Here is a 72,089-nt window from a genome sequence, read left to right on the forward strand (position 1 = left end):
TCATATGACTGAAAAATTGTTGAGTACGACGTTAAACCCCAAGCACTCACTCACGCACTCTATTCGTTGCACGCAATGACCTCAATCGCACACCTGTTAAAACCTGCCGCCTTCCGAGCTTCCCGATAGGTGGCGCTACGCTAAAGCCTTTTTACTCTCCACGCAGGAGTGGTTATCCTCAGTCACATGTTATCTTTATTGATGTTACTCTGTGAGGAGAAGTTTCAGGAAGTCCCAGTTGAGTCATAGCTGTGAAAAATAGGTCGAATTTCAGGTAACAACGCCAACTACTTACAGTAATTTTCAGTTGGATCGCCACAGGTGAGTTTTTTTATGCTCGATCTCCGTTGGTTTAGAGACTTTCAGTTTGTGAAAAGTTACATTTTTAACTGAAATTATATAACATCAGAGTCTGTTTCAGTGTTTACCTCGGTTTACAAAATTACAGCCCAAAAAATTTCCGAACGCTTCTTGTATCATTTTTGTTACGCTTCTGCCCAGTTAAAGGTAGGCTGAATCTGTTTTCGTGTATCAGAATCAGATTATCTCGTGCAAATTACTACGGCTGTTACATGTGATTTAATGCTAGTTTACTTTATATTTCTTCATTAACTACATCATCTCGATCATGTTGTGTAGATTTGCAGTACCATACCCACACAAGTTAGTCGAGTTGCAGAATGTAACTCTCACGTCAAGCAACCCGAAGTGTTGTGAGAGTTACGGCGGGAAACCGCTCCGAATGTGTCGGATCGATGGTAAGCTATACTTGGTGCATTTTCGCATGAGCGTTTCTTCTTGACTGACGTCTGATGTATGCTTGGGAGGTTTTAATGGGCATGTCAAAATGCGGTAAATGTGGCTTACTGTTGATCCGACACATTAGAAGCAGGTTCTCTTCGTAACTTTGGGTTGCTCGATGTAAGAACTACATTCCGTCACTTCATTTAGTTCTGGCTGTCTCTATGAATAGGTATCTGGCTGTCTCTATGTATAGGTATAGTCCAATTACACTGACTGTTGGTTGAGGAATATACGCCATATTCATGGCTGCTCGACCTTCAGTCAGAGACCAACAACCTAGATGACATGGTGGGGCACAGTTGAAAGCCTGAATAAGCACACGACTTGTCTCAAGCTTGTGAAATCCACGCCATAGCATTTTCCTTTCCAATCGGCTCACAAAATTTTGTAGTGATAATCCAATAAATACCATTTCACGTGTAATATACCTCAAAGCTACATGTACACTGTGACCAGTGATTTCAACACAACTGCCATTGGTCTTTTCTCTTGACTGAGTAATGTGAACGCTTGAATCATCACCAACAGTAGAACTCCGGGACTCAAATTCGTAGTTGACTTTATTTAAGTTAGCACAAAATAATGAGACTGTTAAATAATCAAGTTCCAAAAAATTTAAAATTGCATTACAACAGTAATACACAAGACTAAGATTATCACTGTTAGAAAAGAAAAACTGTAAAAGTTTGCTTGTTGGCATGTTCCTAAAATTGTATTCACCCATTTTAAATACATTGTTGCCCTCTTCGCCTGGATGTTTCGCCTGGATGTTTCGTTGTTAAAAACGTTACTTTTTCTTTAGAAATGTTACTTTAGTGGATCACTGTTACAAAATGGTGTGTTGCAATTGGAAAGGGAGATACTATGTGGATTTGACCAGCTAGAGGTAAGTGGAGTGCTTTAATGTTCGGGCCTCCACCTGTGCTCCACCCTATCCTTGAGGTTGTTGGTCTCTGACAGTAGGTTGAGCAGCCATGAATTTCGCGTACCCATATATTTCTCAACCAACAATCAGTGTACTCGGACTAATGTATTTGGGCCTAATAATGGACTTGCATTGAGCTGTGGATAGCCAATCACCTGTGACAAGTTTCTTGTCTTGAAAAGTTGCATTGGAGTATACATGGGTGCTTAGCCCGATCTGTCCTTCAGATATTTTTTGTCTTTCTGCTGGAATGATGACATAGAAGCTAGGTATTTGCATGTGTATGTTAGGTGAAGGGATTATCTTAGCATCTTTTTTTTTTTGCAGTAGCGAGTACACTGGATCTTGGTGCTAATATTCATGCAAGGGTATATGACTTAATCTAGAGGTAGCATGCTTTCAACATTAAATTTCCAATTCATTGAAATTTCGCATCATAAACTGATCGCCATTCACAGCAATTGAGAAACTAGTAATATGAAGAAGAAAGTGTTACTTTGCTCTATTGTTATTTTTTTAGCTATTGAAAGCAGCATTATCCTCAGACTCTCAGGGTAAGCATGAAATCCAAATAAAATTATGATCACTGCATTACTTAACCTTTCTTGGTAGACCCATAATTTTGAAAACGGAAGCATTTGGTGGAAAGAACTTACAGAATAGAGCTGGATCAGAATATAACAGGCCATCAAACATTATCATATGAAAGACAGAAAATGCTGACAGCCATTGTCAAAGTCACTGTGAAAGTCACTGTCAGAGTTTGATCATCCTTGTATCTTACTTAATAATTTTGGTATGGTTAAGTTTCCCAACTGCTGTCTACATGTGTAATCTGCGTAAATGAATTGGTACACTTTTGTGCGGTAAAGGTGTACACTATTGGGGCACGATTTGTTCACATGTGTATAACATTCTATCATGATCTGCATGTACAGTGCTTTGATGTCTTGTATCTTTGTTGCTTAATCTGGGTACACTAGCTTGTGTTTGTCGAAGTTTTGGCATGTGATAATTGAAACTTTGATCTGTTTTGGACTTGATCATAAAAACTTTGTTTCCTTGAGCTCTTTGAAATATCTGGATATTTTGTTTTGTTATTATAACCGATCATATGTGTCAAAGTCAAGAATTGCAGGTTTGTCCAGGCTTTGTTTCGCTTAATTTCATATTTTTTTAATCAAAATTTAGTGAAGAAATTAGGGACAAGTTTCTGAGCAATTCAGGAAACTTTTTTACTCTGATGGGGCAATTTATAAAAGTTTGATTAAATTTTTGTTTTATGAGCAGAATGAATCTCTCTTCCATATGTTGGAAGAGGGTGTAAAAATAAAAGTGAAGGATCATTGGAATTGTGAACTGTCCCAGCAAGTGTTCCTATTTAATAGATATTTACTTGAGCGGAATGCCTTGAAAAACAGGAATTTATAAAAAAAAGTTTAAGATCAGGCAAAATAAAGAGATTGATTTTCAATTTTATTTTCGTTTCAATTTCGGATTTTTAGTGTTGGCTAGCCCGTAAAACACAAAAAATTGGTGTTGCGTGAGCTTTCAGACAATTTATGTGAATGTGCTGAGGTTGGTTCTAATTTAATCATTATAGTGTCAAGTGTTATACTTGTATCCTCATATTTATTGTACCTCGGTCTTGTTTTGGAGGCCTCGGTTGAGAAGGTGGTTATTTTGCCAGTGTGGCATGGCGCAATGACCCAGGAGCCTCTCATCAATGCAGTTGCTGTGAGTTCAAGTCCAGCTCATGCTGGGTTTTAATCCCTGGCTTTATTTGGGAGGATCTGACAGCAACGTAGCAGATGGTTGTGGGTTTGAGCACGGTTTGAGCACATTGTTGGCCGCCGTCATATGTGAAATATTTTTGAGTACAGATTAAAACTCAAATAAATAAATCAATCAATAAATCAATCTTGTTTTACCTTTTCAGATCCTTGAGTCTACAGTAGACAGTGAAGTTAGACATCAGGACAATGTATGAAAAACGTTATAGCAACAATGCTGATTCAGAGCGAGTGAAGCTCGAGTCAGATGTGGAAGACTCGTACGATATATATCCACATCCTACAGTCAGGGTTGTGCGACCTAAGGTCATAAGTCACAGCTCCTGGAAAGAAGCCTTGACGCAGGTCACGCACAAGAGAACACTCTTGGGAGTTTTGGCAGTTCTTATGATTTCACTGTTGTTGCTCATTTTGATTGTCTTCATGGTTCAAGGAAACCCTCAAAGTGAAGATCCAGACGGAGGAAAAAACTATGGTGAGCTCCTTTTATTAGGTATCATACATGTTGTAATTTTTTGGGCTTGTGAGTATCATGGCACTAACCGAGAATGGGTTGTTACATCTACAGAGCCGATGTACAAGTTTGACCCAGCATGGTTAGCCAGGGTTTATCCCTGTCGCCCACAAAGGTGAGAAGGATGAACAGACGCCAATATTTCCATCAATTGTTCTTTTATTGATGGCTGGTTGTCAGTCCGCACCGGGAACTCTTAAAGTACATGCAAGCCTCTGCAGAGGGTAGACAGTCGACAAGGCCGAAAAGACGCTTTCAGCTACATATTAAAGCATACTTCTTTCTCCTATGTGAACACATTCTCTCTTGTGCCCTGCATCGTTGTCCACTACTTCCTTCGAGTAATCCTCCAGTTTATACCTATCCGGTCTGCTAACAGAAATTTTGGAATGTTCCAGGTGCGCCCAATCTTACCTTCTAGCCACTAACGAATCACACAATGTTTTGGATACACACATAATAACAATCCACCGCCCCTGAGCCACATTCTGCGAAAACAATACAGCTTACTGTAAACTGATTCCAGATGTATACATCATTGTTTGACTTTAGGACACGCAGCTCAAGAGCAAGTGGTATTTACAGAACTGACAACAAACAGTGCAGCGTATGCTTGTATACTTTACATAGCGAGGCATGCACCAAAGGTCATGCAGCTATAACCTTCACAATACCTTCACAGATAGAACATACAACATTAAAGTGATACGTAATCCATATATTTTACATATCCCCCCAACTTGAAGTTAGAAGATTCTCTCTGATCTTTTAACTCAAAAAAAAAAAAAAAAGAAAAGAAAAGAATTTAGCCGGGCTGTGAGCGAGTTGCCAGGGATGCGAAGATGGCCAGCCAACCCAGAACATAAGCAACGCAGACACAACCTTAGCAGAGGTCAGCATGCACCAACCGACACTCCACTGTCCAAAAGTACGGGAAAAGGGTTACGCATTAAACACCAGTCACGCGCTGCAACAAATATCAGCAGGCGTAGGAGGATCTGCAGACACTAGCGCGTCCCTAAAGACAGTGTCATTAGTAACAGGACTGTTAAAGCACACATAGGTAATACAACACAGCCTACAACAGGCATAGCAACAAGTATAAAAACAGTATGCACGAACAACAACCATGGCAAGCAGTGACATGGCAAGAGACACGCAATCCAATATATCATGGGCCGGCGGTGTGGCAAAGCCTGTGATCGGTTGGAGGGGGACATAAGTCACTTTGGTCAGGGCAGACTCTCATTTTGCAGCTTGGCAATCGCCAACGGGGGTATCTTAAATTTGGCCGAGCTGAAATTATACTGATGAGCAAAATCGAGGACTCTCTGTAATCTCCCAACCATGGCTGGAAAACGCACAATTCCAGGGATTAATTAAAAACATCCCGGCCTTCACAGACCGTGAATAGTAGGTAAACCAGCGCAATGCTCGGCGACAACTTCCGCAAAAGTCTGCAGAGTGAATTTTCCAGTCATGAGTTCCACGAACTGTGAGGAAGTATCGTTAGTCTGAGAGAATTTAACCATACATGCCGGATTGGACAAGTTTTGTAGAACACTTGTGATGTACAGGATATGATCGGGAATTAACCTGACATTCCCGTAGCATACCCATGGAGAATGTCCAGAGTAGCGGCTGGGGAGGAAATTTCACTCAGATCGAGTATCCGAACCTATAGATTGCACTGCGAATGTAACAGTTACAAAATGACCTCGGATCAGTATGGGTGTAGGTCACAACCACAACTCATGGTCCATATACGTGCCATTGTCAACCAGTAACAGGGTGATCATGTATGTTAGCGGCTTGCCGTTCCAGACCGGACACACCTGCACGTTTCCATAGTACCACTGATGCTGAGAAATGGGCAACGTGCCCTCCGGCACCAAGTCACTGAGCGAAAGTAATTGAGCTGCGGGAAACAAGTCCTCGGACAGATAACCGAGCTCAAGCATTAATGTAACATGATCATGATACTGCTGAACTGCGTCAAGGAGAAGGTGTTCCACACTGCGGATGATGTTCCCAAAGCGAAATAACAGGAATAGCTGCTAACTGGGTCCTTTCGAACAGACTCGACCAGTTTCTCTATTCTCTGCGCGAAGGCTTGCAAATAGCGACCCTTGACCACATCAGCCATAGCCTCCTAAATAATGACATCTGATTCCAGTGGTAAGCTCGCTGCTCTGTCTCCAATGATTATGTCTTACAAGTCCAACCTTCATGAGCTGCCAGGGCTTCACCATTTATTTTAGTGTTACAAAATGCTATAAGAGTGACAGCAGGCATATCAAATTTCTTCATGAAATGGGTTGCTGTTCTGCTTATGGTTGTAAAAACATGTCGTTAGTTTTTTCAAGTCTCCAGACGTCCACATCATAAATGTATGTTGCACATGACTATAGGCCCCAATAGGCATAAGTTATTCAGAATGCTGACAATAATATATACCGGTAGTTGTCATCGCATATAGGTATCAATTTAGAATTGAATTGATATCCACTGTGAAGCTTACAGAGGAAAAGAAAAGTGAATAGTAAATGTTAAGATAAACACACACTAACACAGCATAAAGCTGTAGCTCACCAGTCTTTATTGCCAGTGCTATTGGAAATGCCAGGACAAAAATCAATTTTAAAGTCTGAAAACTTGGAATGTGAAGTGTGGCCAGAGATGTCGGTGTCATAAATTAGTTATTCATCGTCGTCCACTGTGGGTTCAAATTGATACAGCACTATATTTCCTTCTTGAAAACGACATTTTTTTTAGATGTGAATTCCCAGGGTATTTAATCTTTCTAGATTTAAGTTGGTCATATATGATTCATATTTCGCAAGTCTTAAGGGGGCCTGGCTGGAGATCGGCTAGGGCAGTAAATCTATTGTTTTTGGTGGATTTAAAGTCATTATTACATTTCTCAGAAGCCCTCATGGTAACATACTGTTTAAACGGGTTATAATCTTTATAATTAGGACCAGTAACTAAATCTGGACACTAATCCCTAAACATTGTATGAATGTAGGAAACAAGCAAAGCTGAGTTGTAACATCTTAACAATCTGAACAGTTCTTTTTGCTTCGTCACAGGCAATACTGTGTATGTTTCCTGTATTATGTGCTGGGAGATTTCTTCGGGTTACCTGTTAGAGGCTAACCTATAACTGAGTCAAACTGAGTCTATATCATGTATAACATCAAATACAGCCTTCAGTTATCAATTATGAAATGAATGATTTGCAGTGGGAAGTTTTTTGGCTATATGGTTCTGTTTTGTCCACAGGTCTTGTTGCTTACCCATCAGTTGGTCAAGAACAAGTGATCAATTTTAAACCGGATGAGTATGACTCCTTCAGGACTTGGATGGATCAAATCGAGGAAGCTCTCTATCGTAAGTTAATGAGTTAGATGTACATTTAATGTACATTAAATGTACAGTTAATGTGACATAGTATGACATAGTTGAAAACAGGGATATTAAGTGTCGTACCTCTCAATGAACTCACTCTAACTTCACCTCCTAATCCATTAAACAGACATCATGGCTTTAATGTCTACTTGACCTATAAGTTCATCCGTGTCAGTTTGTTCTGATTTTGCCAGGTTCTTGGCATTCATTTGATCTAATTAAAGGTGTTACAAAGGTTTGTCTGGAAGGAGGGTGACATCTTATTGGAAAAAGTCTTAGCACCAAAAGTAATACATTATGAGCTACATTTGGATCTAAAAAAAGTACTTTAAGCAAACTTTTATGTTGAATACAATATTTATTGTCGTGTATTTATATACGGTCGCCCTTGTCTCTCTATGAGTAGTAAAGCAATTAAGTGTAATTTTGCCATAATTCAAGGAGACAAGTGCCCTCACCATGTTTTGCTTTAGAACTGAATTACAGCATAGTTTAGCTGTGTGACAGAGGTGTGGGTGGGTGCTTGTTTCAGCGTACACGCCTCAGAGACTCTCCAGTGAGAGGTACATCAATTGTGACCTGAGGGACAGACAGGGAGAGGAGCAGTGCACTTTCCACATATTTGACCTGGGGTTGGAATGTAGCCATGGCAAGGACTTTGGATTCTCTTCTGGGAAACCATGCGTCTTACTGCAGCTGAATCTGGTGAGTTCATTAAACACCTCTCCCTCCTTACGAGACTGTTGTTGGCAAATTAATCTAATTCCTCAAACTGCATGAGAAAGAGCACCTTTTTTATTTGATTTTGAAAACAAAACTGTGTACATTGGATAGTTTGGCTGATTTCAGCAGTTGACAAAGTGTATAGTTTTATGTCAACACGTAGTAATGCTCTTGGAATATGCTTAAATAAACACCTTGCAAACATGCAAAAAGTTTGAAGAATTACAGGACATGTAATCTGTGTAAATTGTAAAAAGTGTCGTAATAGGATCGTGGACAACTTTAGTATTTACAGTGGACATAATACAGGGAAGAAGTTTGTTCAGAATGTACAGATACATGTAGTTCGTATCCTGCTGCAGAAATGCACGTCTCTGCACTAAAACTTCTGTTAATTTGCTTTTAAAAATGCACTATTTTCGGCCGAATTTTTAGGGCAAGTACTATATTTGCTTTTGACAATTTTCTTTTCTTTACTGAGGGTTGATTCAGTTACAATGTTGCAGTTATCATGTTAGAAATGGTTGATCATGGCCTCGTAGACAAATGTCATTTGCTTTGCGATGTATTGACATAAAAAACTGTTATGGAGACAGTGAGATCCATATTTATGTGCAGAAACTCATACTGTGATCTGTTCTTACACAGATCTGATGAATCAGATAATTCATAGCAAACATGGATTACACCTCTGTGAACTCATCACCAAATCCTTGCTGGCCCATTTGCTGACCTTGCGGGAGTCTGTAGACAGTAAGGTTTTAATTCAGGTGCTGTTTTGTGAGGTTTGACTGGTGGATGTGCGGTACAGGGTTACTGTGGGAACTCCTGTATTCTCCACATTTGAAAAACGCCTGGCGTTAAACATCAATAAAATGAATACATGAATTCATCTTTATTTCCAAAGCCCTTCCGTCCAGGAACTGTGGACAAAACGTCTGAGACTTGGAAGAAACTCTATCAGACTGTGGGAACAAGATGGAACCCAAACTTTGTCAGTGTCACATGTGATGGAAAGGTAAGCATCATTTTTAATTTTTTTTTACCATTTTCGGCACTGATCTATAAAAGATAAGTGGCATCAGAGGACATGCAGTATAATTTTGTGAAGTGAAATTCAGCTTTTTTATTTTAACGCCCTTACACGTTCCATAAGTTGGGCTGAAATTGAGAAATTGTGAGACTGTATTTAATATGAGGCTTAATGTTGATTGAGTAAGAAGAAATATTAAATCAAGCATTTTCCACTTTAAATTTATCAAAATAAACTAATAATTTTTATACAAGTAATAGTTAAGAGATTGTTAGACCTAACACAGAATGTAGTTGAAAGATATTAAAGCCATATTTTTATTTTTAATTTCTCTCTATTATTCTCGGTTCAATTTAATATGCGTAATATTTTCCAGACTGCCACAGACAAAGACAACCTACGTCATAACCTACCTAAACCTATGAACGAAACGGCCATGACATTCACACCTGTCACGGGTTTTCCATTAGCTTATTTTCCATCTGACCTTGAAGACGACATCTATCTGGCTCCTCTCATGATGGTTCAGTTTCGCTCACTCAAACCGTTCAGAGAAACTACAGTGGAGTGCATTGTCTGGGCTCAGGACAAAGATGGAAATCTGCCAGAAGTATCACAGCTTTATCGCACGGAGTTCAAGCTACAGCTTCAGTGAATCACCTTTGTCATTTGATGTGCCTGACTTTTTGTTTTTATGAAACATTTGTTTGGGCAGTTCACAGCAAGGATATTTTTATTATTTTTTTTTAATTTACATATTTTTTTAATTTGTTGTTTATGCAATTAGAGAATTAACAGCTAGGAAGAGTTTTTGGTGATGCAAGTGCACCAGATTGCAATTTTTATAGTTTCATATTAACTTAATGCTTCCAGAAAATAGCTTTGTTTTATTCTTTGTTTTCAACTTTTCACTTTGTTATTAAATTGCTTCCTCGGTCTTTGATACTTGCAATATTTTGTAGTTTTGCAACACTGTAAGCTGTGGTACCATTTTTGTCACTTCAATTTAAGTCTGAGAAAAATTGTCCAAAGACTAACATTGTTATCCAGGCGTCAGTACTAGTAGAACTGATAGCGTTTTAACAACCCTGTCATACCGATTCTCTAAACAAATAGTATCTTCAGAAACTTTGCATTGGTAATTACATGTATACTTTGTCAGTTTGAAACAGCCACAAGTATTATGGTTTGGAAAACATTTAGTGTTGAACACAGTGCTGTGTGCATCAAAGCATGTGGCTTTAAGTCTTACACACAGATAAGTTGTAGTCAACAGGTCGATCAGTGAGACCTTACACTCTGAGAAAATTAGAACCGTCAAATATTTTGCTAGAATCTCCTTTATTATGCGTGCTAAGATGTTTCCTTTCCTTACCCGTAAAACTTCGTCTTGACTTACATGTGTACCTTTTTGCTGTTGAGCTCTTTACCTCTATCCGTCCTGGTCAACCACTGCAACCCCAATGAGTACATATAATCTGGATTCCTATTTTAATTTGCTTCTTTTATCTTCTATTTTTCTTGTTATTTTTGGGATGAAGGGTCCTTTTACAGTAGTTGCAAGTTTGCAGAATGGCTGTAAAACTTGAAGTATATTTTTCTTTTCCTTCATTTTAACAAATAACCTTGGACATTTGTTAAAACGGCTGCAAACCAAATCGAGGTCTCTCACACAGCATCCTGATTGCAAGTACAGGATCACTTGTGTAAAAGTCTTTTGTAAAAAATGTAACTTAATATCTGTAGTTTATCTCTACTAGATCTCGTGTAATTTGCCTGTAAGGCTGCCAAGGAACCAATTTTTGCTCTCGAGTAAGCAACATGTCACCACCTCCTTGCTCCTTGTTTTTGCTTTTTTTTCCCTTATCATCATTCACATTCCCTTTGTTGACATTCCCTTTGTTGACATTCCATTTTCCTGTGATATAAATCGAAACATTCACATGTATATAACTTTGTCTATGTACTTGTCCTACCAATGCACCTAGCAGTAACTGCCTTGTAAACATCCTCAATGTCTATATCATATCTATCATGGATAGAGTCTTGTGTAAAGTTTAAATGAAGTTCACAGCCAACAGCACATACCAAAAGATGAATGCATAAAACAACATTTGATTAGAACAACAGGGGAAAGGCTTGGAATAAATGTAATTTTTACTTCAGGTCTAGAAAGCCAGAGGGACATGTACACCGGAGTACACAGGGCTGCTTTTTATGGTCAGATGGGTCACATTCTGGAGAAAACAAAAGGTTCAAAACACATCTGTCAGCAGTCCTGGCAGTATGCCCTAAAAGGAGCCACAATTGGCATGATTGGCTCTAATATGTGCAGAAGCAATCGTGCATGTGTATGACCAAACCAAGTCTACTGCACAGTGAAGAAGTATGGCTTCATTTATGACCCAAATGCAGCACCCTGAACTCCTGCACAGTTATTGATGAGTGAGGCTTTTCAAAAATTTTCACGCTAGTTTCCTTGGGACGAATTAAAATGTTCCGGCATATTCAGGCACACAGAGATACACGTAGGAAACAAGTTACCAGTTGATTCTGTCATCATGTATTGCCTTGTCTACCTGACTTGATTCCTTAATTATTTGTGTTCGTATCGCTTAAGGTTATATAGTTATATACACACTGCCCCCTTTTTTAAACCCATATATACAATCCCATATCCCTAGTAGTTTGTTTTGGACAATTGTAGATGACGAGCCAGCCAACCATTTTTGTGCCAGTCCTTGTTGGTTATTAATGGTAGAATCAGGGCGTAACTTCTTCTGTTGTCTTGTGCGTGTTTTATACTTTTATGCAGTGCCTACATTTCTAACAAACATCAGGATATAAATTGCGGTCGGTGGTTTTTGGCTGAAGTTGATGACATGCACTTTATGTATGATTCCAGATACCCTTCAATAATAGTGTTCTATGAATAGTCTTACAGATTATATGTAAACCTGTCCTATAATAATGTAATACTTTTCAAATATAACACAATAATAACATGCTGTGATTTTGTCAATAAATATGACAGAATGTACTACATAACTTGTTTATTTCATGTTGTGATTTTCCTTAATTGCATCACACCAAAAATGAGATGTGATGTACATGTATGACACAATATGAAACAATTATAAAAGCCCTTAAGGTGTACGAGAGGCAGGTTTCAGTTTCTTAAAGGTCAGCTTTAAACAGTCATGCCTTTTATCTTTTTGGCTCAACAACAGGATACGAGTATTCACTGAAGTGACGTTGGCATTTACTTACATAAGGTTTTGTATTTGTGTTTCAGTGGTAAAGGTTGATTGCCCTTTGTAAACAGAAGAATAACCCGTTGCAATATGAATTAAATTGTACACTTTGCTCAAAGGATAGAGATCAGTTTTGCATGTAAATATGTAAGCAAAGTTTCCACACGTTTTGCTTTTAATGCAAAGTTGCTTTGTTGTGAAATCTTTTCTCGGAGAGGAATAAGTCTTTTTTTTTTTTTTAATTTGAGGAAGAATTATGTGTGTGGACTACAACTACAGTTACTTGAAAAAGCATTGTTAATGCGGCATACCTTGTCAGGCAAGGTACCAATGTACTGTCTGCTGTTTTGTTAAAACTGAAAAAAGGCTGGAAGATGTTTTAAGCCATTGATTAGCTGACTTACCTGTAGTTCCAAGCATATTTTACCTTAGAGAGTCGTTGCATATAATACAAATTAGAAGATATGTTTGTGTACTCAGTGTTATGTGTTGTGATCACAGTTTGTTTTATGTGGCTTTATTTGCATAAATATTTTACAGAAAAGCCACCAAAGGTTTGATCCAGGAATTAAGGAATGGCGCCATTTTGAATATTCTTTCTTGTTGCACTTGGATATGGATTATACGTACTATGTGACTCATCTTCTCTTGAGCATTTTTTTTATGGTCATCTTGAACTTTTTGTCACACAAATGCACTTTGTAAGTAACATAACAGGCTACAACAGTGAATGAAAGAAACAGCAAATTGTTGCATGTGGGGATGTGGAGGCGCTTATTTGTTTCTTGTTGGTGTATTCCAGGGAAAATGTTTGTTGCATGTAGTGTTACATGAACTTCTGATTCAGTATGTTATTACCATTTTTCTTGTAAGTTGACCTAATGTTTAAGCTGAACACCCACTTCCCAAAGTTTTACAGTACCGGTATTTCAGAATTTATATTAAAAAATGTTTCATATGTGATTCACAATATACTGCTGTTTTTGGAATTTATTTAGTTTAGTGACACATATATTACTGACACAAATGCTTATTTTACTATATACTGGCATTTGGCACTATTCAGAAATGGATGTATAATGATTTCTGTTTCTATGTGAGTTTCCTTTTGAATTCGTATTAGACTTCTTTAATAATTTAACAGGGTTCTCGTTTGTGAATTACAGGTAAATTGTGAATTTCTAGAACAAGCGTACACTGTTTCGTTACAATTAAAATTTAAGCTAAATTCATTGAACATTAACTTGAAGAAATTCGCTGATTAAGTACCGATGGGGCATTGTTAAGTGTATTTTAGTGTGATGTAAGACGGAAATTTTGTTTTTGACTTACACTTTATTATGATGTTGTCATTTAGGACCGCTATATACGTGTTTTGTTTTATAACCAGACATTGGATGTTGCAGCATTGTCATCATTGTTTAAGTGACTATAAACGTAGAATTCTACAGTGGAGTGCATTGCCTGGGCTCAGGACGAAGACCTAAAATTTTTGCTGTCTTTTCTGGAGTAGATGAGTCTAATGGCAATCACTTAACTTGAATATACTGGGCAAAACACTCAGGGATTGTCAGATATGGTTTGAGCAAACTAATTCACTGAGATGAAAGTTTTCGAATTGTTTTATTAAATGTCAATAATTCCCAGGGAAATTAGACATATAAAACATTCCTATATAATCTTGCTATATAATTTCAGATTTTTAACAGTGTCGTCTCTTTACACCTGATCTTGTTCAATTCCCACTGCAAAGACATTTTGTAGTGGTCATCATTTTATACGCAAGACACATGGATGTGTGGTTATTTAGTAACTGTTCACAAGAATGTCCAGATTCAATGCCCTCTAGTCCCTAAAGCTTACGATTAGTGACAACTTGCAGTGGTGTTTCATATGCTACATTCTTCATGCTACATATTCAAGGTTAACAGTCACGTAAACAGTGAACAGGGCTCAGGATTCAGTGTTCATGGGTAGACTTTGTGTTAACTTGTTATATACCAATGCAATTTAGCAAATTCCATTTTTCTGTTCTTTTTTTTTTTGTTCTAAGTGGGCTAATTGAATGGTTATCACGGTTTAGTGTTGTGACAGAAAATACCTGATTATAATCTATTTTTCTTGAAAACTCGTTGGGATAAGAGTGTATATAAATTTCATAATGGAATTATTGTTTTATTGAAGTTCACCTTTATATATTGCATACAAATGTACTAGGTATATACATCTATCCAGGTAACTGTCATCTTATAGGCAATAAAAAGCTTCAGTAATAACTATATATTATGACCTTACTTCTTTTTGCATTGGGGTTTGCCAAGTTCCTGGCAGATGTCCACTACCCCATAAACTCGTACAGGTTAAGAATTCTCGATATTCTCATTTATTTTTTTGTTTGGTGTTTTACGCAGTATTCAAAAATATTTGACGTACATGATGGCGGCCAGCATTATGATGGGTGGAAACTAGGCAGAGCCTGGGAGAAACCCACGACTTTCCACAGGCTGCCAGCAGAACTTGCCACTTTCGATCGGAGAGGAAGCCAGCATGAGCATGAACTCACAGCGACTGCATTGGTGACAGGCTCTTGGGTCAGTGCACCATGCTGGCGTGCTAACCCCTCGGTCCCTCTTGATATACATTACACTGAAATTTTTCACCTTTATGACACCTTTCATGGGTTGAGGAAACTGAAGTGCACAGAGTAAACCACTAAAGTGCATAGAATAAACCACTGGCCTTTGTCAATTACACATAGTAACCTTCAAGGCTTCAAAAAAAGACGTGAAAGGAATATGGGAAGTGATCTCCAGCCTAGAGTTTATCATTATCCAACAAATTTTCTATATCCCTGTCCAAAACTGAGATTGAAGCAACAGGTAAACAATTAAAATCTAGCATGTTTATCTTATTACTGTCAAAGATCATGCATGCTCATGCCAATGATAAATTGCAAGAATACTGACATTATGTAACTCTAACAAGAATTTCCATGGCAAACCAGTTTGGGTAGTTAAATGGTGTAAGGCTATTGTGAATATAGTGAGGAGTTAATATCTTCCTTATAAGAAGTGATTAATCCTGTGAATCAGACTGAATAATCTTATTACAGCATTAGGAACCCTTGAGAGGGCAACAAGTGGATTTGAACTCCTGACTCTTACTATAATTCAGGTTGGCTTTGTTGGAGAACTGAATTTCATCAGTTTCTTTCTTCCAGTCGGACATTGATGGCATTATATCTTCTGTTGACGATAATTTTGTTTATCTTGACCCACTCCCCTCTCCTCACTCATCAACTCATAGTTTTGAGCACCCGTTTTCCTTACAAGAAAGCGTCCGCTTCGGAACAGTAGATCCAGGATCAGTCCTGGGTCGAGTCACACTTAAAACTTTAAAAGAGGAAGTTGTAACTTCCTCGCTTGGTGTTCAGCATGAAGGGGATAGTGCAATGACTGGTTGACCCGTATCAGTATAATGGCTTGGGCAGGGTGGCTTACTTCTAGCAGCACTAGATAAAAGAGTGGTGGAAATCAGTCCTTCAACAAGGAGGCACATTACATACACCCTATGGATTCCTTCACCATCATATGACTGAAAAATTCTTGAGTACGACGTTAAACCCCAAACACTCACTCAATCCTTGCAAGGAGCAGGAGGTGATAAATAACATGGAGCTAAAATGGGTGAAATGCTGATTTTTGCAGATTCCTAAAGCCTGAAGTCCTTCAGGACATTGAAACTATCATGTTTGAAGCCTATAAACATTCTGATTACCTTTCCAGATGAATTTCTTACGGTACCAAAGAGCTATACTTTTCATTTTTGATGCAAAACTGGTCTCCCGTGCTTATCTCATCTGGGTTAAATTCGACTCGCTTTCACTTGCAGTACACTAATCACGTGACCTAAAAATATGCTGATGATTGGCTCATAGAAGCTATGAAATCACTGTAAAACTGTGAAAAAATCACAAGGAACAGCGGTGGTGTCCCTTATTAGCGCTCTTCTCTGGAAGAAGGCAGATTTAGTATATTCACACGCTGCCCGGATGTTCCCGCCATGTGTGAAATGTGAAAATGGCTGATATCAGTCTAAAGTTTGTATCTCAGAAGATCAGTAAAATCAGATGGCGGCCTACGGCAAAAGAATCTTTGCAGCATTCACAAATATTTGCCACTGGCAGTTGGGACGATGACGTAAGTATTCCTTACAACAAATATTCACCAGCCAGTCATAGAAGACCTGTAGGTTTAAGAAGATGTTATGAATGCAACAACAACAATGTAGGTGTTCAAAATGCACATTCACAGCCTGTAGATCTCTGGCCTCGGTCTCAATAGAGGTGACGAGCATCAGTTAACGTATTTGAGTGTGTTAACGGACCGTAGAGAACTAGCGTAGGGCAGCACCTTACGGCTTGGCGCAGCACTCAGAGTTAACTCCCTTTCCAGTAGTAGTGCATGTGGACATGGCCACAGTGGCAATAAACGGTAACATACATCGGTTGATGATGAGGCTGATACATGTTATTTAAACAATGTCTGCTGTGGGAAATGAGGGCTGACTCTTGCGCTTACATCGCTCTCGCCCATAAATGCAACATCACACACATATTATTTCAATCGTTAAGGCCAAATGTTGTTTGTTGCGGCAAGCCGTTGATAGGTCGGTCGGTCGGGAATTTTTTTCTTTCATTTTTGGGTCCTGGAAAATAAATAATTGTAAATGGCTTAATGTTTCTTCTGTCAGCCACTTCCACGCAGTCTGAAGTTGGAGGCGAAGTAGCAGAAAAGGGTAATTTAGGTCGGTTTGTAAAAAATTTTTTTACTCAATATGGACTCTAAATTGGTTGGTAAATTTTTTATCTCAGTTGAATGAAAAGAAACATTCGATTTTTGAGTTTCGATTTGTAAAATTTGGACTTCTATGAGTCCTTGCATAATCTCAACATGCACTGGTTGAACATTATCTTCGCATGTGTAGAATTGGATGCCCGTTACCAGCCTTATATTGCAACAGTTTTAAACATTGTTTTAGTACAAGGCAGCTTGCATTCCTACTCACAATTTTGGGGATCTCACCGTCACGTCACAAAATTTTGCATACTGTCACGTGCCTAGTGAAGAGTCTGTGCATTTCATTTATGACTGAGTTTGACCTTTCAGTAAAAGGTCATGTACTGGTAGCTGTGTTTTAAGGATGTTCACAACAGTAAATCTTTCCCACAGGAAGATTTCAAAACAATCACCTTAACATCAAGTGGGCGGATCGGGCCTCTGCAGTGATTGACGGGTACTAGGAAACAATGCTGGAACATCAATGGCTTTAATCAGAGCGATTTCCATATCAATGCAACTCAGCTGTATATATTGGAATACGCTCGGTCAGTTATAAATTGACACTTCCTCCCCCAAATTTTAAAAGTTGACAATTTCAGAATCAGTTAAAATGAGTAAGTTATGGATGAAATGTTAGATAAAATGCTGTTGTACTTTGTTACATTTAATTGGCTCTCATATTTAATTCTCTTTTCTTCTCACAGGACAATAAGATATGTTTGTGGAAGCTTGATGATAGCTCTGCAGGAGATATCTCCCTTCAGGACTCGGCATGGGCAGCAGAAAACGAACCCAAACTTCTGTGCGATGTCCAGCATGTGGGCGATGTCATGGCTTTAGAGGTACTGACTACGGCTTGTGATATTTCAAGTGACATAAGAAATATGTTGCTCCTGATTCTCCAACCCACTGTTTGTGAGGCTTGTGTGACTAAGCGATTGACAGTGCTCAAATGGTCTTTTGTACAATCTAACATTTGTGTGGGCAATGTAACATTTGTTTGAAAACTTACCTTGATATGGCTGGAAAATTGCCGATGTGGCGTAAAGCCATAATCAGTCATTCATTTGAAGACCACTTCTGGTCTTCAACCAGTATAATGCACATATCTGTTTGTGACATCTGGGAAGTTTGTTGGTAACTCACCAATAGTTGGTGGTCTTCCCCTGAAACTCCAGTTTCCTCAGCCAATAAAATTGGTTGCTTTAGCTGTGGCTTCAAGTCAGGAAGTTAGTCAGGTACATGCACATGTATGTTTACTGAAGTGTACTGTACTCTAGTTTACTTCCTCCCATAAACCTCCTGGGTGCTGCAATATGAGCAAAAAATTCTTGTTCTTGAGCCTGCCATTGAACAACAGTCAGACACATAAAGAAATCAGTCAGTAGGCAGAAACTGTACTCTACTATACACAGCAGAAATTAGTAAAACAGGAAATCTGCAGTGTTTCTTCTCATCAGGGGGTGCCTAAAGGTCTGCCATCAACATGCGGATGATTGTAGGTTCCCCCTGAGATCTGTTCGGTTTCCAGCGTACTGCTGACTGTAGTTGTATTTCTGAAATATTCTTGAGTACAACTATTGTGTAAATTATCAATCAAATAAAAAAAAAAATTGTAGTGCTGGCCAGTGGACTGTCATGTAAAGCCCCATCCAGACTATCCAACATCACTCAACTTTTGTTGACTCAACAAAAGTCAACTTGTAGTTAAAACGTGTTTAGTAATCTGGAAGTGTTCCTCAACTTCATTCAACACTCAACACTATCCAACACAGTTAAATCGGAAACGTGTGTATTTTTTATCAACAAGCTGAGTGAAAGTAGCCAATCAGGGGTGTGTAGAAATAACGTGACCGTCGTAAAACACCTAACCTGGGCAAAATGGCAACAAAGGAGGGAAACTGGTCTCGTATGCCGAACAGCCATGGCAATAAGCGCAATTTTGCAATTTTGTCTCATGCATTGGAGAGAAAATATGGAGATTTCCCTCCAATTTATCGAAAAAAACACAGCTCAACACTGTTCAACACATGTCAACAGTGTTGGACAAAGTTGACTCATCTGACTTGTAGCATGGACGGGACAATCAACTTACCTCAACAGCATTCAAGTCAACAAAAGTTGAGTTTTGTTGAATAGTCTCGACAGGGCTTTAGTGTAATCACATGTACTTGTCACTTTATACTTTGCAGTTTGTGGGTGTGGAGCAGCTGGTGTCATCATCTTCTACAGGAAGTGTCAGCCTGTACAGATACCACCCGAACTCCCGTACCCTGAGCCTGGCCCATCAGTGGCCTGGCCTACATCACTACCCCAGGAAGCGTTGCCCCTGTACCTGTGTGGCCCCCCGGGGAGACGAAATGGTGGCGACCGGTGGCGAAGACGGGAGAATTGTTCTCTTACATTTAGAACATAAAACACCCGTTAGAATTATTGGTGGGTGAATGTCTGTCAGATTATTTCTCTGCGTTCCCTATATTGCGTAGGTGTGAAATGGTACATATATGTGTGTTCTGATACAGCGGGTGAAAATGGATTTTCTCAGGAGGACGAACCTGTAACGATGAGCCTAATTTCTAGCTCATGTTTGACAATGCAACCTACGGAAAGGCGAAAAAAGTAAAAAAAGTTCCTAGAATTTTGGCCGGGTGGTCAGGTTACCTGCATAAAACAGCTTTTTAATTATAGCCTAGAGGCACCCACTCCCATCCGTCTTTCACTCTTCTCCATCCTATCACCCAGCTGTGGTTAAGCCGACATCTCTCGTTAACCCTCATCCAACAAACATACTTCGTGTCCTAAGCCAACCAGCTGGGGTCCATTTGGACCCCACTGTGATATATGGTGATAGCACATCTTAGTAACAGACATTAAACATCATTTCATTTTGGATTGATTTTATTATGTATGAAAACAGTTTGTATTGCTAAATTCCGTTACTATAACTAATTGTGTATGAATAGGGGTGAGACAAATCGTGTACTGTGATATGGGCACACAGGTTTGTTGCACGAATCTCAGCTCAGACGGACTTTTGTGTCCACTTGATGAGAACAGAGGAAACATCTCTTCCTCTTTGTGACGCCTGCCTCCCTCTGGACTTCATGTGGTGGAGCAGCATCAACATCTAAAATTCTATTGTAGATGGTGGTTATGGTTTGAGAAAACTTGCTATTCAACTTGGGTCCATTTGGACCCCGATCGCAAGTTGAATACAGTACCTGTGATGTCGGATGAAGTGATCATTGAATGAGTAATACAGCAGAGAATTGTGTCTTGGGGTCCAGTAGGACCCCAGGTGGTAGGATGAAGGTTAAATCGTTAGTAAAGATTGTATAGGTATCTTTCAAATCATGATACTTTTGTTTTTTTGTTTTTTTTGTGAGCCAGAACAAATGAGATCTATTATTATCAGGCAATTGACAGACTTTCGGACAAGGGGAAATGTTATTACTTTATTGCAATTCCAACAGTTCAGAACTATGTTCTCTTTGGCGACGTATTCACACAAATAGAGGCATCAGCGGTTTATTGAAAATTGCATAAGATTGATGATTTATTGGGTGTTTCCACTGACAAGGGCTGCAGTTATCTGATCTGTTCAGTCTATGGGAAGTATTTGATTGTCATTGAAACCGTGGCCTCCTCAACTGTGCGCATCTCTGAGTCGAGTCCAGTGTCAGATTCCCACATGTGGAGGCTCACTTCAGGAGGCGGTAGATTCAGGGTCAATCCTGAGTCGAGTCGTGTCCAGTGTCAGATTCCCACATGTGGAGGCTCGCTTCAGGAGGCGGTAGATTCAGGGTCAATCCTGGGTTGAGTCACACCTAAGACCTTAAAAGAGGAAGTATCTTGGCTTTCAACATGAAAGAGATGAAGAGGGCGGCTTACTTAGGCATATCAGTTAAACAACACTAGATAAAGGAACAGTTGAAATCCGTCCTGCAACAAGGAGGCACATTACATGCACTCTAAAGACCCCCTTGTCGTCATATGACTGAAAACTTGTTGAGTACGATGTTAAACCCAAAGCACTCACTCACTCACTCACTCACTCATTCCCCAATTTCACACCTGAATGCTCAAAGGGTCCCCCACCCAGCCACCCCTGTGGTAAAGCTTCAAAACCTGTCCGATATTATAGAAAAATTATGGTGATTCCTACACCTTTTGACAAATTAGAGATCAACTTCCGGTGCGATTTATGCATCTTTTAAGATGGATTTTGGAGACGACTTAATTTTTTTCAGTTGGCCTAACTTATGACTTAAAAAAAATTGTAATTTTATCAGTCTGAACAGAATAATGAGCATAACGTATGCTGAAGAATTGCAGCTGTCAGGTGATTTTGTGTGAAAACAGAATGGCTTGGCCCTGTGGCATGATGACAGGATTATTGTTGATATTTCAAGTTCAGCTCCTCCAAATATTTGATTAAGATGAAATTTGCTGTACCATAGCCTTTCATCAAGATTGTTTGCCCATGCTTAAGTTTTTATGCAACATAGATGTTTTTGTATTTTCTTGGGCAACCCACAAGCTCACAGATTCCTTCGTCGTCATATGGCTGAAAAATTGTTAAGTATGACGTTAAATCCGAAGTGATCACTCACTCACTCACTCACAAGCTCACAGCTCAGGTTTGCTGGTAATGGTCACAAGGTAATTTATTTCATCGGAAATAGGAATTTCAAGGTACAATTTTGTGTAGGTAAATCTGTATGCATCAGTTGTTATTCAGTCTTTGCATATTTTCATAGCTTCCTCTCCGGCCGTAAGTGGGAAGGTCTGCAGCAACCTGCGGATGGTCGTGGGTTTCCCCCGGGCTCTGCCCGGTTTCCACCCACCATAATGCTGACCCCCGTCGCATAAGTGAAATATTCTTGAGTACGGCGTAAAACACCAATCCAATAAATAAATAAATAAATATTTTGTGTATTATCGTAATTGTTTATCATGCATTATTAGTGATGAGAATGTATGTTGGAAATCTGTTATCAGTGTATGATATTTCCTGTTTTATATTTTTTTTTTCAGAGAAAGGAGATAGTTGTACAATAAACGATGTGTTATTCATGAAACAGACAGAGATAGTCACAGTGAACACTGCGGGGCAGTTGAAACTGTTTGACATACGGCAAAACACAGATGAGGCAGCAAAAACCTACTCTGTGTAAGTATTTTTATGTCTGCTATGGGTGGAAACTTAAAATGATCAAAAGTTTCACCCTCATGCAACTACTTGCTAAATGCATCCCATGATCTATTGCGTGGATTGTGGTTCGTAATGACTGGATGCCACGTGAGAGCATGGATGATAATATGGACAGTTCAAGAGTGTAATTAACAACCTCGTGCCTCATTGAGATGTCAGCAGGGTTTGCATCCTACCTTGAAAACCCTTGAAAACGAATAAAAAAAAAAAAATCAAGTCCTTGAATAACTTTGAGAACACAAATACTACCTTGAAAAGGTCTTGATATTAAACATTTTTGATGTGTTCATGTTTTGTTTTTAACTCTGTATGTCAGACAGAAATATGCTTTTTGTGGAAATACATGTAGTTATAAAAAAATAATAAATAATGACAGACAAGACCATGAAAGTTGTACGCAGCTGTGGCCTGCATGTCTATGGAAGCTACCAGTCAGTGCGCCTGGCACAGTTTGTGAGCATCGTTACAAAAATGTCTAATCTTTGGTACTGGCTTAGTTGTCTCTTTCAGACGTTTATCATCATGTAGACATGTATCGAGAATTAAACGATGGTCATGGATAATTATTGAAAACTGTATCCACATCTTTCGAGCGACGGTGTGACTACTGATGCGTCAGAGTCATTACATTGTATGCGTTTGCCTGCACAAGTTTCGAAACATGTTCCAGTTGTACTTCTTTGGTGGTTGCTGAAGTTATGTGTCATGTGTATAGACTAACTGGCCTACGCCTGGCCCACTTTTGACATAAAGTTTTATAATGGTGAATGTGTCTTCAGTGACAACTGACTCAAAAATCCAAAGTGTAATGACTGGCTGTGCAAACATGAAGTCAAAAGTAAAGCAACATGCAGTGTCACCTTGTGCATATCATTGTCATTTTGCTACCGTTACACAAGAATACAAAGTAATTGAGATTATTTCACAGTGAATGTTTATATGCTAATTGTTTCTTGTGGGTACGTCAGTGAAGAAAGCTTTAAAGACATTATGTATGTTTCCTCTCGGTATAAAATTGTTCACATAAATTCAGTTCTGTAACAAAATAGTAACCGTAATATATTTGGGTCATTAAGCTTTTATTTCACACTTTAAAAAATCTTTGTAGTTTAGTTACATTCTATTTGAGTAAAATTTTGGGTCAGCAAACCAAGTCTCAAGTTGATGTGGAAATAGTTCGATACAAAGGTCTTGAAAAATGTCAAATTAACCTTGAAAAAGGTCTTGAAAAAAATTCTCACATGAGAGTATAAACCCTGTGTCAGTCTCTGCTCTTACCATGAACAATTCATGTTTTCCTCAATTTTTATCGTAATGAATTACACCTTGATTATTTTACACCTGATTGTTACAGGTACACCTTGATTATTACAGGTACACTTTGTGATCAACATTTTGTGCTAAGCGGGAATTTATGAGAAAACTTGATTAAACATGTGCCAAATCGTCACAGTGAAAACCACGGGTGTGCTTAATTAAGTTCTTTGTGTATACATATGATGCAACTGTGAAATACGAGAAGTGTTTCAAGAGACAAGAAAAGAAACAAATTTTCCTAAGGGTATTCCTATTGCCTTCCAGGTCTGGAGAAGACCCTGTGCCTCTCCAGTGTGTGGCCAAGCACCCCGGTCAGCACCACATAGTTGCCACTGGGGGAGAGGATGGTATGTTGTGTATATGGGACCTCCGTCAGGAACACTACCCCATCAACCCTCTACAGGCCCACTCTGCTACCTGTGAGTTTTCAGGGGAGTTACATTTATTGATGTGGACCTCGTTATGTGTTTGTACTGTTAATTATGTTTTCTTGATTGCAAAAGTTTCACTTATTCAGTCCTCAGTCCTATTCTCCTGGTGATCTCACTGGCAGGTTAGTTGTTCCAAGGTGGGAAATTTCATCTGTCCAGTTCTGACAGTTTGTTCATGTGTTCATAATTTCATGTCTGTTTTTCCAGTATGGGAGATGAAGTTTCATTCGTTCACTCCTGACAGTTTACTCACACATCCATGTCTCTCATTTCAGTGTGGGAAGTGAACTTTCATTTGTCCAGTCTTGACAGTTTTTTTGCTCATATGCTCATAGTTTTGTGTTTCTTATTTCATCATAGGGGAAATTTACCCATCCAGTCCTGACAGTTTGTTCAGTTTGTTCAGAGGCCCTTGTGTTAGTTATTCTGGTCTTGACAGGTGAATTTTCTTACAATTTCTGTCCTGACAATTTGTTCACATGTTCAAACTCTTGTGTCTGTTGTTCCAGTGTGGGAGGTGAAATTTCACCCATCCAGTCCTGACAATTTGTTCACATGTTCAGACGACGGATCGGTATGGCACTGGGATGGGACGGCTGTCAACGCGAGTGTTTCCATGGCAGCAACACCCAGCCTGCTCTCAGCTACAGGTTAGCAACACCTTGATACTAGGCTGGTTCACAGGTTAAGCAGCAGGGCATCAGTTTGAAAATCTAAATTCTGACAAAATGAATTCTGGTAAGAACAAAAAAAAAATAGTCCTTCAAATATTAACTTCAAAGAATGGGGTAAAGCTAGTGTAAAACATGCTGAGAAGCAGTACAAGTGTTTGCCATGGCAAGAAGATACCTTTTTCATTGTTGTGAACAAAATTTTGTATGAAAATACAACATTATAAATGATATGATATTTCCCTGGATACAATTTTCAGAGTCTGTAGTATTGTAGGAAGCAGAACAACCCTTTGTACAGATATACATAAGACAGTGAAGCAGATTAATTAGTGATCAGATCTTGGATGGGAAAATCCCATATGTTTGACGTGATTTTCTCTTCAAACACAACAATGCTGTGGAGAATCTATCGTAGTCATCAAAAAATATAGTCAAATGAAATGTGTTACTGTATTTTCTGTGTAAAACATGTTTCATTTGGTTTCACACTTTAATGTCAGCATGGATATACAGGATAGTGTGGAAGTATTGAAGGGCACAGAAATGCATAGTGTGGAATGCTACCTTCACTTAGTATCCGGGGCTCGGTTGTTCAAAACTGGTTTAAGACTTATTACCAGAATTAACTTTAAACCAAGTCTTAAATACAGTTTTGTATTTAGCCTTTAAAAAAATACTGTTACATTATGTTCAATACATGTATGAACTAAAATTGCTGCTGTTATACTTTGACTTTGGAGTACTGCATTGGCTGCCGGAGTTAAGCAAAAAATTAAAATATATAATATGACTTAATACCAGTATTAGCTAATGCACTTTCAAACAACTGGACGTAGAGATCTAGCGTGTGTATTTTCAAGGACCCTTAATACTCACTGATAGACGTGTGTGACCTTTTCAGTGACAGGTGCCGGTGCAGGGGGAGGGGCGCTGAGCAGTAGCCGATTATCCATGGCCTCCGGGGCGCCTACATCGGGGTTGGCTAGCCCATGGTTGGCCTCTAACATCTCCCACCAGAAACTCAAAGTGACAGAGCTGATTCCTGCGGATTCTTTACCCGTGAACTCTATAGACATTGAGAACAACATGTTGCTGTGTGGCTCTGACAATGAGGCTGTGTATTCAGTCAGCAATCTGGTGATCAGATAACGCAAAGCTTTGGGAGTTTGAGAGGCTGCATCTTCATACCAGTCACTTATCCAGCATTTTCATCCCAGTCAGTCTTCATTTATATTTACATCAGATACCATGTTATATATCACCTGTGTATGTTGGAAGGCCTTCCAGCAACCAGCTAATGGTCATGGGTTTCCCAAGGGCTATGTTTGGTTTCTTCCAACCATAATGTTGGACATCGTCATATAAGTGAAATATTCTTGAGTACGGTGCAAAACACCAATCAGATAAATCTGACACAACAGAGCATCCGTTTTAGTACTGAGAGATTTCTGTGTGGTACTACAGATTTCTGTGTGGTACTACAAAGCATGTGATTAGTACTGAGGGATTTCTGTGTGGTACTAAGAAGTACCTGTTTACTTCTGAGAATAAATGCATCTGGGAAAGATTTGAAAGATTTCCCTCTATATCACAAATGGGTTGTGAAAAAACAACAAAAGAGATGGCAAATGGTATTTCAGTGGTTTTTTCTCTATTTATTTAAGCTACAATGCATTGAAGTCCTAAAGAATACAGATAACATGAATTATCTCAACTTTTTGAGGGTATGCTAGCCATCGGCGTATAAGTGAAATATTCTTGTGTACGGTGTAAACCACCAATCAGATAAATAAATAAATACTTGAGGGTTGTTTTTTTTATTATCAGATCTGTTCGAAATGTGCCAAAAGAGCAAAAGTAACATTGTCACAGTTATATAGGTTCGCTTCACCAGAAATAGTTCTTTAAATCATTGCATTTATTTGCCGTGGTCGGCATCATTGTTCATCCTGTTCTGCGAGGAAAATCCTGAAAAACAGGCAATGGTGTTAGGTTTGAATTTGAAAGATTTTTGATCTGTTGCATTTTATTTCAGTCATCGGTATTAAAGGCAGTAAAAAGTAAATTGCTATGATAGCTTGGTTACTTTTTTCATGATCGTCTGGACTCCTGTTTTAGTGTTTGAAATCAAATACATGTCTCAAATACAAATTTTTATCACAGGTTTAACTTTTTGAAGTTATGTAACATTCGTTTTGTCATCAGTTCTGTGGATAAAAGCTAAATTAATCAGCGTTTAAACTAAGTGCCAAGTGAATATGTTTTTGAAATATGGTTCAGGAGAGAAAAACTAAAAACATAACATGAGGATTTAAATTTTTAAAAAAAGGTGAACCGTTGTGATTAATGTTATACTTAATGTTATATTTTAGGAAAAAAAAAATGTAGCCTACTAATCCGTTACAGTAAGATCCAGAGTTCTAAACTTGTACCATACATTGCTTGTCAGACAGGATCATCTAAAATTGCCTTGTCTTACAAGGTCGTCGTGTGATTGCTTTGCCTGACGAGGTTGCCTTCAGATTGCTTTGTCCGACAATGTCTTGAGATTGCTGTGTGTCTGACAAGGCCGTCTTGAACTTGTTTTGTCTGACAGGGTTGTCTTGAGATTGCTGTGTGTCTGACAAGGCCGTCTTGAACTTGTTTTGTCTCACAGGGTTGTCTTGAGATTGCTGTGTGTCTGACAAGGTCGTCTTGAGATTGCTTTTTCTGACAAGGCCGTCTTGAACTTGTTTTGTCTTACAGGGTTGTCTTGAGATTGCGTTGTCTGACAAGGCCGTCTTGAACTTGTTTTGTCTTACAGGGTTGTCTTGAGATTGCTGTGTGTCTGACAAGGCCGTCTTGAACTTGTTTTGTCTGACAGGGTTGTCTTGAGATTGCTGTGTGTCTGACAAGGCCGTCTTGAACTTGCTTTGTCTCACAGGGTTGTCTTGAGATTGCTTTGTCTGACAAGGCCGTCTTGAACTTGTTTTGTCTCGCAGGGTTGTCTTGAGATTGCTGTGTGTCTGACAAGGCCGTCTTGAACTTGGTTTGTCTGACAGGGTTGTCTTGAGATTGCTTTGTCTGACAAGGCCGTCTTGAACTTGTTTTGTCTCACAGGGTTGTCTTGAGATTGCTGTGTGTCTGACAAGGTCGTCTTGAGGTTGCGTTGTTTGACAAGGCCGTCTTGAACTTGTTTTGTCTGACAGGGTTGTCTTGAGATTGCTGTGTGTCTGACAAGGCCGTCTTGAACTTGTTTTGTCTGACAGGGTTGTCTTGAGATTGCTGTGTGTCTGACAAGGCCGTCTTGAGATTGCTGTGTGTCTGACAAGGCGGTCTTGAACTTGTTTTGTCTCACAGGGTTGTTTTGAGATTGCTGTGTGTCTGACAAGGTCATCTTGAGATTGCTTTGTCTGACATTAATTACATTTAAGTGCTTTATTGCAGATTGAATGAAGTTCTGTTGACAAATTTCTGTCGAGTTTATATGTAATATGCACCAATATATATGAACAGGTATAATTAGGAGCGTGCAAGACTGTTGTCCAAAATTCAAACTGCATTCGCTTTTTATAGAAATGAAATGTGATTGTAATTAAATGGTTGAGAACTTCAGTACCATTGTTATGTGTATTATACATCCAGTGCTTTGAACATGGTCGATTTCCAAGATGTTCACTTACTGTAGTGTGATGTACACATATTTCATCAAGTTAATATTCTGCTATGTACATACTGTGATTAAGCTATTGTGCTTTTCACTCTGTATTTGTATATACAAGATCAGAAATGTTGGAATGCCTCCTGAAGTCAACATGACTGTGTAGTTATTTATTTATGCTCATGTACTTGTCACCTAGTTAGGCAAATGTTTGTCAGATACCTGCCGAAGGTCAGTGGTTTATTTCAGGCCCACCAGTTCCATCATGCACAATACTGAGTCCTGTGAGTGGAAAAGGTGGTTAGCACTCCAGCAGGGCATAATAACCCAGGAGCCTCCTACTATTGCGGTCGCTGTTGGTTAAAGAGTAGCTCATGCTGGCTTCCTCTTCAGTCGTACCTTGGAGGGTCTTTCGGATAGTCATGGGTTTCCCCCGGGCTCTACTGGTTTCTACCCACCACAATGCTGGCCGCTATAGTATAAGTGAACTATTCTTCAGTTTTGTGTGAAAAAACAAAACAAAAAAACAATCAAGTAAATATGAGTGGGAAATACTTGATTATAGTGTTGAACAACAGTCCTGCAAAAATCAAATCAACAAATCGTGATCAAATTTATGTTTAATGGAAGAGACCTCTTATAATCAAAGTAGGCACCTCTCAATAATAGGAACTCTGACGTTACATGAAGTTTTTCCAATCCTAATTACGACAATGTTGGAATAACTCTTTTTACCCATGAGTAAGAGATTACTGAAATCTTGTTCTCCAAAATTCCTTTCTTGTGATGAACTTCAGGAAAGAAATGATGTGACGTCAGTTCCTAGATAGCATCAGTATGCCTCATGAAACCCCCATACCATTCAAATATTTAAATGCCTTTTAACACTTAAAAAATCTGATAAAATAAATGAAAGTATTTTTACGCATACAATGTGGTTTTCAGTTGTCTTAGTCCATCGGCCATTGATACCACCTGAGGTGGCCAAGCCTAATTGATACTAGCATGTTTATAGGATCAGTAGAAGCGAATTAAGACATGATAGCTTTTGTGCACAGGTAGCTTTTCACACATTTTGATAAAGTGAAGAAATCACCTTGTTAGGCATTGCTCAAATTACAAAAAGCAAGAGACACGTTGATGTATCGTGGACTCTGAGTTAATAGTTTAATTACACCAATTTAAAAGGGTGGTTGGTATTGTTTATGAAGCTGATAGCTGAATATTCAGTTGACTTGTACATTTACGTGTAAAATTTGCAAGGTTTTCAGCTGGGTTGATAACACTTTATCGAAAGTTTGTGCCCAGCCGTATACTTGTTTTATTTACACCCATTATTACGGTGAGTTAAGGTAGATTAGCTCAAGTAAGTGAACCTTAGTGCCATTTCCTTATCTGTGATCTACAAGTCTGAAAACAACGATGTCAGAGGAAAGTTTTGATCAGAGTTTTTGACTTTCCATCAAGAATTGAAAGTTCCACCAAACAATAAGATTAAGGACTAAATTATTTAGTAATACTCTTCGCAGAGTGTAAATGTCTACTTTGAAGTTAGGCAAAAAAAAAAAAAGGAAGAAACACTATTATGAAGTGTATGTCGGATGAAATGTTTTTTTTTTTTGTGAAGTCACATAAGGTTTTTGCCACTTGATAAATACAGTCTGCTAAACAGATATACTTGCATGGAGCCATAAATGCATTAACTGAAATAGACCCTAAATCAAAGTATTTCTTAGTGAATACATCATTCGTTGATGAAGAAACTACTATGCAGATGGAGCAGGCATCATTCATTGTTTTCATGATGACCCTGAATCCTTGATCTCATGAGAAGATTCGGTTCGTGGAACAGTCTGCAACGAGCGATGGACATCAGGCAAGGGGACTTGAACACAAACAAATTTCAAAAAGGTAACATGACTTCCAGTTCAGTAGCATTTTCACTATTACAAAGACTTGACAGTACTATCCAAAGGTGCTTGTGATTGACCTGTAACTATCACTTGTATATTTTCTAGGAATACACCAGCTACTTCCAGAGCATTCCACCAAAATCATTGTTTGATAGGCCTCAAGATATTTGCACTTTAGAGATGAAATCGTGCACCTACAGAGATGTTTCAAGGCTTACCATGCAGATGTAGTTGTTGGATGAAAGCAAACGAGCGTCCTATCCAGTTTGGTGCAGTTGACAGCGAACTTAGAATAGCAATCCAAAAACTTGGCTAAAGAATCTTTGCCCTACACAGAGACGGACCTTGACGCTGCAGTCATGCTCCGGAAACTAGAAATAGCAGCGTTAATTCATAATCATCGATTTATTCCTCAAGAAATAGTGCAGGGGAGGAACACAGACAAGGAGTAAATGAAAATGTACAATGCAAAACCTCTTCTTGTTCTTGCAAAATGTTCTTCTAAATCAAAAAGTGCTACGCTTGACAAATTTAATATCAAGGTCAAAACGCCAACAATCATGTTTCAAACTGAGATGGCTGAATCGCTACTTTGTTTTTCGAAAGAGAAGGAATATTTTTTCCTTCATCCAGACAGCTTGACCGTACAACGAAACAATGACTGCCAACACCTAGGGTTTTGTAATGAAAGCCACCATGCAAGTCAGACATCAAATCAAGAAGCAGGATGTGGATTAAACATAAATAGCAACCCCTGACAGGTAATAAGAGCGTGTCCCTCTGAAAGTATTAAAAGTCTTGGAATTTTTTTTTTTTTTTTTGAGGCCATGGAAAGACTACTGTGTGCCATTTGGAATTTATCATTTGGATATTTAGACTTTAAGTCAATAGTTAATTGTTACAACCACGCTAGAATGCCCTGTTACAAAACATAAACTTGGTCTTCTGTCATTTTCTGGCCATAAGCACGAAGCTCTACTCTGACAATATACTTGGCCTGTATCTCCTCATGCTAAGTTCCTAGTAATTATACAGGCTGTACTTATAGTTCACATGTATATGATATCCCCTTATGCTGAGCTTCAATTAAAAAAAGTACTATGCAGTATCGCCGACTTAGAAATTGTAGGTGTAACCGTAATCAAAGGAAATGTCTTTCCTAAAAAATTGTTCAACATGAGATGCTCAAGATTTAACATTAAATAAGAAAAGTAGGCGTACACCTTGCTTGTGATAACTCTAAGTGGTTTCTTTGACTCGTGTATATTTACATACATGTATTTGTACGGCCTAAAATACATATATTTTAAGAGGTAAAAAAAGGGCAAGGCAATGTCGACAATTTGCTGCCACTGTGGTACCATGCCAAAGACACCAGACATGACACCCCACCTAGTCACAATATACTGACACGCCTCTCGGTGCTGAGCGTGGTGTAATCACCTGTAATTACATGTATCAATACTCACATGAAATCACTGAAGCAAAAAAACTCAGAAAGCATTCAGTCTTGGTGCCCAGGCTATACTATGATCATAGTGAAAGCTAGCCAGTATAGTGAGGCTACACTCACACGACTAAGACACTCTTCCCCAACAATACAGATTTTGGAATTAAGGAGCCCTTACAATGAAGGACTTTTGAAGTCATTCAGGTATTAAATGCTCTAAACATACAACAAAAATTACAATACTGAGTGTAAAAAATTTATTTCTCGGAATATGTAAAAAAAAGTAGAATTGACATTTAATGTATTTGCCTAATGGAAATGTACCACCATTAAGTCTTCATCCATCTGTTCATTATATATGGCATTCTACGTGTTAATATTCTTGCTGTTTATATACTGATGCATATGCTCTGTTTACTTTTCTATGTAGATATATGTAGTTAAATACTTCGTAATAAAAACCGTAGGAAAATAACATACGTTTTGATCTCCAAAACCTTGTATGCTATCAGTTTTCGTCACTGGTATTCACAATATGTCTACACTTTCGCACTGAATTAATATTTGCGGGATATGTGATATATGTAATATCTGTTCTGACATACTAGTAAGAAGCTGTATTAGAGTAACCTTGTATAACTGCAGTGCTATTCAGCAGAATTTGAATGCAAACAATAATATTGTCATATGCATACTGGGTATATTAATATCTAAAGATCATGTGCTATCATTATGTATACTTTCATTTCTGAATATTGACATTCCCATTTGCCAAAAAAAAAAAAAAAAAAAAAAAAAAAAACCCACCCCACTAAATTGGTAAATTTAATTGTGGCAGGAAATGGCAACAGAACTTCACTGAAAGCCTCAGGTTTAACCCAGACAAGTCTGTGTGAAAGTTAGGAGAACCCTTTTCGTATATTTGTACATGTATATGCACAGGGATTGTGTCTTTGAGTTTAAAATTTTTGATAAATTTATTCATGTATCTTTTATACAGGGTGTCCCAGAAGTCATGCGCCATCGTGATTTTCATTTTTTTTTTCTTTGTTTCAGATTTAATACTGATTTTAAATTTTTTTTCTCTCTTTCAGAGTTAATTATGGCTAATAAACTAACAGTACAAGAAAGAGATGAATTGGTTTTTATGTTGGAAGAGATGTGGCAACATACCGCTCTGTGGCTCAAGCATTCAACCTCAACTTGGATGGTATGCTACTTCTGGGACACCCTGTACATGTAAAACGTAATGACCCTCTCACCAATGCGGTTGCTGTGGGTTCAAGTCCAGCTTATGCTGGTTTCCTCTCTGGACATGGGAAGGTCTGTTAGCAACCTGTGGATGGCTGTGGGTTTCTCCCGGGCTCTGCCTGGTTCCCCCCCACCATAATGCTGGCCGCTATCGTGTAAGTGAAATATTCTTGAGTAATGCGTAAAACATCGATCGAATGCATAAATACATGTAAAAAGTGGCTAAATTTGGATTTATACAATAATTGTGACATTATCAGACAAACAAGTAAAGGTACATAAAATCAGTAAAAAGTACATGTACAAGTGAATGATTTGCAATAGAAGCTATAAAGTTACACAATAAGAATATGTATGACAAATATCACAGTTAAGTCCAGATACATGTAGAAAAAATTGCTACTATTCATAGACAATGAAAGATGATACTTAAGTTTCTGGTAGGACTAATAAATACACAACCACATTGTATCATCCAGCGTAAACAACAACAACTTACACAATATAGTAATTTCTCTATGAAGATGACACTGGGGCATCAAAACTGTCTTCAACCTACTTAAATCTACCTGAATTTATATATTAGCATACATGCCATCTTTTTTACATCTTAACTATGATGTCCTTTGCAGAGTGTTTCAGTCAGGCAGCACCTTGACCTTGTAAGCACTCAGGCATTTACACAAGTGGGAATCACAATGACTGGGAATCAGGGTACCTGGAGATAGGTTTAGACAGTTAATCATCCACTCCTCCAAGTAGATAAGTGAAAAAGAAAACTAACTGGATTCAAATCAGTATTTTTAACATGAGGAAGATCAAGAAATTATAAAATCTGGATGCCATGCTCCAACAAAATGGGAAAAGAATATTTGAACTTAAGCACTAATTTTTAATTTTGTCATGAGTCTAGAATATCTCTAAGTATTGAAATAATACAAGTAACTGCTCAGGTAAGTAGAGCAGAAAAAGTGACAAAAAGTTAAATGATAGTGATATACTGAAAAGTGAAACTTTACAGTTAGAAAGTAACTCTCCAGTTACTGTCGCATGTAGTATTCGTGTAAATGCACTGGAAAAATGCTCATGTTACACCTATTTGGAATACATGCATAGCATGTAAATTTGACACAATCATCATCAAGCACTGGACAAAGTACTTTCCAACATATCAGAACTTTTGCACTTTATAACCTTGTTCCAATAAAAAAAAATCCTGACTTCTGCAGAACCCAGCTTTCAAAGCAGAAGGAAGGCCTCTAGAAGCTGTTTTCCATTTATTATGCAAAACTGTTTAAAAAAAAAAAAAAAGGCCATTTGTTGAAAAAGCAACATCTTGTCTCTGACATGCCAGATGAAAATACAGTTGACCAAGTCTGAACACCTGGGCATTGGTACATCTGGATAATAAAAATCTGTACATTGGGGTGTATAGCCTGTCACTTAATAGTACCAGGATATAAAGACATATGGTCATTTATAACATCTGGACACACCTCTCAGGGAAAATGGTTTGTTCCCTGATTTCCAGAAAAGTTATGACATCTGGAAACACCTCTCAGACAAAATGGTTTGTTCCCTGATTTCCAGAAAAGTTATGACATCTGGAAACACCTCTCAGACAAAATGGTTTGTTCCCTGATTTCCAGAAAAGTTATGACATCTGGAAACACCTCTCAGACAAAATGGTCTGTTCCCTGAAGTAAATCCAGTCAGACACCTTACACAATCCACATTTCCTCATCTTGGACTAGTGGAGATCTTGGTTCTAATTTACTTCACAAGACAATAAGAGATTGAAAGAAAAAGTAAAATGAACAGCTTGACATTTAGATGGAAGAACGTACAAAAAGCTAATCTACTTGTTTCCAAGGTTACCAGTACTCCAGGTCAGAATCTCCTTCCAAACTTGAATCCAGATCCGAATCAAAACTGTCAGAATCCTCAGAATATGGCTGGACAGGTTTGCAAGCTCCAACAAAGATCGATAGACGACGCAGAAACAGCTCGATTTCAAAATTGATTAAAGCGTTTTTGGGTAGAGAGAGTCTTTCCGTTAACCTCTTGAGTGTCACTGAGCTCAAAGCGCAAAAGATGTATTTCTCGTAGGCATCCAAGTCATGACTCAAACCATTCCCTGTAAACTCCTCTTGAAGAGTCAAGTTAGAGTGCAGTTTTGCCATGCACACCTCTGGATTTTCAATCAGTGTTTGTTTGAAGATTGTGCGCGCAGCCAGTTGTTTAAGTGTTGCCGTGGTGCTACCTGCCATCAGAGGAATCAACTGAGATCTCATTGGATGGAAATGTAGGAATTCTGGGAAGGATTCGGAGATGATGGCCATCAGCTCATCTTCAATTTCTTTGGTGTTAAAAAACTCTACAAGAATACAGAAACATAGAGAGTTAATATTTCACTTAGCATCAACAAATAAAATTTGTTTAAATCATGACTTGATATTACCTGTACCATATTAAAAGTTCTGTTGTTGAGTGAGTATTATGCTACAGAAGTTTAAAGTGAACATGAAGTCAGCCAATAAAGCTGAATTAATTAATACAGCAGTATTCCAGAAATGCTCTAAAAATATTTTTAAAAATTCTTCACCGTTAATCAAAAAATTAATAGCAAACAGTCAACAGTAACTACATGTAGCCACTCATTTGGTGACGCCATTTTGCCATGTTATAGCTGTCTTGAGTGATGTCCCAAAACCTAGGAGCTCTCCACTACCATCGGTATTAAACAATGTGACAAAGAGAAAATACAAACAAAAACGCCTGATACCCAGCCAAGGAGTATCAGCTCTGCACTGTGTTCTAAGGGCTTTTAGATTGTTTCTTTTAGATTGGCGCTATGTTAGGGCAATGCTCGTGGACACAATCGTCATGTTTTAGAAACGCCTGCTCGCCCTCGTCCTGCATAGGTGTAAGCATTTGGCTAAGTTGGCTGTACCAACTTCAGGGAATTTACTGAACACAGCAGGACCTTCTGACCGATAACTGACTCTTTCCGTCAGATTCTGGGAAGATATTTTCATAATAAATTTGACTTTGCTAAGGAAAAAAAAAAGGTCACAATATTTTTCTTCAAGCAATGACTCTCCCATGGCATTTGTTTTGCCAGCTCACCCTGACAGGTTACTACAGTATCCTGCCCAATATGTACGCATTGTGACACAGGCTGCCGTTCTCAGTTCCCTTCTCATAGTGTAAATGTGTGGTCCAAAATGTATCAGCTTAACACTTAAACTAACAGCAAATTCCGATTAATTGCATTGATATCTGTCTATCCACTATAAGAAACCACACTGACAATTGAGAGCTAATAGATCTTTTCATGTGACATGCGACTATCACATGATGTTTTCAGAGCTAGTGATTGGCCATGTCCATAAGGGCTTCTACAACATGACTACTCGGAGTGAATTGTCTATCAGAGCAATATATCCCCAATTCTGAACTTCATCTTCTCGGCTTTCAAAACTTTATAGAATTTTTTACATATTTTCCTGCGATAACTGTATCCTATATCATAAAGTGGCAGACATTATGTTCACTTCAAAGATGAAATCTTGTATAAGATGTAACTTTGTACAAAAAATGTCAATCTCTTTTTCACATCAGTGACAGAATGAACAAGAAACATTTTGATACTGCAATGTTCCAAACCCAAAGGGAAACAAGCCATGGCAGTTTGCAAAAATTGCACAAACAGTCTTGTTACCTGTATTTTTATTTTCTTTTTTACAAAATGCCTAAATGCATCCAACCTAAGAGAAGCATGTAACAATCATCAGTATGTATTTACCTTCAGCTCTCGATCAAAATACCTTTGCAGTTCACGGTACCCTCAGGTTACAATTTCAGACAACACTCACCAGCACAATGTATTTACTTTCAGCTCTCGATCAAAATACCTTTGCAGTGCACGGTACCATCGGATTACAATTTCTCACAACACTCAACAGCAATATGTATTTACTTTCAGCTCTCCATCAAAATACCTTTGCAGTTCACGGTACCATCAGATTACAATTTCTCACAACACTCAACAGCAATATGTATTTACCTTCAGATCTCGATCAAAATACCTTTGCAGTTCACGGTACCATCAGATTATAATTTCTCACAACACTCAACAGCAATATGTATTTACCTTCAGATCTCGATCAAAATACCTTTGCAGTTCACGGTACCATCAGATTACAATTTCTCACAACACTCAACAGCAATATGTATTTACCTTCAGATCTCGATCAAAATACCTTTGCAGTGCACGGTACCATCAGATTACAATTTCTCACAACACTCAACAGCAATATGTATTTACCTTCAGATCTTGATCAAAATACCTTTGCAGTTCACGGTACCATCAGGTTACAATTTCTCACAACACTCAACAGCCACATGTATGTACTTTCAGTTCTTGATCACAAACTGTACCTTTGCAGTTCATGGTCCCTTTAACATTGAACATCCACATCAACTGTCTAAAAGGTTAATGCAATTTCTCTCACTCACCAGCATCTACTAGATGAGCAAAGCGTCTGGGAGCTTCTGCACGCATCTCGCCCATGTGAGCGAGCCACTGCAGACTTCTCTGTACTGGGACTGAGAGGAAGGATACCAGCAATGGGGAAAAGGTCCTGTCATTCAAACAAATGGAGAACTGAAACATTTTAAAGAACTGATGGAGAGATCAGTAACACTGAAGCCATTCGAAGTATTTGCTTCATGCTAGTTTTTTGATTGTCTGTGGCATTCGTGATATAATGTTTCTCATTGGTTGTACCAGCATGGTGTGAAGTTTTCTAATTGGCTGTGGCATTCGTGATACAATCTTTCTCATTGGTTGTGCCAGCATGGTGTGAAGATTTCTGATTGACAGATTCCAGTATTGTGGAATCTATAGGTCAATTCAATGGACAGATGTTGATTTTTTTTTTTTTTTTTTTTTTTGATTGGTGTTTTACGCTGTACTCAAGAATATTTCACTTATACGACGGCGGCCAGCATTATGGTGGGTGGAAACCGGGCAGAGCCCGGCGGAAACCCACGACCATCCGCAGGTTGCTGGCAGACCTTCCCACGTACCGCCGGAGAGGAAGCCAGCATGAGCTGGTCTTGAACTCACAGCGACCGCATTGGTGAGAGGCTTCTGGGTCACTATGCTGCGCTAGCGCGCTAACCGACTGAGCCACGGAGGCCCCGACAGATGTTGAAATGTTGTAGCTAAACGCCAGCCGGGGAATTGACCAACGGCAAAGTCAACTGAGGAAACAATAATCTAGAACAGAAGAACACAGTCACAAGTGATTTCGTACGAAAGCTGATCAGAATCTCAAGTGCATGATTGGTACATGAGGAAAAGAAAAAAAAATTGAAAGAATGAATGACTGGGGTTTAACATCACACTGGCAGTATTTCATACATATCATTGGTTGTAATAAAAACAATGGAAAGATAAAGGTTTGTTTGTGTATGTGCATGCAAACAAGCAAAACTGTTGACATTCTAGCAGTGAGGTACATGTACATGTACAATGTAGGATTCAGCTTTGGATAATTAACTGTATGCATGTATTGAAATCTATTATCATTGATCATCTCCTTCCAAAGCCCCCCCCCCCCTCCCTCCCCTACAAAATGTGTCTCTTTAGCTGAAATAATATCAAATCAATGAAAACAACCAGCTCATCTTGAAAGCTTCCATTAACGGTCAATCATGGAAGAAATTATGCAGTTTCTACCCACCATTTCTCAAAGCGAGATGGAAACACAGATCCCCTTTGTGAGGGATCAGCCCCGGCCTGTAAGAGCTCCCAGCATGCATCAGCATCACCACGAATTACACTCAAGAACAGGGCAGATTGGGCCAATCTATTTACAGCATTTATCTGCAAATCAAGAGCAGTGCATTGATATCAACCAAAAAGAAGTTGCCTTTTGTGTTTAGAGTGTTAGATTGCTCATAATGAAATTTTTCTGTGCGGTCGCTGTGAGTTCAAGTCCAGCTCATGCTGGTTTCCTCTCTGGCCGTAAGTGGGAAGGTCTGCCAGCAACCTGCGGATGGTTGTGGGTTTCCCCAGGGCTCTGCCCGGTTTCCACCCACCATAATGCTGGCCGCCGTGGTATAAGTGAAATATTCTTGAGTATGGTGTAAAACACCAATCAAATAAATAAATAAATTTTTCTGATAAAGGCATAACTAAAGCAATACTAATAATACATGTGTACCGTAATTCTTCAACCTTTTCGCAAGTTTGCTCAGTGCTTAGTCAAGCAGATTCTGAAAGAATTTTTGACTTTGCAGACTGTTAAAATTATACTTTTTGTGAAACTCTGAAACTTGACAATCCAACCAATGTAGTTTTGTCTCCCAAATTAAATTAAAAATACATATAACTTCCAGTGAAAAGTTGCTGTTTCATATACTGAAAGGTTGAGGAATTAAGGTACAGGTATATGCAATATTAAAATGTTGAGTCAGACATGCTTTTGTTCCCTAGGAAGAGAGGCATGCCTTTATGGGCTTTGTTGATCCTAATAATTTACATTAATCTGCCTCCAAAAAAGTCTAACAGTTCTGTAATAACTCCTGGAACAATACTTGGATATTCATGAATGTTAACGTTCAGTTTGGCAAATGTTATAATATCATTTTTAGTTGACAACTGAAATTCATGGATTAGGGTGTTCAATTATGAGAACTTTCCTCCCTACCTTAATGAATGCCATACTCCACCTCTTTCCCTTGCGTGTTCAAGTTAATTTATTCTCCTGTACAGGTAAATACCATTCATGTACTAAATCTTCAAGTACTCAGTCAATTATTTCATTCATCTTGGCTTGTAGAACTGTACTTTACCTCAACGTCTGTTCTGGACAAGAAGTAGTGCAGGAAGTCTGGTTTGACCATGACGGGCTTGGCTGCTTCTTCAGGTGAAAGACAACAAGACTTAAAGCAGTTCTGGTCATTCTCTGCAAACTGGTCGATTTTATGTATATGTGTGATGTCACACAAGGACAACAATGGTGTGTTGAGGTTACAGTCTGTAGCATTGATGTTAGCACCATTGTCAGCCAGCAGAGTTAACAGCTCCATCTTCTGTCCAAACAAGGCTGTTCTGTGCAGGCAGCTGCGTCGCAAACGGTCAGTCAAATTAGGGTCAGCACCATTACCTGAAAATGTACAGTTTGTTGTTCGTTTTGTTTGATTGGTTTTTTACGCCGTACTCAAGAATATTTCACTTATACCACGGCGGCCAGTTTTTAAGGCGACATATTTAAAATGGTAAGAAAAATTAATATATGATTTACATGTAGGGTATGTATAATCACATCCAGAGTGCAATCTTTGGCAGTTACAATAAACATGTGCACGTACTTCGCTTATATTTATTTATTTATTTGATTGGTGTTTTACGCCGTACTCAAGAATATTTCACTTATACGACGGCGGCCAGCATTATGGTGGGTGGAAACCGGGCAGAGCCCGGGGGAAACGCATGACCATCCACAGGTTGCAGGCAGACCTTCCCACATATGGCCGGAGAGGAAGCCAGCATGAACTGGACTTGAATTCACAGCGACCACATTGGTGAGAGAGTACAGCGGAGTGGACGAATGATCAGGTTTACTACCACACTGACAGTACTGCAGCCAAGTCATGTTAGAGCATTATATCAAGGCCAAGAAAATAGTTCTCTTTCAACATGGGAGTGAAAACATGACAAATAAAGAAATGAGCTTTAATAGTTAAACAAAAAATTCAGCTAAAATTTGAAAATCCTATTAAATAAAGTTCTTAAACAATATGGTAACCTTAAAGACATCAATACATGTAATCAATTACAGGGTTACCTGCAATGCTGTAAAATAATCAACTGTCACAATGGACATATTTGGGAGCACAGCCCCTGACAGCGACAAAATTGTTTTAATTAAATGCCATGAACCTATTGTGTTCACTAGGCCGACATGGGAGAGCTCTTGATCAATCTGTTGCCTTTTATTCCAAGGTCACCAAGATGGCAAACACAGAATTCATTAAATATGCAAGACTTATCCACTGATCAAGCCTAAGTTTTCAAACTCGACCGGAGGTCTTAGATTTCTTGATACATGATCAAACCGATCTGCCAGCAACCTACAGATAGTTGAAGATTTCTCCTCTACTCTGTCTTCTTTCCTTCCACCATAATGACGGCTGCCTGTTATCGTATAAATGAAATAGTCCCGAGTTCGGCTTAAAACATCAATAAAATAAATAAACATGACTAACCCGGAAACAGACGTGCCAGAGAAAAGCGGTCACCATATCCCACTGTTTTCAAGAGGTGTAATATATAAAAGGGGAGTTTTAATTTCAAACTCTTTTGTGGCTAGGTAAAATACATCCTACTATATCTGATTCATGTGATTTGTCAACTTCTGATGATGTTAATTTACGGATCAGCTGTCTCACCTGGTTTCCAAAAGGCAAAAAGAACACCTCTTTCCTTCAGAAATTTTTCAAATGTTCTGCTTCTTAATTTTCTATGATTGTCTACCTGTACTCTATATAACTTTTTGACCAACCTTTTCAGATGATTTTTTTTTTTTTTGATTGGTGTTTTACGCCGTACTCAAAAATATTTCACTTATACGACGGCGATCAGCATTATGGTTGGGTGGAAACCGGGCATTGTTGAGAGACTCCTGGGTCATTACGCTGTGCTAGCGCGCTAACCAACTGAGCCACGGACGCCCCCTTTTCAGATTTCCATGTAATAGTAAATGTAAACGAAAATGGTTGCCTAATATTTCTGACAGGTAAAACTCATACATTTTTTTTATACCTTTAGCAACAGAAGAGTTTGACCTTGAAATTCCCCTGTTCAACGTCATTAATCCCAGTCCTCACTTACTCAGAAGTGTAAAGATCAAATCCTCAATGTCCTCCAGTATATCCTGTGGCTTGTACAGCAGCTGTTTATTAAGTCCCACAACTACAGTCTTATAGGGGTTAAATTGCAGCCAAGGGTCATCAAAAGCTGCATCAGACCCTAAACTGTAGGGGAAAACAAAAAACAACAACAAAAAAAGAAAGCTAACAAAAAGTGAAAATGGAATTCTGCAAAAATACCTGGACTGACATACATATGGATGTACCTAAATTCCTAACCTTTTTGGATATAAACTCATACAAGAGCAAATCTCAGTGTGAGTCCACTTTATTCAACAAAAGTAATCATGAAGTTTCATGAAGCTTACTCAGTGTTAAGTTGCCCTTAGCTAAGTGTACTTTATATCTCTACAACATATGTTGCCATGGTAGTTAAGCGCTTGCTTAGCTAAGTGAGCTTCATGAAACTGGCCCCTGCTCTCAATAATGTTGACATGCTTACTAAGCAGTATTAGCCAGAACCAAGATTCATAAAACATTTATCTGACTGAAAAATAATAGAAACAAATTATTTAATGTTGGTTAGAGAAATTTTGAATAATAATCTTTAAATGGGAAGAAACATTTACCAGGTAAAGTCTTATCCTTTCAAACAGAAATGTACTGTCAGTATGGTACCTAAATACCTGTAAGTGAACTGTGCAAGACATAAATGTAATATTATTATCAAGACATAATGTAATATTATGATCAAGACATAATGTAATATTATGATCAAGACATAATGTAATATCATTATCACAGGCATGCTTCCATTTATATACTTTGATATTATCCATGATCGATAACTTTTTATTATTTCTTGAAATATTTATTTTAGAGAATTTGCAAGGTCAGTCAGTCATATTTTGATTGATTTATGTATTTATTTTGATTGGTGTTTTACCCCATACTCAAGAATAGTTCACATATACGACGATGGCCAGCATTATGATGGGTGGAATCTGGGCACAGCCCATCCGACCATCCGCAGTTTGCTGCCAGACCTTCCCACTTATGGCCGGAGAGAAAGCCAGCATGAACTGGCCTTGAACTCACATCGACCGCATTCGTGAGAAGCTCCTGGGTCATTACGCTGCGCTAGCGCGCTAACCAATTGAGCCATGGAGGCCCCCATCATATATGGCGGCCAATTTTCAACCAACATGACCTCACCAAAGGAATGTCCCTATGATGCCTTAAGGGCCTAACTTGCCTTTCCTGTGTTTTTTTACAAAACCACTGTTAAAACGAGACTTACCTGAGATCACTGGTGTCCTGTAAAGATCTGCTTATGTTGATATGGAAGTCCACAAGCAGACAGAGAGCAGTTTTCCCTGGCCCCATGTATTCACATCCTAAGTAGGTCTGCGTAAAGTAAGGTACATTGCAAGCAACTCAGAATAGTTCATGTACTTGCATACTTAATACAATGTGAGATTACACGACATGTAACTGGATATGAAGATATCAAAATATCAAAATACTATTAAAACATTTCAATTTCCCTAAATGACCATAAATTTTGTCCATGACTAAATTGCTCATTTTTCCTGATTCTGAGAGTTTCTATTAACTTTAGATAAGTGTTTTGAGATTTCCTTGGAACACGTGATGGTATTCTTCTGTAAAATTGTACATTTCACCACTAAAAATAATATTTTGTGACGTTTAAATGTCTCTAAATACTTTTGCACTTTTGTGGGCGAAATTTTAGGTCATTTAGGAATCTGAGGAAAGTGGCCAAAATCTGCCAAGTACTTGTAACTGTCCTACCATAAACCCATAGCTTACCAGCAATTTATATTTATTGTGATTGTTTTTCAACTTTATATGCAAAAATTTTTGGAAACCAGTTTTACTGGTGGAGGAAAAAATGCCTTGGGTGACTCAACTGCTTTTGATGACAAACTTTCCCACATGTGTCATACAGATATGCATACCCCATTCATTGGTGAACTAGAAGTGATCTTCAACAGATCTTAGACTGTGAATATGACTTTAAAGGTATTCATTTGTATCAGCTCTTGCATCAGAGATTGTACCTGGATTACCTACATGTATACAAATGTTTTTACTCTCAGGTGATTCCGATTTCTGATTGTTGTACTTAAGCCACGTATTCACATATCAACGTCAGCGATTATTCGAAAATTACAGAAGATTTACTGTGTTATTGGGTGTTTCTGTTTAAATACATGGCAAGTTATTTGAGCTGTTAATTAAGTCTACAGGAAGCACTTAGCACTATGAGCACCTCTGGTGATCCCAGATGTGTTTTCAATGAAGGGGTAGAGTGTCAAATTCTCTCCAAAATTACTCATTCTCCCATTTCACATCAAACATGTCTGAAAATAAAAAATATTATCATGGTGGTTAGGGTTAATTGTGTTGTTCCATGGCAATGGGTCTTAGCCAGTGGTTGGCCATTCAATGGTCAGTGGCTAGTACACGTAGCTTATTAAAGCCCGCTTGACCACCTGAGCACAAATTGTAGTGTATTTATTTCATGATACAGCTCCTTTCTCTGCAGCTGTTACATTGGGGTTTTACCTGGGGCACCCTGTAGTTGACACTGGCTCCATACTCTATCAGCAGACGAGCCAAGTACAGATTTCTAGGCATAGGCACATTCGTCTCCTCTTTCCCACCACACAAGACGATGAACAGAGGGATTCTCTGGTAACAACCTACAAAAATCCATGTTTAGGCCAAAATTAAAAATTTGTTTCTTCAGGGAAATAAGTTCAATCTGTATTTTTGGGGTAGGCATTTTCATTTTTCTTTTTCACTTGATCTTCTGAAGAAAATTACATGTGAGAGTAAATTATTCTAGAGAGAACATTAGCCCTCATCCAACCAACATATTTGGTATCCTAATCCAACCAGCTGGGATCCATTTGAACCCCACTGTGAACCCCTCTTAGTAACAGACATTAAATGTCAGTCCATTTTGGAATGATTTTATTATGTATGAAAACAGTTTGTGTCCCTAAATTCCGTTACTATGACTAATTGTGTAGGAATAGGGGTGATACAAATTGTGTACTGTGATTTGGGCACACAGGTTTGTTGCACGAATTGCAGCTCACGCGGACTTTTGTGTCCACTTGACGAAAACATGCTATTCAACTGGGGTCCATTTGGACCCCGATCGCAAGTTGAATACAGTACCTATGATGTCGGCTTATTTTTTTGGAACTGACATATGCAACAGAGCATGGACGTACAGACAGACAAACTCCTAGAAACACAGTGATCATTGAATGAATAAGACAGCAGAAACACATAAAAATCGTGTCCTGGGGTTCAGTCGGATTAAGGTTAAAGAATAAGGTTAATTCTTCAAATTAGTTTTCAATTTCAATACTACAGATCTACATTTTCCATTTGCATAATAATAATGAACAAAAATACCAAAGTCAAAATCCTGATTTTAGCAAAACCAAAAACATTTGGGCACTGGTTTTTCAGCAGGAATGTAACTCCAAACAAACAGAATATTTGTGCCATCAAATAATCTTGTGTCAAAAAATCCTTTGATGTCTTAAGGTAGTATGAATGGCATCCTTATTTCACTTTCTGACATCTAATTCTTAAATAAACATAAAACTCATGGAAATACTCATGGAAATAGGGTGTATTAGCTTTACTTTTGCAAAAGTGCTCCTGGAAAATGGATGTATTTACTCCACTCATTTAGCTATTTCATTGGCATATATTAATTGATGCACTCAAGAATTATATATACAGGTACATGTAAATATAGAGGCCTTCACAAAAATTCTTTTTAAAAATCTTGTTACACCACAAAAAAAAAAAAGAAAGAAAAGAAAAGTATTAATAGAACTAATAATACAAGAGCAGATCTGAAAGATGTGATCTAAACATATCTCATAATCACTGATGCATAAAAACAAATGATACTGAGCAAAAAATGATTTTTTTTTGATCAGTTTAACGCATGTCATATTTTTGTAGGCACTGATTTCAGTACATGTATTTTCTTATTTATTTCTGTTTTTAAACGTATTATTTGTACAAGCCAGCTAAAAACGCCACAAAAAATATTATGATATTCTAATACAATGGGGTTAAAAATATATGGCAGGCTAGTTTGAAGTGTTTATGGAAGACCCTACATTGAATTACACACAATTTCCTTCTTTGACTGCTGTTATAGCTTGACAGTCTATTGTACATGTAAGTAAAATGGGTTGGGCCATGAGACTGGCATGTAGTAATGTTTTTAATAATACAGAATAACTGGATACATATGCTGCCTCAAACATTAGTTGGTCATCTCAACAGGCCTAAGCACCTGCTGATTCCTTTCTTTGAGCTTCTGACCGTCAGAAGGTATGGTAATTAACTGTACCACTGACATTGATACTTGATATGCTGCTCACATCAATGTGTACATGTAGATATGCAACTGAGATGGTACAGGTAGGCTAAATGAAGTTCCAACGCACTGTAATAACTACTTGTAATTTGATAGGTCATTTCAAACTTCCAAATTAGATTAATCTGTAAACATCTCTACATGCTTTTTATATTACGATATAAAACACGATATAACATGCAGCCTAGATTGTGGGGTTATGAAAAAGGTTACACATTATTACTTGCTAGGGTTCAACTAACTAAAATACATTTAACAGACTGGATTTTGGATTCCTGGTTCTTTAAATCTGTGTACATTACCATATTTTGGAGGAGAGATGGATGGGTGGGGATGTGGTAAATGCAGAAAATAATTATTTACATGTCTGAAAAATATTGCCCATTACTATGCTGCGCATGTAACCTGAATCTGAGAGTTGTCATACTGATCCTAGCAAACTGTTTTGAGGTTTGTTTGTAAAATACATGGGGACCCATATCCTACTGAAAAAATGTAGATTTCAAGGTTTACATACTGCCTCTAAAAATGCACCTTTTCAGATGAGATTTTAAAATAATTCACTGTATTGGTCATCATCAGAGAGAAAGAAAAAAAGGTACTTTCCCTGGGTATAAAAGTAAACACAGTGCCAAGCTGTGTTCACATGTAAATGCAGAAGTCACTTGTAAACACAGTGTTCACATGTAAACATAGTATTCACATGTAAACATAGTAAACGTACTGTTTAAGTTTACAGCTCATACATAAGAGTTTAACTCACCTTCATCGAGGTAAGAAGCGACAGCTCTGTTCTTTATCAACCTCTCAGCCTTGGGATAATCTGTTGCTTCCAGGGCCTCAGTCAGGTCAGTGTCATTAATTCCAAATTCAACATGGAACACCCCAGCCATAATTCCACCTGAAAACCAAAGCCTGCATTTAGTTTTTACCTTTCATCTTTCTGAGCATAATATTTACTTAAGGTTTTCAAAGGACAAGCATTTCCAAAAGGTCTATGGGAAATTTTCATATCAGGTGACTTGTATCATCTCCATTCCTTTAATTTTTGACCAGGAGCAAGTCGGGGATTTGGCTGTGAAAACACTGACTTGAACAAGTGCCACTTCGGCCTGACAGGAGAACTGGCATTGCTGGATGACACAACAGGAACTGATGACTTGGCTATTTGGCTTTACCAATTTTATGGTGCTTTCGGCAATATCCTTGTTGAGAGGTAGGTAGGTACAGTGGTAAGGAGATAATTAGTTCAATTAAATCGAACGGTCAGGTCTATTTTCAAAAATTTTCCACTTTTACACCTCAAAGCTTAATCACTGAACTGAAAAATCCGGTTGAATCATTCTGCAAAGTCCTTTACCATTAAATTCACTCTGAAATTGCTACACGTGTCAGTTTCTTGTGAAACTGTTGAAAATAAACCTCAATGTCAAATAAAAATGAACCAGGGGATAACACATGACTCTGTGTCAAGTCAATTACACAAGAATCAGGCCTATCATAAGTTAAGAGTCTGATGTTACTGTAACTTTTACATTTGTTGAAACATGCTGTACTGCAGATGTATCAGTGAAATTTTATTCTAGTGGCAGTATCATCTCGAGTATATAGGCCTATATGACGATATAACCTTTTAAAAGTCATAATAATAAACATAGACCTATTTAAACAAATTTAAAATACAAAAAAAACAGGTTTGCCTCTTACTTTTACCACATCCCCACAACGACCTAGCAATTAACCTTAACTTCTCGCATATTTAGAACATCAAATCAAACCAGGAGTTGCACAGATGACGGAACAAATTTAGCGTTGTTGTTGTAAACCAGCTTACCTTATTTACAGTCACCGACTCAAATCAACTGTTAGTAAATAATGCCTACCTTTCCACGGTCACTGTGTTTTCTTAATTATGTCCCATCCTGTCGTTGTGTTCAATATTGTATTTGAGTTTCTCAGCTATTCGCAAACCGCCTGATTTATAATGTTGAACTAGACAGCACCTGTGGCCATCTGACTTCTGTGTGTGAAATATGAAACTGTAACTGGAAGCTGTCATTCTTATGAGATGTTTACAGCGAGAGTAGTGTCCCCTCCTCCCGCATGAGCTGCAAGTTATCTCCCTTAATTGGCGCAATCCGCGATTTTGGACTTCCAACTAAACGTTTGATGTTTAATATATAATGTGTAGCCTGTGGGCCTAAAAGTGTGAATTTCAGCAGCTTTATTTCAGTCCTACACTTGTCTTAACTTTACACGTGATGTCGAATAGGTTTATGGCAGATTTGGCAAACCTGGCTGATGTGAAAATGTTTCAGTGTGGCGTTAAACAACAATCAAGGATATAAAATAATACATGTGCTGGTAATAAAGTATAATTTTATTAATTTATTCATTGCCATATTTATTATGTTTGGATGAACTGAAAATATAATTCAGATAATATAGTTTATATAGTTTAGTCTATAATTAGTTTAATGATTATATATATATATATATATATATATATATATATATATATATATAAACTTCATGAATTCAGCTCTCACTGTTCGGACTGCGGTTTGACGTCAGGTATAGTTTGCATTTGTTTAACACCATATATGATCAAGTGTATTTTACCTATTTCACACGATGAAGGCCAACTTCATTGACGGCGGATGTGCCCAAAGAAAACGGCTGACATACATATAGCTTTTGTGAGTTAGGAGGGGCCTGCTGGTAAACTCTATCACGCCCGACATATGTATGCTATATTAGTGGAAAGCAAGTCCAGATCGAGATTGAATAGAGGCCCTGTGTATAAAGTCAGTGGAATGTAAACCCTTGGGTTGCACAAAGATTTTAGCTACAATCGAGTTTACAATTGATTACGTTGCGCCGCTTTCCCAAAGGAATTAAAAAGTGACTATAAATATTTACAACAAATTACCCGATTGTAATTTCTGATTGTAAGTTACAACTATTGTAGCTTAACATCCCTTTGTGCAAGATGGTGTCCACTCACTGTAAGCTAAGACTGCGATCGAGGATCTTAATGATATACCGATTAACTTAGGCTTACGATCCCTTTGTGCAAGAGGGTGTCGATTGTAAGCTAAGGCTGCGATCGAGATCTTAATGATATACCGATTATCTTAGGCTTACGATCCCTTTGTGCAAGTGGGCCCTGAACTTCTCGACCACGACCTCATTTCACTTTGAACAACATTAGCCACCAGGCGTTGACAAAATTGACAAAACGTGAATAAGTCATATAATCGTGCACTGCATGTGTGTTACAATCGCCCGCTGTTTTATCCACAAACATACATGTGTAGTGATCAAGTCATGCTGATATTTATGCCTCTTCACCTCTCAACGCGCCAGACGGAAGTGGGTCAACCCCCCCCCCCAAAAAAAAATCCAAACAAACAAACACACTGTGACTGTGAGTTTATAACATAAAATATTCCTAGCTTAATGACTAATAGGCTGCGCATACATGGTATTGGCATATCCAAATATTTCTCAACGTGTTAGTCAAAGAGCTCTGACTAAAAACATAGATTATCACAACGTCAAACCAACTAAACAAAATGTGAAAAAAAAAAATCCACCCATTTTCCTGGACAATTTTTAATGGTCTTTCACGTGATACACATACACTTCATTCTAGTGTTTTCTTTGCTTTTAAAACAGACAGGCGTACATATAACTGCTGCCGGCTTGATGGCATTTGGTTGAACTGACGAAGGTATATTTTTCCACCCCCTTTTACATGTAAGCAAGAGAGTTTAAGGTAGTGCTCTCTTATATGTACATTAAGCACTGTACAAGGTGAAGAGAAAGGAGAAATTGTGCTGATTTTTACCTTGAACTTACTACAACAGGTACACAACTTTGTACCAGTGCTATCACTGTTTCAAGAATTGCCCTGTAAGCCTTCTTGCTGCAGACGTGACACAAAAAAAATTGGAGGATAATATTTAAAGCTGTAACAAGTTTTATACAGAGATAAAGGGGGTCAGTTTGAGAAGCTCGACTGCAACAGATGTCAATAGCTCCTGACAACATACAACTGTTAAGATAGTGTAAACAATTATTATTTCACATAAAGAATATTAAAGTCTTTAAAATTCAAACGTTAAACACCTTACACGTAGGTATTTTATTTGTGAACATATATATACAGCGTATTGTAGCCAAGCAATATGTTCTTATTCATAGGGGTCCTGTAAAACACGGCCGCTACCGATTATTGCAGGGTAGGCTGCAACCATGACCTCCCGTTACACTCACATTTAGCTAGGCATTGTCGCTGTTAATACTCATGGAACGTGTCACTGAATACAACGAGTTTTTAAAATACGTAATGGACCAAGATTAGATCTCTGGTTAAGACCATATTTAACGTTAAACAGGGCAAGAAACAGATAAATTCTGTATTCTGCATACTGGTTTGTACTAGTGACATTTTTGATATTTTCATTGTGATCCAGACAAAACATTTGTGCTTTTAGAAGCCAAATTAGATGATTTCTTGGCCTACATGTATGTTGACGGTTTGACACCATGACAAAAAGCCAAAAAAACCCCAAAACATACCACTATATAATATAACGAATATATGGGTATTGATTATATACGTTTTTTTTATGAGAATGCCCATATACTTGTAAGAGGGTTGTGTCCGGGTTATGTTTCCTGTTAGACATCAACCTTCCTGTATGGGTAATCTCTTATGCGTCATGCATGTGAAATCAGTTTCCGCCCATATGAGTTCCCTTTCGCATTTAATGTGCAGATTTAAGATTTGGATGTTACATGAGACCCCGGATGCCATTAGTCACTTACCTATAGTATGTACGTGGAAGTTTGAGGCTTATCCAGGTCGATATTAATGTTATAATTCACTAATCATTATAATTCTTTTATTAGACATCATATTGCATAATGCTTAAATCAGACGATAAAAAAAACTTCCCCGTTTTTGAATACAACGGAAAAACGCGCGCGCCACAATTTGAACTCATAATTAGGGACATTGCTCTTTGAAGAGTGTCCTTGGCGCATGTGTATGCTACAGGCCTTAGACGAGGAAGCGCAGCTCTCTAATCGCCTTTCCGGGAATGAAGTCATGTTACATGATTATAAGAATAATTAATTTTTCATGATACATACACACATGACAGATATATATATAATTATATATATATATTATATATATATATATATATATATATATATATATATATATATATATATATACCAAGTTTGACATATAGCTTAAGGCAGAGTGATGACTAGGCTGGTGTTGTTGCAGAATTTATGCATATGGGGTAAGTTTAGTTTTTAAATTAATTAAAAAATATAGGAACCTGTACATCTAATGCTTCTCTTGTGAGTTGTTTTTATTTCGTGTCCAGACTGCATGCGATCAACTTGTTAGTTTCTTTCTTTGAAAAAGTGTTATACGATGGGGGTCATATATATGGGTGGTGGAAAATATCGCCCATTGCCAGTAGTCGACAAACATATCCTGGATTAATGCTGTAGCCGAAGCAGCCAGAGCTGCACTTTAGCACGCGACCTCATTAACCAAGGTGCTGTCGCACTAAAATATCGCCACGAAAGATTGCAGAATTGTTTGCTCCGCTCGGTTTAGTGAAGCATGCACACTGGGCTTACTAGTTTATCTTGACCTCTTAATTTATAAGACCACGTTAGCAAGTAAACATGCAGAAGTAATACAATTTTAAGGCATACTTATATCCCTTGTTTAAGTGAAGCACAGTGGACTGACAACCTTAGTCATCATAGGGACCTCTTAATGCTGAGAACCATGTAAGCAAAGGAGCCAGAAGTAAAATATCGGGTGAGCATAAAAAAAAATGGGCCGTACTTTGACACTCAATATCTCCGAAGTCAGCTTCTAAAATTTTACACACTCAAAAGTCATTATGTCCTAAGCACACAGACCAAATTTCAATTTCATCCTTTAAGATTTCATGAGACCAAAATCAAAATAGAGTCAAAAACGCATGTTCCGGACATTTCAAAATGATGTTCTACCTTATTTTACTTGAAAAGGTGATTAATTCCTTGTCCGTCGCAGAGAAAAACCATCCTGATACAGCAAAACTTGTGCCTATCTGGCGGAAGGGTTTCTCTGACACTAGAGCCAGACAATTTTTCCCGACGACGCTTGATTGATGGATGTCACACATGTGCAGCGCGCCCCCTACTCATTACACCTGACAGATGATGCTGACCGGTGTCGTGTTTAAGTGACATGTATACATGTATTCTTGAGTAAGGTGTATAAGACATCAATTAAATAAATAAATAAATAAATAAATATATAAATAAATAGTCTTTGACATATGCATACATGTAACTCGTGGTTGAATCGAGCCAATGGCATTTATGCGCTTCCCGAAGTGAGTAATGCTCTGTAACAAAAATTGGATCCTGTTTGCTGTTCAGACTTAGCACTCTGTTCATGCTCACCACAGTACAAATGAACACCAAAGTGCATACGTATATTCCCCAGTTGATCTATAGGCCTATATAAATATCAAACGTTCTATTCATTCAAAATGAAAGTTGTGTTAAGCTAGTATTTTACGATGAATTTGAAACAGCGTTATATCATAATAGCAGAACACACTCCTAAAATCAATCTGTTAATTTTAGCAGAAAATCTGTTGTCTGTGTGATGCTAGAATGTGTTCTTTTATTATAACATAATACTGTGTCATAAGTAACATAATATCCAATAGAATTTTTATGGTGAATTTATAGAATATGTGTTACATTTAACAGATTTATCCGTTTCTAGGTGGAAGAAACTACATTTATATAGTAGGCCTACTAAAATATTTATCTATTTATTTGATTGGTGTTTCACGCCGTAGTCAAGAATATTTCACTTATACGACGACTGCGGTGAGAGAAATCCTGGTTGAGGGGGAAACCCACGACCATCCGCAGGTTGCTATTAGACCTTCCCACGTAGTGGAAGGCAGCATGAGCTGTGCTTGAACTCACAGCAATCGGACTGGTGAGAGACTCCTGGGTCATTACGCCGCACTGGTGTGCTAAAATCACCACGGAGGCCCCTGTAGTGCTCAGAGTAAACCACGCACCACTTTTAGCCATATACCTGACGATATAAGTCAAGGCCACAGTCAAATAAACGAGAGCTGTATTCGAACCTGTGACCCATTACTCTTGGTGTATATGGTGCCGATCGGCTGCTGGGAGATTGTTTGAAGACCTATAATTATGTTGTGGCTGCGTGGGATTAGAACTTTGCAAATTATGGACGGCTGGACAATCAGAGGTTTTACCAACGCAGAAATTATTCGGAAATGAAATGCCTATTTACACTCACTGCATATACATATTTACAATTATGGACAGCTTTATAACGGTTACACGGAAGTCGTAAATTCATGTTATTTTATTGAAAGCAATCTTGATGACATCATTTTTTTTTTCATTTCATTACTGATCTGTCTGCATTTCATCAGACTTTGGTAAATACCGTAACTTACACGTATAGCTATTCTTTCAAATCAAGAGAATTTCTAGATCTGCGTTTAATTTCGCAGATTTTTGTTTAATGACAGGTATTTCGTTTAATTCTTTATTGTATTACCATAGCTTATGTGTGTAAAGGCGACATATTTAAAATGGTAAGGAAAATTAATATATGATTTACATGTAGGGTATGTGTAACCACATCCAGAGTGCAATCTTTGGCAGTTACAATAAACATGTGCACGTACTTCGCTTATATCGGCAGCTATAAGACATATTTGCATTGCATGGGACAAGTAATTAAGAAATCTAATGGCGTTTTATCACGTGACAACACATTTCTTCAGTCTGGCGATTAGAACATATGTCTCAACTGCAGTACAACTCCTGTTCGCCTCAATCGTGGTCAAGAGACCCGGGATCAAATCTTTGTCGGCCTATACCAAAGACTAAAAATGGCACTTGTTGCTGCCTCGTTTGGCGCTCAGCACTGAGGAGTTAGAGCAAGGAAATAAGACAGCATGGTTGGCCCGGTGCCAATGTAATGTGACTGGGTAGGGTGTCACGTCTGGTATCTTCGGCATCATACTTCTGTGACGGCAGCATTGTCGCAGCATGAGCTCGCCTTACTACAAAAAGAATCAGTGTATGTACTAATGATTTCTCGTCAGTCATGACTGAAAAATTGTTCGATACGACGTAAAACCCTTACAGGCACACATAAGCATACATGAATACGACACCCCCAAAGAAACATCTGTTAAATTAACCAAAATAGCATGTGCTTAGAGGGTGGTCGATTATGTCATTTTTACAAAATGTACGTTTAAGTTAATCACATCTGACGTCCAGATTGGTTTGATTATTGCAACAGCATTCTGTTGTTGGGGTAATGGTGTATTGTGTTGTCAGTAACAGGATATAATGTTACAGTGACATAGACTGATGTATTTCTGCCACTTCTTAGAAAGCTTACTTTTGTGTTTGGAACAGATATTAGAGCGTATGCAAATTCTTTAAATTTTGTGCAATTTATATTTGATACATAATAAGGTTAAAATTTTCTGTAGATTTCCGTTTTTTCTTTCTTTTTGGGGCCTTAGAGATCCAAAGAATGAAATGAAACATTTTTTTTGCGGAAATTTTACTTTTGCCGTGTTCAGGCTGTATAGCTTAAATCAAATTAACTTACGGTATATTAAAATAGTCTACGCTTAAACTTCTGTTAATGTTATTGTATGTTAAATGTAATGACAACACAGCATTTTGAGTAATTCTAAACCAGTGACTTCTAATAAGTTGCAATAACATCACTGCATTTTTTTTACCCAGTTCTGCTTAAGCCAGTGTGCTAGGAGGCGTGTAAGTTGCCACGATTGATGCATTTACGTGAACAATCAGAATAAAACCCTAACTGAGGTAAATTAAAAAGAGGCTGTATTTCGCCGGTTACATGTGAGCATTTGCCAGCTATCACACTGTCTTCGCCGCTCTGGTTTTACTCTCTATGCTGTACGTCTTTACTGGTTAAGTGTGACCATTTGCCAGCTATCACACTGTCGCCGCTGCTCTGGTTTTACTCTCTATGCTGTACGTCTTTACTGGTTAAGTGTGACCATTTGCCAGCTATCACACTGTCGCCGCTGCTCTGGTTTTACTCTCTATACTGTACGTCTTTACTGGTTAAGTGTGACCATTTGCCAGCTATCACAATGTCGCCGCTGCTCTGGTTTTACTCTCTATGCTGTACGTCTTTACTGGTTAAGTGTGATCATTTGCCAGCTATTACAATGTCGCCGCTGCTCTGGTTTTACTCTCTATGCTGTACGTCTTTACTGGTTAAGTGTGATCATTTGCCAGCTATCACACTGTCGCCGCTGCTCTGGTTTTACTCTCTATGCTGTACGTCTTTACTGGTTAAATGTGACCATTTGACAGCTATCACACTGTCGTCGCCGCTCTGGTGTTACTCTCTATGCTGTACGTCCTTACTGGGTAAGTGTGACCATTTGACAGCTATCACACTGTCGTCATTGCTCTGGTTTTGCTCTCTATGTTGTAAGTTTTCAATTGTATTATATTACTGTTATTTCAGTCGTCATATATGACAAGGGTTTATGCACCGTGATCAAAAAAGAGGCTCAAGAGGGAGAGGTTGTGGTTTTATCTTGCGGAGGATACTGTGAACGAAATTATTGTGGATGTGGACAAACAGACTGGTACTGGACAGATGAGAAGAGGCCATGGCATTTCGTGACCAAACAGATCTGGGCAAGATTAGGAGGACAGTCTTTTTACCTGAATTCAGTTTGCCATGAGGATTTGCCACGGTCGACTCTGTTGCAGAGGGGTTTTGAGCTCGAGATCGCCCCGGTTTCCCGTTCGGATGACGCCCGTACTTTCTGCTGCTATTCTGGTGAAATCCATACCGGTACACCACTTCTGTTTTGCACATCTCTGATAGTACACGGTGAGTTTATAATACAAAATAGCACCACCTTCTTTATTTTATTTGTATATGTGTTTTTCGATCAAAAAGTTTTCAATAATACAATGTCGGCTGGTATTATTTTTGGAGGAAACCGGGCCTCCCCCGGGTAAACCACACACCTTTGTCAAATTATTTTTGAGCTTTCCAACAGCTCAAAAGGATACCAAAAATAAAACAAAAACAAATTATGTTGACAATAACACTAATACTAAAGACAACAATATTCACGGCAATAATAGAAATAACTTTTTTTTCAGTCATCGATTCCCCTCATGAAAAAAGCTGTAAGTACATGGAGCTAGACTGCATGAATTATTTAAGTATTATTCAAGATTCTACACTGACCAAGCCCTCTGATGGGTTTTCTGGGAAGACGAGTAACCCTTGCTGACCCTTGTCCATTGAGGTTGCATGTCCCATTTTCTTTCGTACTCAAATCTACCTGTGATCCTGTGAGCGAAATGTTCTTGGATACGGCATAAGACATCACTTAATGGAATCAATTAGTTAATAATTCGTCTATTCAAGATTCGATGTACTGTATGTAATTTCTTTCTCTTGACAGTAGACATAAAAGTATCAACAACAGTCGTTGTCGTAATAGTGGTAGTCGCGGGAATCTCGTGTCTCACGTTTTGTCTCTGCGTTGTCAGACACAGACAACAGAGAAAAGAAGGTGAGTGTATACGTGGGGATCAGTGGTGTTAATATGGGAGAACTTGGGTTACTACGTTGATACACTTTTGATAAAGACTGTTTATAAGACTGTTTTTAACAAAATTTCAAACTTGTTCTGATTGAACGCAAATCTGACTGTGCTCTTTTAACAAAACTTCAGACACTGGTTCAGAGAGTACAAATTTGAATGAGCTTTTTTTAACAAAACTTCAGGAATGTAGTCAGTGAACACAAATTTGACTCGTATAGTGGAGATTTCGGACAACATGGAAAGGAAGGTGTTGAGTCTTTTTTCGAAAATTCACAGAGCACAGAAAGGAAGTGAGTTGAATAGTGGTGAAAATGTAGTTGTTTTACAAAATTTAACAGTCATCAAAATTTAAATTTAAAATTAAATTTAGTATACCATGCGTCGGAGACAAAAACAATATTCTTCCCTTGTAACTGATGGTGTGTAGAACACGCCCAGGCCATTAGGAAAAATTCAGTAACACGTCTTTTCTCTTCGCTTTATTTCAGAAAGACGTAAAAGACGTAGGCACAGACAAAGGAGGAGCGGTGGATGTACTGCTACTGCTCTACACAGGTAACACTGTTGTGTACAGTACGCTAAATGTCATTTGTATCGATGGCCTGAACAAAATTGTTCTCAGTTTAGAAACTTCTGTCACGGTGCATGTGGTTATGATGTTAATATTAACATGATTGCGGACATATTAATTTAGTAGCAGGGCAGTTTAAATGCGGAAATATGTATTATGCTGCCTCAATGTAAGCTAATGCTGAGACACCAACCATGTCATCTGCTCCAGTCACGGTATACGGACATCAGATCAACCAACTCTCTTATAAACGGACCTACTGATCTTTTCCTCATACAGCTGTGACTTATTTGCTTAAGTGTAGTAAGACTTTTATATATTTATTACATATACATCAGCCATTTCCAGGACCCTCTTTGGCATAGCTGGGTAAAAAGTGCCTGTAAGGTTCTTGACCAATGAGGTCGCGCAGTCCAGATGTCTTTGTCAGATACCTGACAAAGGCTTGTGGTTACGTCGGTCTCCTCCATCAAAACACCTGATCCCCGAAATGTTAATGTCAATTTCTCCTGACATGTAAATGTCCGGTTCGGCATTAATCATGAAAAGTGAAATCAATGAACAAATCATTAATAAATCCAGACGTATCAGTGTATATAAAATGACTAGTACAAGCCTGGTTTCAACAACAAGAACTCATTACCTCGGGTGACGTCATAATTATTAAAAATTATTACCTTCATTTTCTTTGCAAGAATATGGACTTCCAACATATCCATGTGTAACGCCCTAAAAAAAAAGCCCTATATAATAAATTTCTTTCAAACAAGCGATGGTGTTGAAACTCGTCTTCACAGAAAATAAATAAGAAAATAAAAGGAAGAAAGCAATATCTAGGCACACCGTGACATATGTGTGATGCAAACTTTTTTAAAATTGGATTTGAAGAGAAATATTATATTTTATCTTCTATTATTTAACATCAATTTATTAATAAAGCTATCAGCTTGCTACGTAACTACGTCTATGTTTCAGATTTTCATCAGAGGAGCATATCAGACACAATCGACCGGAGACCAGCTCTTCTTCAGGTTATCATTTATTTTTTATTTATTTAATTAGTGTTCTACTCCACACTTAAGAGTATGTCACTTACAAGATGGCGTCCTACATCATGGTGGGAGGCAAATAAACAGAGCCCTGTGGGACCCACAATCATCCGCAGGTTGGTGGCAGACCTTCCAAAATACGACCGGAATTATTCGGGTTAAATTATAATTTCTTGCTTTGACGATTATTTTTTTTTTTTTTTTATGATTGGTGTTTAACGCCGTACTCAAGAATATTTCACTTATACGACGGCGGCCAGCATTATGGTGGGTGGAAAGCGGGCAGAACCCGGGGGAAACCCACGACCATCCGCAGGTAGCTGGCAGACCTTCCCACATACGGCCGGAGAGAAAGCCAGCATGAGCTGGACTTCAACTCACAGCGACCGCATTGGTGAGAGACTCCTGGGTCATTACGCTGCGCTAGCGCGCTAACCAACTGAGCCACGGAGGCCCCGTTTTGACGATTAAATGTATTCACTCATAAACAGTAAATCGCAAGCACATGGCAGCTGTTATATATGAAGGTCTGTGGAGATCCCTTCATTGTCTTGTGGGTGAAAATAAGTGCACCTGTCACTTGGAGATCACTTGTCTTGCACCAGTGTGATAGATACACTCCACAGGCTCTGTGGGTGAAAATAAGTGCACCTGTCACTTGGAGATCACTTGTCTTGCACCAGTATGATAGAAACACTCCACAGGCTCTGTGGGTGAAAATCAGTGCACTCGTCACTTGGAGATGACTTGTCTTACACCAGTATGATAGAAACACTCCACAGGCTCTGTGGGTGAAAATCAGTACACTCGTCACTTGGCGATCACTTGTCTTACACCAGTATGATAGATACACTCCACAGCCTCTGTGGGTGAAATTCAGTGCACTCGTCACTTGGAGATGACTTGTCTTGCACCAGTATGATAGATACACTCCACAGGCTCTGTGGGTGAAAATCAGTGCACTCGTCACTTGGAGATGACTTGTCTTGCACCAGTATGATAGATACACTCCACGGGCTCTTTGGGTGAAAATCAGTGCACTCGTCACTTGAAGATCACTTGTCTGAACCAGTGTGATAGATACACTCCACAGGCTCTGTGGGTGAAAATCAGTGCACTCGTCACTTGGAGATGACTTGTCTTGCACCAGTATGATAGATACACTCCACAAGCTCTGTGGGTGAAAATCAGTGCACTCGTCACTTGGAGATGACTTGTCTTGCACCAGTATGATAGAAACACTCCACAGGCTCTGTGGGTGAAAATCAGTGCACTCGTCACTTGGCGATCACTTGTCTTGCACCAGTATGATAGAAACACTCCATAGGCTCTGTGGGTGAAAATCAGTGCACTCGTCACTTGAGGATCACCTGTTTTGCATCAGCATGGCAAGTACACTCCTCAGGCTCTGTGGGTGAAAATCAGTGCACCTGTCACTTGGAGATGACTTGTCTTGCACCAGAATGATAGATACACTCCACAGGCTTTGTGGGGGGAAATAATTGCACTAAATGCGTGGAAGTTAAATTCGCCACTTCCTGATAGCAAAAACAGGTGGTTTAGGTTTTCTGGGTATTTGGCTCGTTGTTTTTCTCTTTAAAGTGAAGGACAGCACCTGACTAATGCTTATGTCTACTGAAAGACCAAAGTATCTTAAACTGGTATAAAATTAATTTTTTTTTACATTTTTTCCACCCAGTAAAAGTTTACTGACACAGCTTCAGCGCGTCTCCATTATCAACATCAAGGTGACGTCACACTTACTCTATCTCTCTATCAGCGAACTTATTTTCTGTATTATAGTCAGAGCAGTAGCCTACGGCAGATGAAAGTTGTGGACTTCGGCGATGAAGGTCCAAGTCATAAATAAGTTTTCTCGGAAATTGGATATACTGGAAGGATATTTCTTCCGCTGCTTGAACTCTTGATGTGTACAGTAAGTCTGCTCTATATCACATACAGTTTAGGTAGCCTGCAAATACACGACCGGGGTGTTCCAACGTCGGGGTTGTGCTCGTGATTTTGACCCCTATTAAATATTTATAAAATTAAAATAAGATTGTACAGACAGATTCATGCTCAATTGTGAAACAAATGGAAAAAAATCTAAGCACCACTGAGGCACAACCGAAGGATTCGGTCATGAACACAGTGTTCTCTTCCGACGAGTCCCGTGTGAAAAGCGTATGGGTTACATGTTCCTCTTCTGTGTTAGACTCTGTCACATGGGCCATGCTAGTATCATTGCGATGTGGACAATCTTTAGCCCAATGAAAAACTGATTGACATATGGCGCACTTTGTTCTTTTCCCGAACATTCGTTCCTCGAGGTGTATAAAGGTTGTGTTAGATGGAAAAAATGTACTATCCTGTGACCGCCTTGGCCGTAATCACGCTGAGAGATATACGCAAATTCTTCTTTGACCTCAATGTCTGAACTGAGCCAGGTGCCAGTGGCTGGGCTGTTGCTGAATATACGTTTGAGGGCAGACTTCATGGATGCAAACTGCAGATTAGGGGACGCCGTCAAAGCAAGTTGTCGAGCTGGTGAAGACAAATTAGCACAGTCTAACAGTTTAAAAGACAACGCTGCGTCAGGGAGCTCCATATAATATTTCTTGCACCTTGTGTAACGCTGTTCAATTTCTAAGATGAAATCAGTCATTGAAATGTCAGGCGATCTACGATAAGTATCAAACTTAATGTATGCTTCAGACGACAGATCCACTGTATCTTTCAGAAATAAGTTGTCCAACGCTTGAAGTAACACATCCATTCCATCATCAGTATTCAGCCGAGTGACGTCAATTTCAAGTGCCGTTGCACGGGCTTGGTCCTTCAACGACAATGTCACTGCTAGGGCCTGACGCTGTTTTGGTAAATCCGTCACAAGTCTCTGCAAACGGCCAATTCATTTTTCCACGTCTCGTATACAGTTTCTGGCTCCAATGCGGGTGGATTTTTGTAATTCCTTTGGGCTATTGTAAGGCTCTGCTACCACTGACAATTCGTTGGAAAACACTTGAAAGAGGAACATGTTCTATGTCCGTTCTATGTTCTTTATTTCTCCCACGACCGTTCAGCTTGCTCGCCTGAGCTAGACTGATCGCCGGGCTAGGCACACGACCCGCAATACAATTCTGCGTTGACTATGAATTGACAATACACTTGTATGCTTGGCATGATAACATTTTGTGTCGCGTGACATGAAGTCTCCAGCATGAATAACATTTCTTAGTATTTATTTACTTATTTGACTGATGTTTGCTGGCAGACCTTCCCACGTACGGCCGGAGAGGAAGCCAACATGAGCTAGACTTGAACTCACAGCGACCGCATTGGCTCCTGGGTCATTACGCTGCGCTAGCGTGCTAACCAATTGAACCACGGAGGCATCCAACATTTCTAAAATTTAATCATAACATTTAATTAATTTTAAGCATTGTCGGGTGAGATGTAGTCTTCTCATTCCCGTCAACCTTCGGCATCCCTAATGAATTTTTCACTGACTTTGATATTTGTCAATTAGAAACTGCTGACAAAACGGTAAAATGAGGCTAAGTGGGCCTATGGTCTACTATGGAGATGAATTCGGTTTAGGCCGAGACGGTATGCTACTGTCTGACATAATTTGTGACACCTTCATTAAATATTACACGGATTGTAATTCAACTAATTTTACGTCTGTAGTTGTCTGTAAATGATACAGACCTGCACCACAACCGTGTTTGTAATGGCTCTTCGGCTATAAACGATCTCAAAATGATATCCTATGCAGTAGTTCTGTACTATTATGTGTCACTTCATGGAGTGAATGGGTTAAGACTACGTCACAGCTTAGGCCGCGCAGTCTGATATAAACGTGTTTGATTGGATAAAATTCTCGAGATGTCTGCCTCAATTCACACCAGCCATTTGTGCAGCATTTTGTTTTACATGTTATTCGGTGAAATCTCCTTAAAATATTAAACTCTGATACTTTTTAGAAAGCTTGAGAACCCTGCTTTCGATTGAAATATGTTTTAGCCAGGTGCTGGTTTGTCTTTTAAACACGAGAACTCCAGATAAAAAATAAATAATTAAATAAAAACTAAATAAACAAATCGTGTTTATGTTTGTTGTAGTTGTGGTGCACATCACACCAATTAGTCGGTCCTCAGATGAGCAGCTAGATCAGGATTCGGCAGATGGTAAATATCTTAAATAATCTCAGTCGATATTTAAATATTCCGGAATCGGTGTAAAAGAAAAGCCTATTTCATATGAGAATCAAATTTTCATTTCTTGATAGCAGACCTCCTGGGGCTTCTGGGTTGACTCGCTTACTTGCTTGAATATATTCATATTCGATCAAGGTGACGGCGAGGAATTATTAGGTGTGCGCGCATATATACTGTGTCTTCTTGTGGCAGGGTGAAAACATCAGACATGCTATTTATTTATTTATTTGATTGGTGTTTTACGCCGTACTCAAGAATATTTCACTTATACGATGGCGGCCAGCACTATGTTGGGAGAAAACCGGGAGGAGACCGGGGGAAACCCATGACCCTCCGCAGGTTGCTGCAGACCTTCCCATGTACGGTCGGAGAGGAACATCAGATATGACACCCTACCTAGACATTATACTGACATCGGGCCAATCAGCCCTGTTTCTTTTCTGTAACCCCTCATTGCTGAGTGCCTTGCGAGGAAGCAACAAGTACCATTTTCAAAGTCTTTAGTATGGCCCCACCAGGATTTGATACGGGACTGCCGACTTCGAGGCGGAGGCTCTAACCATTATGCCACCCAAGCATTCTCAGGGAATTTGTAGATTCACCACTCTCTCGTTGTTTGTAGGGACTTCCTTGGCAATAAGCTGTGCATTGCCCTCCTGTTCCATCATTTCGGTACATCTGGGATGTGAAAGCTCGTCAGTATCTTGTCAAATGTCGGTTTCCTCCACCATTAAGTGTGGGGGAAACCAGAAATAACCGCCATCATATAAGCGAAAGATTCTTGAGTATTGCGTTTAACAACAATCAGTCAGTCGATCAATCACTTTATATATTCGTCACAAATACCTGGACAAGCCATATGGAGACAATGTCTTTCCACGCTGTCGTATTTATAAACACAGTTCATATTTTTTGAACACAAAAGTCCCAAAGCGGTTGTTCATATCCGGTTTTATTTTTAGTTCATAGAATGCAGTTTAAACTCTTACTTCAAGTTATGTAAACAGTGTTCAAATGATACTAGATCTTTGATCTTTAGTCGCACATAACCGCTGAAGGTCAACAGGTACTTCATACCATCATATACATATGACACTGCGGAGTGTAAGCTAATTCCCCTCCCTAGCTCGCATAAAAGCGGGGGAGAATTGTCGTGCAGAATCCACACTCACGTTGTTAAGAGACGCCAATCGATTAAAACACAGAGGCCTTTATTGAGCAATTTTACATAATAGACGGAAATTGTGTTGATGTTTTTCCATGTGTTTTCAATTACAGCTTGTGAAGACAATTCCCAGCGGGAAGGCAGCGAATATGATGGTATGTATACACATCACAGACATATACTCACATTTGTCATAGAATATATTTTCCGGAACAGTATTTTGCAATATGGGAATTTGGTTCTGACAATATTATCTTGCGCAGAGGGATAAATTTTGTGACGACAGAAAACTTTTATTCACTTAATTTTTTCGTTGTTTACTTTTTTATCTTTTCAGACTTTGAATACTACATTTATGAATCTGTGGAAGGCAACAGACGTTTCTCTCCATTTGCATCAAACTCTTGACACCAATGGCGCCTCCGTTTGCCAATTTCTCAAGTTCTGACTACCACGGTGGACAAGCTGCATAGGCGTTCAAATATGGGGCTGGAAGGAGGACATGGACAGATCTAGTAGATTTTTGGTCGTTTTTGACTGTCTTATTTAGAAGTTGCATTTGCACAACTGTACTGTGGCCCATTCTTCAAAGCCGTCGCAACGCTGCCTCAACCGCATTTACCATGGTGACTTATCTCTTCACCGTATGTTGTCGTGGAAATTGCACAAGGTGCAGTTTGTAAATGCTTAGTAGAATGGACCACCTGGTAAAGGACCATTGTGCGATACAAAGGGCAAAGATGGACCAAACGTATTTGCTACAAAGGTGATTGTAGGTCAGAAATGGCTTTTAGGAATCGGCCCCAATTATTCATTGGTGAGAAGCTCAGCGCCGTAAGCCGGCAGAATACAAGTACATGTATATTATGTTGTAACGTTGACGAACTTCTGTTGTGCCTAACTCAGAGGCTAGCTGAGCACTCTTTGTGTAGAGGACATGCTCACTATCAGTCGATCTTTACAGTGACAGTCAGTGACCTTTTCCCTGACCTTTGCTACTCAAACCCGTCCATCTGTTTGGTATACACTGATTTCCTAATCCACCCAAGGTGTACGTCATGGCCAGCATATATATATGTATATATAACTAGAGTCTTGTACCAACAACCAAGTAGTGTTTGACTCCAGGCAGCGGAAAGCTTGTTCCAGTCGAGATGAAGGCTTGACATCAGTGCGGATATACTCCCCCTGGGCTCTAAGTTTGTCTTTTCACAATATCTGTATGCTTGAATCAGATTACGATTTTTTTTATGTCTTAATTGTTCAAGCATGAGCAAATGTATTTTAGTAGTTGATGATATATTTAAGTCCGTTTCCCCTGACTGATGACAAAAATACATATACTTCTCCAAGATCACGAAGTGGACGAGTCCGTGAAAGCAGAGAATGTTTATCAACTTGAGAGTCCAATGTGTTTATTTGAAAGCGTTAGCTTTCTTAATCTGACTGGTTGTTTACGCTGTTATCAATAATAATTAATATTACCTGATAATTTCTAGGAGTTTTTTTTTTTGAAAATAAGAAAAGAGGTTGGCATGGTTCTTAACAAAACGTGGTTGACTACTGATACTTAAGTGTCAATCTGGAAAATGCAAGGAGAGGATGAAGTGTTTGAAAAGTAAAGGACCCGTAGCAACTGGATGGGAAATCGTTCCTGTGTCGCTCTACTCAGTATTATGGTTGGATGCAGTATGTGCATGTCTTCAGTTATAAACATCTGTTTCAAAGCCAAACCTGCATGTTTTCTAGCACGAACGGCATTAGAATGTCGTGTTTACCTAGGCCTATATAACAATGCCGAATTTGCAATGCTTTTCAACTGCATGTCTGTACATGAAGGCCTATTTTTATGGGCCCAAAAAGCGTTTAGAATTTGTTTTTGGATGTGTGTTCCGTTTATGTGAAGCGGCTCGAGAACTATCTTAGCTCACAAATTTGCAATACTTTTCAAATGCAAGTCTCTGAAGGCCTATTTTATAGGCACAAAAAGCGTTTAGAATTTGTTATGGACGTGAGGAGTCTCAGAAATTTTAGGGACTAGGTGACACCTGGACCCTTACCAATAATTAGCGTGGACAGTCGTTCCGCATTGCTCACTTTATTCACATGTCCTATTTGAGTAAACATTTTGCAATTGACACATTGTGTATTTGGACTGTATTTGTGTTGTACAGAGATGAAATAAAGTAAGGAATCGATCCACTAAAAAGTTTGTGCCAACATGTGCTGAACTTCATCACAGCTATAAGGGTTGATATATTGGGTTTTCTTTCTCCTGAAACACGCCACAAAAACGAGGCTATAAGGGACCACAGAGCGGGGCCTTGGCAGTCTCTGAAGCCTATCCTCAGTGGTTTTGATAGTGGTTTACTCTCCACTTTTCCTGTGTTTATTTATTTATTTGATTGGTGTTTCACGCCGTACTCAAGAATATTTCACGTATACCACGGTGGCCAGCATTATGGTGAGTGGAAACCGGGCAGAGCCCGGGGGAAACCCAAATCTATCCGCAGGTTGCTGCAGGCCTTCCCACGTACGGCCGGAGAGGTAGCCAGCATGAGCTGGACTTGAACTCACAGCGACCGCATTGGTGAGAGACTCCGGGGTCATTACGCTGCTCTAGCGCGCTAACCACCTGAGCCACGGAGGCCCCCGCTTTTCATTTGAACCCTAGCCTCATTGGTTTTGATAATGGTTTACTCTCCACTTTTCATTTGCTTCCTACACCCCACCACATGTATATTAGCAATTTGCTCGTAGAGAAGTGATATTTATTTTGCACTGCATACGGTACACGTGATGCAAAACTGGACAACCATTAGAATTGTACAATTTTCAGGGGATAGGGGGACCGCATATAGTTCTTTACCGCCGCCCACTTTCTGCTTCATAGGGACAATGCCAAAAAGTCGCACGTTGAAAAGAAACTATTTATCGTGGAACAAAATAAAACCCAGGTTGGTTTTAAAGCAGACCATGCGACATCCAGACACGGGCAGTATTTTTTTTCACCATTCAGAAAGGGGCCATCACATGACTTATTATCAGTGCTATTTCAGTCAAATTTCCATAACTTGTGGGCCCAATTTTCTTGCCCGTGCTTATTGATTTTCATCTCAGCATGTAAGTAGGTCATCGGCGTCTTCATAGACAACCATTTTATGTATGTATATATGTATGTAGGTAGGTAGGTAGGTACGTACGTACGTACGTATATACCAACCGACATCGTGATGAACAGTGTAAGTCAGTCACGGCTGCCGTTTACAGTAAAACGTTTTCTAGTAAAACGGCGCATAGCCAAATTTAACAAAGGGGAAACATAGTTAGAATAAACCGCACAATAACAATAGGCTTCCAGCTTTATACAGCTTGGAAGTATAATGAAATTTCTGACCAGGTTTCTGTCCGTTGTGGTACTATCCAAAACAATTTCACTTTGCAACCACAAGGTCAAAACAGGCTGTCTTGGACGAACGCCACCACGTTTTCCCGGAATACCGCGTACGTCGTTTGTACTTCCGGCTATCTACAGAGCCGTAAAAAGGACATGAGTAAACAAAATTTTACCCCCTCCTCTCAGACCGCCACTACCCCACCTCAAAAGACCCCCGGGGTTTATTTCACATCTTAACATAATTTATCTCGTTTGTGGAAGCTTGCTCACCAGCGCACCAGAGAAAACTATGTTGGATATATTTAATACAAATGGCGGTTGGTGATTGTCCAGTTATGTCGGATGGCGAGTTATTTATCTCAAAGTCCATAATAGATGGCCAGTTTTAGGCACGGGTAGGTAACTTTGACGAAGAGCTCTTATATGTAATCCCAGCAACAGTTGGCGAATTATTTCGGAGCTCTAAACAATTAATGTGGAATTAATTCTATTATTTTGTTATGAGAGGAGGACTAGCTTTTATAATTTTATTGTGGTTTGATTTACATTTGTTTCTTGACATTTATTTTCTATTATAACATGAACCAAAGTTGTTTCCACATTTTTAGACTTTTGAGTCATTGTTTGCAAAATGTTGGTAACACTGATAACACCATAAAACTAACTTCCATGTCGTATTTATAAACCGTTAAAAGTGTACCACTAACAAGGCATTTTGTCCTGGATATTGTACAAAGATGCATGTAGGAAGGGGTCATCCCGTTATTCTTACATGCAGACATATCTGGTCTCATCTGTTTTTCGGTACAGTCTACGGCAAGACCTAGCTAGCGAAGCAGTTATAAATCGGCCAAAAAACTTCACAACGATGCGACGCGCGGCTATGTGGAGGGGGGGGGGGGCTTCTCGGGAAACAGTGCTCTTTTGTGACTTAAGGATTTGGGGCTAAAACTCAGAAACTAACCCGCTAGCTAAAATATTTCCTTTGTGTAACGGCTGACAGATATATGTTAGTCGACTAGCCAAATTAGACTACTAAGGTTAGCCATTAGACTTTTTCTCGTGAAAGGTGAAACTGTATCTGACACAACATGTGGTCATAACTTCGGTTTGTACAACAGCACTGTGTCCAAGTTTTGTTTGAAGTGTATTCTGAACCCAGACGCTAACTTGTGTTGGTCAATGAGAGCTGTCAGTTTACGCTTACGACAGTGAACATTCCAAACAAATGCCTACCACGCAAGAATGGTTACTTTTTTTTAAAAATACTGGTGTTTAACATTGGCATCTCAAGTGAAACATGGAGAAGTGGTACGTTATATCATTCACGAATAAGACTAACAAAATTTTATTCTACGGTAGTATAGACGAACATCTGATAGACATTTTCATGAGACTGTGAAAGATCTAGGGGTATAACGTTGAGCAACCCGCTGATTATTAGTTCATACTTTAGTTAATTAGCATGTCACCAACACCAAGACACTCATATCTCGCCTTAGATCCGTAGTTTGCTCTGACCTAGAATATGCGTCAGTAATATGGACTCCTCTTAATGATATCTGTCACACAAACTGAAGTCCGTTCAATAAACTTATTTGCATATTTGTTTTAAAATAATTACTAATTCCTCCGACAACTGCATCGTTCTGTGTAAAACGTTTCAGCTGTAATGATTGTCAGATGTAAAATTCTTACTCAATTGTGTTCGCTCAATTGTTGACTTGTCACACGTATTAAAACTGATCAGTTTTGATTTTCCTGCCCGTGCCTTAAGACAATCTGTAACTTTTCGGCCTGTGTCAAGAAGGATTAACACAGGCAAATATTCTATTAATCCTCGACATATGAATCTTTACAATGACTTGAGTTCTGATCACTTGTAAGTATTTTGTCTTCGTAACAATTTTTAACAAGGTCATCCCCCTCGATTGCTTGTTGTAGTATTTTCTTTCATGTTTTTTCCTCGTCTCAATTTTGTATGAAGAATTGTAATCTATGTTCAAAGTACTACTGTTTTCACTTTCACTTTCACTTTCATGCCAGTTGTGTACGAAGGTTTTTTTTTTACATATATTTATTTGCATGTATATATGTATCGCTGTTATCATTGCTATCAGACACGTACATGTATATAAGTAGGTTTGTAACGCTTTGGCTCTGATCATTAATAAACCACGAAAATATTTGCCCAGTGGAGAAAAGCGTACAGAAACTTAAATTTTGTCAATGTCATGTAGCATTAAACGTTACAATAAAAAAAAATTATATTGAAATATTTGTTTCGCTCTTAACTGTAATATGTGGAATTTGACAACGTGAGACATGAATGTTTTTCTTTATTCGTTAGTCTGCCAACGCTCGCTTCACCCGTTCTTTACCCCTAAAATTTCACTTATTATGAACGAACTATTACTTGTGCTTTTTATCATACAGAGATGTATATTTCATCATCCAGATGCCCAGATATGTTTGAAAAGTGGTTATTATATGTATTTGTATACCTGTACGTGTAACGGAATAAGGTGCCCGGATTTCCTCGTCTGGAGGAAACCAATATCAACTATACAAACCAGGTAGGTGGAAAACACTAAGCTGTAAAGAATACGGGATTACGAGGTGTATTCATTTCGTAAATGTTAACTCGTGGGACTACTTAGTGAGTGAGACCCAGGCCCTCCCTCCACCTCCACTAGCACATCTGACAGGTAGTCAGATGTGCTAGTCTCAGGGTCATAGGATCACATTACATCCGGTGTTAGTCGGGAGCATGGCGTGGTGTTACGTGACGCCAGCAATGTCAAATTCCATGCACCTTGGATTATGGATGATGTGAAAGCCAATTTATACGTAAACTGTACAGTATGAGGGCATAACGTGTCCGACAGCCATACATCGATCTAAACGTCATGATGGTTGGACGTGCTGTTTTGAAGAGCAGTTTCTCGAAAAATGGTGCTTTACTGGCTGTCTTTCTAGTGGTCAGTATTGGTCACTGGCCGGTGGTTGAAGCTTGTGGACGAGGGTCTATTTATTTGAAAGATAACGGATACAGACAAATCCTTATCGCCATTGATGACAATGTTCCCGAGGACGCCGCTCTGCTAGACAGAATCCAAAGCGTCTTCACTAAAGCTTCTGCATTTCTTTATGAAATAACTAAGTAGGTGATGCTTTTGTATATATAAAAATTTGAGAAATAATTATACATCCTGTGTTAAAGAACACAATATCTCAGGGGTTGTAATATGTGTGGATGTCAAACTGATTTCTTGATCTAGCAAGCATTAATGCACCTTATTAACTGCCAGGCGGTAAACAACATGCATGTATTTCAATGAAACGGTAATCTACGAAAGAGCTAGGCTTTGAATTCACCGGCATAAGAGACCTGAAACCGATTCAGACTTACGCACACTCCTCTCCTATAAGCCGAGTCTGCATTTCTGGAGTCCTACGAGTTTATGCAGAATGGACAAGACAGGGTGGGGGCCTTCGCAAACTAACGCAACCAGAGGGCAAAATTTTGCCGTATTTGCAAGATTGTATACACATCTCTCATAAGCGGCCCAACTGCACCATTAACAATTGCCGTAAAATCACGCTTTACGTTCCGCGTTAGTTCGCGAGGGCCCCCACCCTGTCTCATCTCAACCTGCATGAACTCTCGAGAATCCTGAAATGCCGACCTATTCTTCATTAGCTCTCAGACACTTAGGTTTCTTCCACCCATAAATCCATACTAGTAAAAGAAAGTGGTGTTGAACAGCAGGAAAGGGCATTAAACAACAATCAAATAATTTTACGCAAAAGTAGACACCCAGAATGGTACTAGATCTGGATTGAACGCTGACTTGATTTTAGATCAACGCTGTTTTCGATGCCCTATTACGGCTAATAGTTTTACACAAAACTCAATTATTACTGGTCCTTTTTCAGAAAACGGGCTTTTTTCGAACGGATCATTGTGCTAATACCAAAAACTTGGTCGGACAAGCCAGGTTATTTTCCTGCTACGAACCAAACAATACACACAAGCAACATCGTCGTGGACCGAATGAACCCAGATCTGGAACAGGGACACAAGCCGTTCGTTATCCGAAGTAGCCCTTGCGGACAACCCGGGTGGTACATGCAGCTGACACCAGAATACCTGACGGATGCCACCATAGCTGAACAATACGGCACCTACGAGAAGGTTCGTTGATGTTGTCATCGTTGTCATCCTCTCAACTATTTATGTACACGTATAGTCTTTTAGTTTATCATGATCACAGGAATCATCGTCAGCTTTATTACGGACTTCATCCACGTTATCATCCTTATTGTTAACTTTATCAGCATCATCATTCTTATTTCTAACTTCATCTACACCATCATCCTTTTTGCTAACTTATCTACGCCATGATCCTTATTGCTAACTTCTCCACGTCATCGTCCG

The 72,089-nt window shown here is 38.8% G+C and overlaps 4 protein-coding genes across 4 annotated transcripts in view; 3 read left to right on the forward strand and 1 right to left on the reverse strand.

Annotated features, from left to right (window-relative positions):
* The first annotated feature begins 251 nt into the window (after positions 1–251).
* Positions 252–13,844, forward strand: LOC135477080 (sodium/potassium-transporting ATPase subunit beta-like). The gene is made up of 6 exons (XM_064757237.1): positions 252–321; positions 3,669–3,997; positions 7,322–7,429; positions 7,980–8,152; positions 9,078–9,188; positions 9,580–13,844. Exons 2-6 carry the CDS (start codon positions 3,712–3,714, stop codon positions 9,856–9,858), a joined length of 957 nt encoding a protein of 318 aa, XP_064613307.1. The 5' UTR covers positions 252–321; positions 3,669–3,711; the 3' UTR covers positions 9,859–13,844.
* A 2,685-nt stretch (positions 13,845–16,529) lies between these two features.
* On the forward strand, positions 16,530–27,652 carry LOC135482288 (nucleoporin Nup43-like). The gene is made up of 7 exons (XM_064762198.1): positions 16,530–16,656; positions 18,003–18,140; positions 19,491–19,734; positions 22,336–22,471; positions 24,095–24,249; positions 24,771–24,911; positions 25,837–27,652. The coding sequence occupies exons 1-7, from the start codon at positions 16,537–16,539 to the stop codon at positions 26,082–26,084; spliced, it is 1,182 nt and encodes a 393-aa protein (XP_064618268.1). The 5' UTR covers positions 16,530–16,536; the 3' UTR covers positions 26,085–27,652.
* A 5,113-nt stretch (positions 27,653–32,765) lies between these two features.
* LOC135462572 (uncharacterized) lies at positions 32,766–48,517 on the reverse strand. The gene is made up of 9 exons (XM_064739799.1): positions 48,403–48,517; positions 47,283–47,420; positions 44,668–44,804; positions 43,373–43,482; positions 42,098–42,240; positions 40,057–40,370; positions 38,943–39,085; positions 37,711–37,835; positions 32,766–35,566 (listed from the first exon to the last, which is right to left on the reverse strand). Exons 2-9 carry the CDS (start codon positions 47,410–47,412, stop codon positions 35,064–35,066), a joined length of 1,605 nt encoding a protein of 534 aa, XP_064595869.1. The 5' UTR covers positions 47,413–47,420; positions 48,403–48,517; the 3' UTR covers positions 32,766–35,063.
* A 23,076-nt stretch (positions 48,518–71,593) lies between these two features.
* LOC135461264 (calcium-activated chloride channel regulator 1-like) overlaps positions 71,594–72,089 on the forward strand; it is a 16,471-nt gene continuing 15,975 nt past the window's right edge. Inside the window, exon 1 of the mRNA XM_064738268.1 lies at positions 71,594–71,846. Coding sequence (XP_064594338.1) covers positions 71,706–71,846 — 141 coding nt within the window. The 5' untranslated portion in view covers positions 71,594–71,705. The remainder of the gene's footprint in view (positions 71,847–72,089) is intronic.

Source organism: Liolophura sinensis, chromosome 1 (assembly GCF_032854445.1).
Source record: "Liolophura sinensis isolate JHLJ2023 chromosome 1, CUHK_Ljap_v2, whole genome shotgun sequence".
Lineage (NCBI taxonomy): Eukaryota > Metazoa > Mollusca > Polyplacophora > Chitonida > Chitonidae > Liolophura > Liolophura sinensis.

Bases quoted from the DNA above. Each gene is read 5' to 3' on its own strand.
- LOC135482288 (XM_064762198.1), top strand. From the start codon at position 16,537: ATGGCTGATATCAGTCTAAAGTTTGTATCTCAGAAGATCAGTAAAATC. The intron at 22,472-24,094 runs GTAAGTATTTTT...ATTGCCTTCCAG, and splicing joins GCAGCAAAAACCTACTCTGT to GTCTGGAGAAGACCCTGTGC. The intron at 24,912-25,836 runs GTTAGCAACACC...TGACCTTTTCAG, and splicing joins CAGCCTGCTCTCAGCTACAG to TGACAGGTGCCGGTGCAGGG.
- LOC135477080 (XM_064757237.1), top strand. From the start codon at position 3,712: ATGTATGAAAAACGTTATAGCAACAATGCTGATTCAGAGCGAGTGAAG. The intron at 7,430-7,979 runs GTAAGTTAATGA...TGCTTGTTTCAG, and splicing joins AATCGAGGAAGCTCTCTATC to CGTACACGCCTCAGAGACTC. The intron at 8,153-9,077 runs GTGAGTTCATTA...TTATTTCCAAAG, and splicing joins TCTTACTGCAGCTGAATCTG to CCCTTCCGTCCAGGAACTGT.
- LOC135462572 (XM_064739799.1), bottom strand. From the start codon at position 47,412: ATGGCTGGGGTGTTCCATGTTGAATTTGGAATTAATGACACTGACCTG. The intron at 37,836-38,942 runs GTGGGTAGAAAC...TTTGAATGACAG, and splicing joins CCATCTCGCTTTGAGAAATG to GACCTTTTCCCCATTGCTGG. The intron at 35,567-37,710 runs GTGAGTGAGAGA...GTATTCTTGTAG, and splicing joins TGCTCATCTAGTAGATGCTG to AGTTTTTTAACACCAAAGAA.